Source organism: Trichomycterus rosablanca, chromosome 1 (genome assembly GCF_030014385.1).
Source record: "Trichomycterus rosablanca isolate fTriRos1 chromosome 1, fTriRos1.hap1, whole genome shotgun sequence".
NCBI lineage: Eukaryota > Metazoa > Chordata > Actinopteri > Siluriformes > Trichomycteridae > Trichomycterus > Trichomycterus rosablanca.
This window is the reverse complement of record NC_085988.1, coordinates 14,103,888-14,175,976: the sequence shown is the minus strand read 5'-3', so window position 1 is coordinate 14,175,976 and position 72,089 is coordinate 14,103,888. Positions and strand designations below refer to the sequence as shown.

General features: G+C 40.3%; 1 protein-coding gene across 1 annotated transcript; it reads right to left on the bottom strand.

Moving 5' to 3' along the window:
- Positions 1-43,241: 43,241 nt before the first annotated feature.
- Positions 43,242-44,048, bottom strand: LOC134309861 (uncharacterized). The gene is made up of 2 exons (XM_062991293.1): positions 43,663-44,048; positions 43,242-43,557 (listed from the first exon to the last, which is right to left on the bottom strand). The coding sequence occupies exons 1-2, from the start codon at positions 43,986-43,988 to the stop codon at positions 43,242-43,244; spliced, it is 642 nt and encodes a 213-aa protein (XP_062847363.1). The 5' UTR covers positions 43,989-44,048.
- Positions 44,049-72,089: the final 28,041 nt, after the last annotated feature.

The following is a 72,089-nucleotide window of genomic DNA, read 5'->3' as shown; positions in this document are numbered from 1 at the left end:
AATAACTTTTGTGTAACAAAGACAGATGGGGTACAGCAGATTCTGGGTTTTGGAGCCTTGTAGACAGATCTCAGCTAATCAAGTTTCCTGTATTCTTTGAATTAATCAAGATTGGAACAGAAGGCTGGCAAATCAGTCTATGCAAGTTATGCTGTCATTGTAAGTGATTATCAAAGAAAAAGAATAACAGGAAATATTACAACTGTCACCCTGACCAAGTGATGGTGCCAGGGACAAGGATTACGCAACTGACCAGATTGACCATACAGCGCTATTCTGTGAGTCAGCTACTCTGCCAACAGCTTGGCATGTCTTATTTACATGAGCTCCAGAGCAAATGATGGATTGAGTCAAAAGGCTATGCGCTACCTCTTGTCATGCCAGTCTGGTTTAAACAGCTATGATAAACAGGGACTTGAGCAGACTCATTTCACCCACTGCTTGCAGCCAAGGTTTTACATTTGCCAACACAAACTGAAGCTGCTCTAAGCGAGTTCTCAGATGAGTGAATCCAAAGCTTTTCATTACCTAAAAGTGCTCTGATTAAAGCTTTAAAATGTTTGAGAATCTGCGTCTCTGTGGACCATTAATCAGAATTAATTGTGCCTTCATAGATTAGTAAGAAATTCAAGCCACTAACAAACTCCTCATTTCATAACAGATGCTGATCTCTGAACTTTGCAGTGTTAGTAATTACAATGATCTATTTTCTCTTTGGCCCAAAGTACACAACGGTGCCTACTAACTACTTGATCAGCTTCCTCAGTAGAGAGGATTCTAAGACATTGAACTCATAAGTCAGATTATTTAGATGCACTACTAAGACAGCAATTATGTCATCAAATTATCATGATACTTAATGCCTGCAGAAGCATGTTTACCACTGTGTTAATTACCTGTTCTGATATATACTGATCAGCCATAACATTAAAACCACCTCCTTGTTTCTACACTCACTGTCCATTTTATCAGCTCCACTGACCATAAAGAAGCACTTTGTAGTTCTACAATTACTGGCTGTAGTCCATCTATTTCTCTGCATGATTTCTTACCCACCTTTCATGCTGTCCTTCAATGGTCAGGACTCTCCCAGGACCACTACAGAGCAGGTATTATTTGGGTAGTGGATCATTCTCAGCACTGCAATGACACTGACATGGTGGTGGTGTGTTAGTGTGTGTTGTGCTGGTATGAGTGGATAAGACACTGGAGTTTTTAAACACCTCACTGTCACTGCTGGACTGAGAATAGTCCACAAACCAAAAATATCCAGCCAACAGACCCCCGTGGGCAGCGTCCTGTGACCACTGATTGACCAACTCAAACAGCAGCAATAGATGAGCGATCATCTCTCACTTTACATCCACAAGGTGGACCAACTAGGTAGGAGTGTCTAATAGAGTGGACAGTGAGTGGACACGGTATTTCAACACTCCAGCAGCGCTGCTGTGTCTGATCCACTCATACCAGCACAACACACACTAACACACCACCACCATGTCAGTGTCACTGCAGTGCTGAGAATGACCCACCACCTATATAATACCTGCTCTGTAGTGGTCCTGTGAGGGTCCTAAAAAATATTTTAAAAAGTATGTAGAGAAACAGATGGACTACAGTCAGTAATTGTAGAACTTCAAAGTGCTTCTATATGGTAAGTGGCGCTGATAAAATGGACAGTGAGTGTAGAAACAAGGAGGTGGTTTTAATGTTATGGCTTATCAGTGTACTTCTTACAGTTTGGGAACTGAGGACACTAATTGTTGCAGTTTTGCAAGTGGAATCGTTATATTCTTGTTTTATACAAGAATTTAGGTTCTCCTAGACATATAGAAGACACATCTGGACTGCAGACAGGCCAGTAAAGCACACACACCCTGTAATGCGCTCCATACCATGACAGATGTTGGCTTGTACTAATTTAGCTGATAGTCAGGACAACAGTTTTCTAGTCTTTGGCACAGAGAACTCCATGTTCGTTTTTCCTGATAAATAGCTGAAACGTGGATTCATCACATTTACCACAGTGTGTGTTTCCTCTGTCTTTCTGTCCATCTAGGACAGAGTTTGGACACAGAGAACTGTACACTTCTTCCTATATAATATTAATGTATCACTTTGTCGTTGCTTAATAGAGAATCAAAATGCTGCAGTGGTGGACTGTTCTAAGTGACAATGGTTTTCCAAAGTATGTGGCAAAATTTATCAAAACTTCTCATGCAGTGCAGTCAGATGGATTAAACTTCACTCACATTCAACAGTGGTGTCCTGGCATTTTCAGATTTTCTAAATCTTTTCACAATATTATGAACAGTAGATGGTTGTATTGAAAAATGTACGTTTTGAACTAACTAACATTTCTTTTATAAAGTTTGGCACAAAGTTTTGAGCCTTGTACTCTGTGTTTGAGTTGTGTTCTCATCCTTGGAAGTAAGTCAGGCAGGTTCAATGTGACCGTTGGACTCCGACAGGGGTGTGCCTTGTCTCCACTTCTGTTCCTGATATTCATGGACAGGGTGGCGAAGCAAAGCCTGGGACAGGAGGGCTTTCGTATTGGGGCTAAGGAGGTGTCATCTCTGTTATTTGCAGACGATGTTGTTCTTCTGGCTTCTTCAAGTGGGGGCCTCCAGTGTGCACTTGAGCGGTTTGCAGCCAAGTGTGAAGCGGCAGGTATGCAGATCAGCACCTCAAAGTCTGAGGCCATGGTTATCTCCCGGAAAAAGATGGCATGCTCCCTGCGAGTAGGAGGTGAGAACCTACCCCAAGTGAAGGAGTTCAAATATCTCGGGGGTCTTGGTCACGAGTGATGCAAAGAGGGATCATGAGATCGACTGTAGTACAGTCATTTTACCGGACCACTGTGGTAAAGAGAGAGCTGAGCCGCAAAGCAAAGCTCTTAATTTACTGGTCGATCTATGTCCCTATCCTCACCTATGGTCACGAGCTTTGGGTAATGACTGAAAGAACGAGGTCGCGGATACAAGCGGCCGAAATGAGCTTTCTACGGCGGGTTGCTGGGCATACTCTCCATGATCGGGTAAGGAGCTCAGCAATACAGGAGGAGCTCGGAGTGGAATCGCTGCTCCTTCGCGTGGAGAGGAGCCAGTTGAGGTGGTTCGGGCATCTGATAAGGATGCCTCCTGAACGCCTCCCTTTGGAGGTATAACAGGCACAGGCAACTGGGAGGAGGCTCCGGGGTCGATCCAGGACCCGCTGGAGGTGTTACATCTCCCAGTTGGCATGGGAACTCCTGGGGATCCCACCAGAGGAGCTGGTAGAAGTGGCAGGGGAGAGAGATGCCTGGGACTTCTTGCTTGCACTGTTGCCACTGCGACCCTGAATGGATAAGGGAAACAGATGATGATGATGAGTTAAAGCATTTGTTTCTTTAAATAAAGACTTAAGAAATGAATAATTCACAGATTCTTGTTTTAATTACATTTAACTTTTTTTCAGAAAAGGCCATTTTTTATGCAGTGGTGGACCGTGTTTCATGACGATGGTTTTCCAAAGTACACCCAAGCCCATGTTGCTATATTTATTACAGTGACACAATGTTTTTATATACAATGCTATCTAAGGACTAAGTCATGCACATTTAACACCACTTTCCATCCCTTTTCCACATAGACTGAAAATACTTTCACAGTATTATCAGAATCAGAATCAGAATCAGCTTTATTCGCCAAGTATGTTTACACACACAAGGAATTTGTTTGTTAGCTCTCTACAATTTACAAACAACACAATATACAGACAAGACTATGTAGACTCTACAATTTACAAACAATACAATATACAGACAAGACTATGTAGACTCTACAATTTACAAACAATACAATATACAGACAAGACTATGTAGACTCTCTACAATTTACAAACAATACAATATACAGACAAGACTATGTAGACTCTACAATTTACAAACAATACAATATACAGACAAGACTATGTAGACTCTCTACAATTTACAAACAATACAATATACAGACAAGACTATGTAGACAATGTACAAATTTACATGTTCAGCACAATTTGCATATGTACAGAAAATATAAAAATAGTGTAAAATAAATAGTTCAGTAAGGTAAGATGCAGTTACGGTATTATACAGCATGTATAAAGTGCAGTGTGGCATGTAAACAACAGTAAACAGCAGTAAAATTTTTGTTATATGTTATATATTATTTGATGGCATTTGGAAAGAAACTGTTACAGTGTCTGTTTGATTTTGTGTTCAGGGCTCTGTAGCACCTGCCAGAGGGTAGTAGGTTAAAGAGTTCGTGTCCAGGGTGTGAGAAGTCTGTGATAATTTTTTCTGCCTGGTTTCTGGTCCTTGTTGTGTATAAGTCCTGGAGGGTGGGCAAAGGAGCACCGATGATTTTTGGCGCTCTATCCACCACTCTTTGCAATCTGCATCTGTCCTGTTTTGTGGCTGAACTGAACCACACTGTGATGGATGTGCACAGGACAGATTCAATGACTGCAGTGTAGAACTGTTTCATCAGCTCCTGTGGCAAACCATGTTTCCTCAGTTGACGCAGAAAGTACATCCTTTGCTGGGCCTTTTTGAGGATGGAGTTGGTGTTGGCCTCCCACTTTAGGTCATTGGAAATAGTAGTTCCCAAGAACCTGAAGGTCTCCACGGTAGACACAGTGCTGTTGAATATGGTGATGGGGAGCAGTGTCGAAGGTTTCTTTTTAAAATCCACTGTCATTTCTACAGTCATTAGTGTGTTCAGCTCTAGGTTGTTCTGACTGCACCAGAGCACCAGCCGATCAATCTCCTGCCGATATGCAGACTCATCTCCAACCTGGATTAGTCCAATGATCGTAGTGTCATTTGCAAACTTTAGAAGTTTCACTGTTGGGTCATTAGAGTAGAGAGAAAATAGCAGTGGAGAGAGGACACAGCCCTGTGGTGCACCAGTGCTGACTGTTCTTATGGTAGATGTAATATCTCCCAGCCTCACCTGTTGTGTCCGGTCTGTCAGAAAGCTGGTGATCCACTGACAGATGGCGGGGGACACACTGAGCTGAGACAGTTTGAGGTGGAGGAGTTCTGGTATGATGGTGTTAAACGCTGAGGTAAAATGCACAAAAAGGATTCTTACATAAGTCCGTATTATTGATGGTAGATGAAAAACCTAAACTGTTGACAAAAAAATTTGACAATTCAATGGGGACCCATCTTTGGTGGCTTCTCTTTATACCCAATCATGATGGATCTAATTCACAATCCACAATAATGTGTAGATCAAATTCAGTTTTTTAATAAAAACAAAATACAATTGAGTTGGTCAGCCAAAACATTAACAGTCATTTAGTTGTCCTTTTATTAGGTAAATAACGATTCAAACGAATTAACAAATCACGGATTTTCAATTGCTTCTTATAAAATGTCTCATCTTTTTCGGAAATTGGATTTTTAAATGTGATGCATATATTTCATATGATGTACAGTAATACAGTGGACCCTTGAACCGTTTACCATATGAACATTTCGAGCTAAGAGCGTTTTTTTTGCAACTTAACGCACAAACAAATTTCGGATTATGAACCGAAATTCAGATGTGAACGAAACACGAAGTTCTCTCTCTCTCTCTCTCTCTCTCTCTCTCTCTCTCTCTCTCTCTCTCTCTCTCTCTCTCTCTCTCTCTCTCTCTCTCTCTATATATATATATATATATATATATATATATATATATATATATATATATATATATATATATATATATATATATATATATATATATACAGTATATATATATATACATATATATATATATACATATATACAGTATATACACACACATACACATACATATTAGGGCTGTCACGTGTTTGAAAATTTTAATCAAGATTAATCGCGATTAAAGAACCAAATTAATCGCAATTAATCGCTAATAATCGCTAACTAATTACTAAGCACAATTTGAACAGTTATGCACATTGTTATTGCAAGAACATGTTTACCAATAAAAACATTCATAAAATTATGATAAAATAATTAAATCTAAATTATTTTTAGAAAGCCAGCCAATTCCTATATAGAGTTGTTAACAGCGACCCATCTTTCAGTCAGTTATTTAAAATGAGTCTGTTCACATTATCTGACAAAAGTGAGGATCTTTTTCTTTTTATACAGTCTATTTTCTCTCTTTTATTTTCTCATAATATGAACCATTTCTAGGAGCTCATGGGCCCCATTGCAAAAATGTTGGGCCCCCTCAACAAATTGCATATGCCGATAGCTGATAAGAATGAATTAAAAGTACTCACTCAGAAGTTAGTCTGGTATTTTTAATGCACAGTTTTAGTTATTTTATTTTACTTAACAAAAATATTGTAATATAATAATAACGATCTGGCGAGTGCAGCCAATGGGGGGCAGTGAGGTAAGTGGTTGAGTTCATGTCGTGGAGGACCCCCGCCCCCCTGTAGTTACGCCCCTGTGCAACACGTATAACGTCATGTCAACCCACATCGTTAACTATGTTAAAGCGTTTATAAAGTCCATTGCGATCCATTTTGCCTGTAACGCGTATCTGTGTGCGCAGATGCCTGACGAGACAAAGGTGCTCTGACCAAAGATGATATTAAAGCGTCAATTAATAACTGTAATTTTGTCTAGTGATGATCTCACGCTTTTTGAAAAGGATTATTTAAAATACCCGATATTTCACAATATGTAGCAGCAGCAGCTAAAGTAATTAGTAACTCATGACACAAACTGGAGAAAGACTTGTGTCATAGCTACAGTATAAACACAATGTTACTGTGTTAAAACAGCGCAAATTACCACAGAGACCCATATTTACATGGCACAAACAGCCCAATAAAAATTGTTTGATTAAAAATTTTAATCTCAGTGAGCGAACATTCGGACAGCGTTTTTCTGGTGTTTTCTTTATATTTTGTAAAATTCAGTATCAAAATGGCCCCAAATAAGGTGCAGAGAAAATTAAACCTAGTGAGCCCGAAGCTGGTCCCGGTGGCACACTCATGTGATGTGTGTTTTTTATGTACAGTACAGTACTACTGTGTATTGTTGTTAATTATTGTTTATTACAGGAATGTCTATTCTATCATTTAAGATTTAAGGGAAAATATACTTGTATTTATAGCAAAAAAGAGCATTTAAGACATTAGAGAGGTTAGGTAAGGGGGTGGTTTGGGAGGTCTGGCACAGATTAATTCTATTTACATTATTTCTTATGTGAAAAATAGGTTAAACTTACAAACATTTTGACTTAAGAACAGCCCCTCAGAACCAATTAAATTCACAAGTCAAGGGTCTACTGTATTGTATAAAGTAATAAAGTATCAATTTTGTACTTGTAGAGTATTATTGGAGTGTAGAAGTTAATAAACGTAATAAATAAATAAATAAGTAGGATAAGATACAAATGCAACATTTTCTACATACCATGATGAAGGGCTACAGTAAACTAACAGTTCATATATATAGTTCACTATAACCCATACTATTGCTGGTAAAGAAAATCCTTGACCCTGACTGAAAGGAGTTGAATAAGCCTTAAATCTTTCAGTCAGTAGTATAAATGAAGTCACCGGCAAAACATATATTTACTACTATGCATTTATAAATGCTGCTCATCACCCACATTAATGCTTTTATAGCTTTTATTGTTATCTATGCTTTTTCATTTCATCCATGAAATTAATTTTCTTTATTATGAAGGATGATTAATGCAACCATGTTCCCTCCTACTCCTTTGAGTAATGGGTCAACTCTTTTTAGCTACTTGTGATAATACAGACTGGTAATCACTATTTTTTTAATCCTGTAAGCTCAGAATTACACTGGCATGTTTGACACCGCCAGCATCAATTTCATCTACATCTTTAAAACACTAATGAATTATTATCTGTGTGCGAGTCGAAACAGTGCAAGCTCATCGTCCCATTACAAAACTAGGTAGGGCTAGTTCTTCTATTTTTCTGTTTGGTAAAAACCTACGTAAAGGAGAGCTGATGAATTAGAAGTTAGCTGAATAAGCCAAGATGAAATCCCAGATAAAAAGCCCGATTTATGAATAAATACCCCTCCATGAGATCCACCATCACTATAGCTGATGAGCACAGTTTACTAACCTTTCCTACATTCCACAAGTCTTCCCATGTGCCACAAGGTAAATGGGATGGGACATGCCCATGGTTTTAGAATGGGATGTCCAACAAGTTTTAATCATGTGTCTACATCGGGGTGCCCAATACGTCGATTGTGATCGACCCGTCGATTCGTTACCATAGCTACACCTCAGCCCAACTAAAGCACCGCTATTCTAAAAAGTTGTCTTTTATCAGTATTCAGTTTGCGCCATTTTTGCATTATTATTTTTTTTTTGTAACCTACACTGTTTGTGAATATGAGTGCGCAACCAAGCACAAAGAAACCAAAAAGAGTTAAATTCAGGCAAGAACACTGCAGAGACGACTTATGTTGCATACAGAAATGTTAACCATAGAATCTGACATTCATATGAAGTTAAGGGCCTCTGCTGGACAAGTTTGGAACTTACTGGCTAAGGAAAAATATACAAACATAAGAAAATGTGCCACATATTTGACAGCATTTTTGGATCAACCTACTTGTGTGAATCAGCCTTTTTCAACATGAAAATAATTACATGTAAATATTGGTCCACCCTTACTGATGAACACAATTGGCATCAGCAGCTACTGTCCAGACTACATAAACCTGGCTGACATCATTCAATGTAAATCATCAGAATAAGGTTAGTGTGATTTTTCAGTCGCTTGCCTTATAAAGCTATTTTGTGAAATGAGGAGGCCAACCTTAAAAAGTAGATTGCGATGACCTATTGACTGAAACAGTAGATCTCAAGCCACGAAAGTATGGGCACCCCTGGTCTACATACTTTTGACTGCATGTCATATATATGAAGCAGTGGATGAAAGCAACTGTGTCTAACACTTTTTTTCTTCACTTTTTTTTATTCCTTCAATTCTTTGGGGACATGGATGCTAAATTTTCACCATCCAATCATGGTTCACAGGTTCTGCTAATTTGATTAATGACTTTCTGATCTTGTTAATTGCAAGGTTCTGGCAGGCATTAACTGAGCTCAGATTTGCAGTAGTGGCCAGAGAAAAGGGGATGAATGTCCTTTTCTTAAATGTGACAAAGCGTTATCTTGATTTAGGTTCATGTCTGTGTCCAAGTGCCATGGAAACATTCCCTGTACAAAAACAACCCACATTTTGTCCTCGATTTTTACTTCCACCGCGGCAACACATCAAAACACCTCAAACTGATCAAAACTAAATATACTTAATTAGTGAAAACGGTGACAATCTGGTCCCACTGTGGTTTACAAGCTGTAACCTAAAGCCTGCGTCTGTTAAAATTTGTTTATTTAATTATTATTATTTTTCTCTGCGATCCATTTTGGCTCACGGCCCACCCACGAGTCGCAACTCAGGGTTTGGAAACCCCTAGCTCAAACAAAACCTCCTGCTTTACACTCAGAGGAACCTCAATGGGGGTGTTCAACCTGAGACAAGCTTCACAGTAAGCCAGTCTCCTCTCGTGTTTGTTTAAACAGCTGCGTCTCTCACGGTCTTCAAAAGACCATTTAAGACCCACCTCTACGGATGGGACATTCAGTCTTTTAGTCTCCAAGAATTTATTGATTTATTGATATTGATTTATTGAAGCTGCTGGTTGTTCCATTCCCAGTTGACCACAAGCACATACACTATATTGCCAAAAGTATTCACTCACCCATCCAAATCACTGAATTCAGGTGTTCCAATCACTTTCATGGCCACAGGTGTATAAAACCAAGCACCTAGGCATGCAGACTGCTTCTACAAACATTTGTGAAAGAATGGGTTGCTCTCAGGAGCTCAGTGAATTTCAGTGTGGTACCGTGATAGGATGCCACCTGTGCAACAAGTCCAGTCGTGAAATGTTCTCGCTACTAAATATAACACAGTCGACTGTCAGTGGTGTTATAACAAAGTGGAAGTGATTGGGAACGACAGCAACACAGCCATGACGAGTCTGGGTTTGGCATTTGCCAGAAGAACGGTACTTGTCTGACTGCATTGTGCCGAGTGTAAAGTTTGGTGGAGGGGGGATTATGGTGTGGGGGTGTTTTTCAGGAGTTGGGCTCGACTTCTTAGTTCCAGTGAAAGGAACTCTTAATGCTTCAGCATACCAAGAGATTTTGGAAAATTTCATGCTCCCAGCTTTGTGGGAACAGTTTGGGGATGACCCCTTCCTGTTCCAAAATAACTGCGCACCAGTCATGAAGCCATGGATGAGTGAGTTTGGTGTGGAAGAACTTGACTGGCCTGACCTCAACTCGATAGAACACCTTTGGGATGAGTTAGAGCGGAGACTGTGAGCCAGGCCTTCTCATCCAACATCAGTTTCTGACCTCACAAATGCGCTTCTGGAAGAATGGTAAAAAATTCCCATAAACACACTCCTAAACCTTGTGGAAAGCCTTCCCAGAACAGTTGAAGCTGTTATAGCTGCAAAGGGTGGGCCGACATCATATTAAACCCTATGCATTAAGAATGGGATGTCACTCAAGTTCATATGCGTGTGAAGGCAGACGAGCGAATACTTTTGGCAATATAGTGTACCTTTAAATACCAGTCACTGTACCTTAGTAAAAATAATAACAATAATAATAATAATAATATTTCATCAATGTTAATGCCAAATTTAATCGCAATGCTTTAATAACTAAAGATAATTATTTGCAGATTTGCAAATATTTGGTGATCTGTTAAACCATCGAGGGTTCGTATGTCTCACAGTGTTGAGTAGCCACAGGCTGCAATACATTCCTAACGCCACCATGTGTCACTCTGCTCTGATGTCCACTTTCAATGCTTCAACGCTTCAAATCATTTTCAGCACAATCAGGAAAAAGCTTCAAAAGCTTTATTGAGGCTTCAACTGCTCATCACTACCCACCTCTTTACTATGCATTTAAATTAAAACTATCATGTACGTATAATCTATACTTCAACAAATGTCTGTACTTTTGTTCTAACAGGGTTTTATCAGATTTGTGTTCTTAGACTGTTGCCTGTTTGTACTAGAGTAGGTAAACGTTTACTGATGAAGCACCTCTGCAAGCCGCTCTGGATAAAAGCCTCTGCTAAATACCAAAAACGTCAATACCTCATCATGATACCACCTACAAAACCATTGTAGATTCCTTTGGTTTCCATTTCAAAGTACTAGCAGTAAAACACACTAGCACACCAGTTCGATTTGGAGTTGATTGGCTCATCCAGTGGGTTGGATGCCGGAGCGGATTCCTAATAACTTATAATAGCAATTACGACCTCTGCTGGCTGATTGATGGTGCCTGCACAGAGACGGGGGTTAACGGAGGTCAGTGTGTGACTCTCCATACGTGAGACTGAGTTCAATATGAGCTCGCCTTGTGGAGGTGAAAAGAAGTGGTCAGTTACTACACATGTCGGAGGGGTGTGTGTTAGTCACGGCTCTCCACGGTCAGGAGTGGAGGTCAACATCAAGGCAAGGCAAGGCAAGGCAAGTTTATTTGTATAGCACCTTTCATACACAGTGGCAATTCAAAGTGCTTTACATAAGGAAAAAAAAATAATTAAAAGCATTAAAACATTCCTGAGATCTAAAACCTCAGAAAGACTTCTTGCAAACATTTAGTTACAATTAAGAACATGAAATTCAAACAAGAGAGATAAAAAAAAAAAATTAAGGACATGAAAAATTAAAAGAAAATATTGTAAAGTATAACCTACAATTTAGGGAATATGAAATTAAAACAAGAGAGATAAAAAATTAAGAACATGAAAACTAAAAGAAAATATAGTAAAATATACCCTACAATTTAGAAGAGCATGAAAAACTAAAAGAAATATGGTAAATTTCTTCCATCAGTAGAGGGAAGCGAATTGCAATCGGATGATTGGATTCAACTAGATTGGGCTGAAAATTAGCAAAAATGTGTAAATAAGTGCTAGCAGACTATTTCTAGGTGAACATAGATGACACAACTTGATTCTTGGCTTTGTTTTATTGCTGTTTTTTTTTTACCCTGAAGTGGGTGCCAAATGTTTAGCTTCGAGTTATAGTTCACAGGCTACTGCTATTTTCATTAAAGGAACCTGATTACCCTGCAAATCTTGTAGTTCTAGCATCCAGTGAGCTTAGCTATGCAGTGAAATATATGGTGCCAGCAAAAATAATAAATCTCTTTAATCTTTTAAATGTGTCAGCAATATCATGATTCTACCTACAGAAAAAAAAATGCTTGAGGAAAATTACTTTTCTCACACTGAAAGCTACAGATGCCAAATGTGCAGGTAGTTGAATGAACATGGCAGGCATAAATGTCCTGTAAATTTAAAATTAATCCTGTTTCCTGATCCCATGTTTGTCATAGAGGTCAATTACTGCAACCATGACTGACATTCGGTTACGTGGCCTCCTGTTCCTTTGGAAAGTGGGTGCTCATCATGGTTCACAGTCTACATTTAATTTGATTACAAAAGCTAGCTGATAGCAAGAATTAAGAATGCCCATCCAGCCACCCATATGCAAATGTAATACATACAGGTCCTTCTCAAAAAATTAGCATATTGTGATAAAGTTCATTATTTTCCATAATGTAATGATAAAAATTAAACTTTCATATATTTTAGATTCATTGCACACCAACTGAAATATTTCAGGTCTTTTATTGTTTTAATACTGATGATTTTGGCATACAGCTCATGAAAACCCAAAATTCCTATCTCAAAAAATTAGCATATTTCATCCGACCAATAAAAGAAAAGTGTTTTTAATACAAAAAAAGTCAACCTTCAAATAATTATGTTCAGTTATGCACTCAATACTTGGTCGGGAATTCTTTTGCAGAAATGACTGCTTCAATGCGGCGTGGCATGGAGGCAATCAGCCTGTGGCACTGCTGAGGTGTTATGGAGGCCCAGGATGCTTCGATAGCAGCCTTAAGCTCATCCAGAGTGTTGGGTCTTGTGTCTCTCAACTTTCTCTTCACAATATCCCACAGATTCTCTATGGGGTTCAGGTCAGGAGAGTTGGCAGGCCAATTGAGCACAGTAATACCATGGTCAGTAAACCATTCACCAGTGGTTTTGGCACTGTGAGCAGGTGCCAGGTCGTGCTGAAAAATGAAATCTTCATCTCCATAAAGCTTTTCAGCAGATGCAAGCATGAAGTGCTCCAAAATCTCCTGATAGCTAGCTGCATTGACCCTGCCCTTGATAAAACATAGTGGACCAACACCAGCAGCTGACATGGCACCCCAGACCATCACTGACTGTGGGTACTTGACACTGGACTTCAGGCATTTTGGCATTTCCTTCTCCCCAGTCTTCCTCCAGACTCTGGCACCTTGATTTCTGAATGACATGCAAAATTTGCTTTAATCCGAAAACAGTACTTTGGACCACTGAGCAACAGTCCAGTGCTGCTGTTTCTGGTTCAAAAGTGGCTTGACCTGGGGAATGCGGCACCTGTAGCCCATTTCCTGCACACGCCTGTGCACGGTGGCTCTGGATGTTTCTACTCCAGACTCAGTCCACTGCTTCCGCAGGTCCCCCAAGGTCTGGAATCGGCCCTTCTCCACAATCTTCCTCAGGGTCCGGTCACCTCTTCTCGTTGTGCAGCGTTTTCTGCCACACTTTTTCCTTCCCACAGACTTCCCACTGAGGTGCCTTGATACAGCACTTTGGGAACAGCCTATTCGTTCAGAAATTTCTTTCTGTGTCTTACCCTCTTGCTTGAGGGTGTCAATGATGGCCTTCTGGACAGCAGTCAGGTCGGCAGTCTTACCCATGATTGCAGTTTTGAGTAATGAACCAGGCTGGGAGTTTTTAAAAGCCTCAGGAATCTTTTGCAGGTGTTTAGAGTTAATTCGTTGATTCAGATGATTAGGTTAATAGCTCGTTTAGAGAACCTTTTCATGATATGCTAATTTTTTGAGATAGGAATTTTGGGTTTTCATGAGCTGTATGCCAAAATCATCAGTATTAAAACAATAAAAGACCTGAAATATTTCAGTTGGTGTGCAATGAATCTAAAATATATGAAAGTTTAATTTTTATCATTACATTATGGAAAATAATGAACTTTATCACAATATGCTAATTTTTTGAGAAGGACCTGTATACAGTGGGGCCAAAAAGTATTTAGTCAGCCACTGATTGTGCAGGTTCTCCTACTTAGAAAGATGAGAGAGGTCTGTAATTTTCATCATAGGTACACTTCAACTATGAGAGACAAAATGAGAGAAAAAAAAAATACAGGAAATCACATTGTAGGATTTTTAAAGAATTTATTTGTAAATTATGGTGGAAAATAAGTATTTGGTCAATAACAAAAGTTCAACTCAATACTTTGTAACATAACCTTTGTTGGCAATGACAGAGGTCAAACGTTTCCTGTAAGTCTTCACCAGGTTTGCACACACTGTAGCTGGTATTTTGGCCCATTCCTCCATGCAGATCTCCTCTAGAGCAGTGATGTTTAGGGGCTGTCGCTGGGCAACACGGACTCCACAAATTTTCTCTGGGGTTGAGGTCTGGAGACTCCAGGACCTTGAAATGCTTTTTACGGAGCCACTCCTTCGTTGCCCGAGCGGTGTGTTTGGGATCATTGTCATGCTGGAAGACCCAGCCACGTTCCATCTTCAATGCTCTCACTGATGGAAGGAGGTTTTGGCTTAAAATCTCACGATACATGGCCCCGTTCATTCTTCCCTTAACACGGATCAGTCGTCCTGTCCCCTTCGCAGAAAAACAGCCCCAAAGCATGATGTTTCCACCCCCATGCTTCACAGTAGGTATGGTGTTCTTCAGCATTCTTCTTCCTCCAAACACGACAAATTGAGTTTTTACCAAAAAGTTCCATTTTGGTTTCATCTGACCACATGATATTCTCCCAATCCTCTTCTGGATCATCCATATGCTCTCTGGCAAACTTTAGACGGGCCTGGACATGTACTGGCTTAAGCAGGGGGACACGCCTGGCACTGCAGGATTTGAGTCCCTCTCGGTGTAGTGTGTTACTGATGGTAGCCTTTGTTACTTTGGTCCCAGCTCTCTGCAGGTCATTCATCAGGTCTCTCCGTGTAGTTCTGGGATTTTTGCTCACTCTTCTCATGATCATTTTGACTCCACGGGATCGAGGGAGATTATCAATGGTCTTGTATGTCTTCCATTTTCTTACAATTGCTCCCACAGTTGATTTATTCACACCAACCTGCTTGCCTATTATAGATTCACTCTTCCCAACCTGGTGCAGGTCTACAATTTTCTTCCTGGTGTCCTTCGACAGCTCTTTGGTCTTGGCCATGGTTGACTGTTTGAGGCTGTGGACAGGTGTCTTTTATACAGATAACAATGTCAAACAGGTGCCATTAATACAGGTAACGAGTGGAGGACAGAAGAGCTTCTTAAGAAGAAGTTACAGGTCTGTGAGAGCCAGAAATCTTGCTTGTTTGTTATTGACCAAATACTTATTTTCCACCATAATTTTTTTTCTCATTTTGTCTCTCATAGTTGAAGTGTACCTATGATGAAAATTACAGACCTCTCTCATCTTTCTAAGTAGGAGAACCTGCACAATCAGTGGCTGACTAAATACTTTTTGGCCCCACTGTACATATATAAAATATATTTCCATATATAACATACACTAATCAGGCATAACATTATGACCACCTTTTTAATATTGTGTTGGTCCCCTTTTTGCTGCCAAAACAGCCCTGACTCATCAAGGCATGGACTCCACTAAACCCCTGAAGGTGTGCTTTGGTATCTGGCACTAAGATGTTAGCAGCAGATCCTTTAACTCCTGTAAGTTATGAGGTGGGGCCTCCATGGATCGGACTTGATGCTCGATTGGATTGAGATCTGGGGAATTTGGAGGACAAAAAACTGTCATGCTCTGTGTATTCTGACACCTTTCTATCAGAACCAGCATTAACTTCTTCAGCAATTTGAGCTACAGTAGCTCGTCTGTTGGATCAGACCCCATGTACATCAATGAGCCTTGGCCGCCCATGACCGCCGGTTTACCACTGTTCCTTCCTTGGACCACTTTTGATAGATACTGACTACTGCAGACCGGGAACACCCCACAAGAGCTGCAGTTTTGGAGATGCTCTGACCCAGTCGTCTAGCCATCACAATTTGGCCCTTGTCAAACTCGTTGAAAGTCTTACACTTGCCCATTTTTCCTGCTTCTAACATCAACTTTGAGGATAAAATGTTCACTTGCTGCTTACGATATCCCACCCACCAACAGGTGCCGTGATGAAGAGATAATCAGTGTTATTCACTTCACCTGTCAGTGGTCAAAATGTTGGCATGGTCGGTGTATATGCCCATATTTGTTCAAACTATATATGAAACCTATTAGAAATTGGAACAATTTCATATATTGACATATAAAGGTATGTGTGGCCCATAGAAATATGTATGCTCATGTATGTGTAATACATTTTTTGACATACTGTTTGTGTAACATATATGTCAAAAATGCTTATTTTTTATATAATGTATAAAGCTGAGTTTAGTTTACAAGACAAATTATACGTTCAATGAAATAAAAAACATTTAGAAGCATTAAATGTGTTTTATATAAATAAATTTTTAAGTATATATTGTCAGAATCAGTTTTTACCAACAGCGTTGTAAACAGTTCTACTTGGATTGCAAAAATCCCATGAATCTGAATGAAATATAAACCAGCCAACAAACAATAAGTGGTAGCTCTCAGGCCAGCTTTATAGCCTTGTACTCCCTTCTGCATTCAACACATAAGTGGAAGCACACAAAGGGTAATTAACTTCCCACAGGTGTAACCACTAATCAACCCTCAGCCTCGTCCTCCAGTCCCCTCCCTCCTATTGCAGCCCTGAGCTGAACCACATTTCCAACTGTCACAATTTACAAACCCAATTTCTAAAAAAAAATTGGAACGTTTCATAAAATGGGATGATGGGATTTAATTTTCTTGAACCTTTATTTAACTGACAAGAATGCAAAGATATCAAACAGCAATCTAATGTCTGCAACACACTCAGAGTTGGGACGGGGCAAAATAACAGTTACATTACATTTTTGGCATTTAGCAGATGCCTTTATCCAAAGCAACATACAATACTGTGACAGTACACAGTCTGAGCATTTGAGGGTTAAGAGTCAAAGCGCAGGGTCAGTCATTGTATGGCACCCCTGGAGCAGACAGGGCCTTGCTCAAGGGCCCAACAGTGGCTGCATAGTAGGGCCTGGGTTTGAACCGCCAATCTTACGACTGATAGCCCAAAGCTCTACCCATTATTGGGTGTAAAATGATGATCTAAGGATAGGTTGTTGTTCACCAAACTTTGTGAAAATTAGTTTAAGAAGAACATGTGTCAGTATCAAAGTGCAAATAATTTTGGTTTTTCACCATCCACCATACATAATATTATTAATAGATTCAGGTAATCCAGAGAAATCTAAATCATGTTGAATTTGCATGACTTTCATGCCCTCAGGTGGGTAGTGCTGTCGCCTCACAGCAAAAAGGTCCTGGGTTCGATTCCCAGGTGGAGCGGTCTAGGTCATTTCAGTGTGTAGAGTTTGCATGTTCTCCCTGTGTCAGTGTAGGTTTCCTCCGGGAGCTACAGTTTCCACCCACAGTACAAAGACGTGCAAATAAGGTAAACTGGAGATACAAAGTTGTCCATGACTGTGTTTGACATTAAATTTGTGAACTGATTAATCTTTTGTAAGCAGTAACTACCTGTCCTGTCATGAATGTAACCAAAAGTGTTAAAATCCTAATAAGTAAATAAATGATAAACTGTCATGATATTGTGGTAAATATAGCTACATGGGCTTGAGAGTATTTCAGAAAACTGTTGTCACACAATACAGTCCACCACTGCAACAACAAATGCAACCTGAAACTATAATGAAAAGAGAAAGGGCAAAGGTGCTGGACTAGTACTTGGAGGGTCTCTGATTTCAGCCCCATCTGCCAAACTGCCACTGTTAGGCCCTTGTGTAAGGCCCTTAACTGCTTGAATTGGGTAAATGCTGTAAATGTAAATGAAAGCTATTCATTAATTCTATGCAGAAACAGAGCTGAGTTTTCTCAGGGCTCAAAGTCATCTCAGATAGAATTTAAAAGTGTATTATAGAAAGATTATAGAAAGTCCTAACATTTCTGGAAAAGGGGTTTTAGTATTAAGCTTGGTGCTGGTCACATGGATTGTATCCCATCCTTATAAATGTTAGGCAGCTTGCAATTGCAAAACTATATCAAATGATTTTGTATCAGAATACAAAGTACTGGGCAAGTCGTAGCCTAATAGGTAAGGTGGACTAGTAATCAGAAGGTCACTGGTTCAGGATCCACCACTGCCAGGTTGCTGCTGTTGGGCCCTTGAGCAAGGCCCTTAACTTTTGATTGCTTAGACTGTATATACTTACATTGTTTTTGAGGAGTGGAAGAGTAAACTTCTCCCAAGGTCTGGAATAAACTGCAAACTGTTACTTTTATGTTTAAAGGAAATTGATTAAAAAAGAGCCGATGTTACTGTCCAACAAAATAAACTAAAAATTAGCCATAAATTAGAGGGTGCTGAAACGTGACGCTGGGTACAGTCAAGCAAGCTTTTCAGTGGCTTTTTTATCAACAAACAAGCTCTATAAGAGTTTTAAGGTGGCACAGCATTTACATTTTCGGCATTTAGCAGACATTTTTATCCAAAGCGACTTACAGTACTCTAACATTATACAGGCTAAGCAATTGAGGGTTAAGGGCCTTGCTCAAGGGCCCAACAGTGGCAACCTGGCAGTGGTGGGGCTTGAACCAGCAACCTTCTGATGACTAGCCAGTACCTTAACTGCAAAGCTACAGCTGCCCTTTCACAACAGCACCCATCACCCTGTTCCAGCAGTTTCCTATTTTACATTTGCAGCATTGAGCAGACGATTTGATCTAACATGACTTACAATTGCAAATGAGTACAATTTGACCAGTGGAGGGTTGAGGGCCTCAATTGAGGGTCAGGAGCCCAACAGTGGCAACTTAGGGCAGTTGGAGCCCAGCCGTTAAGGTACTGGACTAGGAACCTAAAGATGGCTGGTTCAAGCCCCACCACTGACAAGTTGCCACTGTGGGCCCTTAAGCAGGGCCCTCAACCTTCAATAGCTTAGATAATATACTGTCACAGTATTGTAATTCGCTTTGGATAAAGGCGTCTGCTAAATGCCGAAAATATAAATATATAAATATAAACTTGACAGTGGTGGGGCTTGAACCAGCAAACATCTTGGTACTAGTCTAGTTATCCTAAACAACAGTGATTAATTGGTGTTTGCTAAAAGACATCTGACCATCCCAACATGCCAGATCCAAGATGGCGGCGCGTTAACACGCAGCGGCCGCTCTGGGGTCGAAAAACGGTGTTTTTTGTTGTTTTGCAGAAAAGTTTGTAAGTTTTGTTTAGGACAGTTTTGTTTATAAACGTATGGAAACCACTTTTGACTCAGTTTACAACCGCCATACACTGCTACAATTGAGAAAACAGTCAGAAACCAACCTCCAAGATGATCTGCGGCGAACTCTGCATGAACTCTGCCTACTTCGCGAACCAGGCCTGCAGTCCTCGGAGTTACCTGAAGCAGGTGACCGGGGGAGGGGGCGCCGCAAGCGGTGCTCGAGGAAGCAGAAGCGTGGAAAGCGAGCCGGGGTCCGTGCTAGGCTAAAAGCTAACCCAAGCCGGCCGGCTCTACCATCGTTATTCCTCGCAAATGCATGCTCTCTGGAGAATAAACTGGACTGTATCAGACTTCAGCGAACGACCCAATGTGAGTACAGAGACTGTTGTGTTTTAATTTTCACTGAAACATGGCTTAGCGACAACATTCCAGACAGTGCTATTCAGCTAGACGGGCTAGCATCATATCGCGCCGATAGAAATGCAGCTCAGTCCGGTAAAACACGAGGAGGAGGCGTTTGTGTTTACATTAACACCGAATGGTGCACGGACTCTGTGCTTGTTGTGGCGTACTGTTCTCCGATGGTGGAATTTGCTATTGTTAGATGCAGACCTTTTTATATACCACGGGAATTCACCAGCGTGCTTATTGTCGCGGTGTATCTCCCACCCAGCGCGAACGCGAAGTTAGCACTAAGCGAACTCTACAGAGCCATCAGCGAACTGCAGACCATTCATCCAGACGGACTGTTTATTATCGCTGGGGATTTTAATCATGCAAATCTCAAGTCTGTTCTCCCTAAATTCCATCGGCATGTGGACTTTGCTACGAGAGGAGCGAACACGCTGGATAATGTTTACACGAACATTGCTGGTGCGTACCGGGCGGAGCCCCGCCCCCACCTCGGATACTCAGACCACATCTCTGTAATGCTAATTCCAGCATACAGAGCACTCGTCAGGCGCTCCAGACCTGTACAGAAACAGGTGAAAACCTGGCCAGAAGGATCCATCTCTGCTCTTCAGGACTGTTTTGAGTGCACTGACTGGGACATGTTTAGGGAGGCTGCAACATACGGCGATTACACTGATCTAGAGGAGTACACGACTTCAGTGACCTGCTACATCAGCAAATGCATTGAGGACGTCACTACCACTAGAACCATCACTTCCAGACCCAACCAGAAGCCGTGGATGACTCCAGAGGTGCGTGCACTGCTGAGGGCCCGAGACTCCGCTTTTAAAGCAGGTGACCAGCCGGCTCTGAGAACAGCGAGAGCCAGACTGTCCCGGGCGATCCGAGAAGCAAAGCGCGCACACGGCCAGAACATCCACAGCCACTTCCAGAACAGCGGTGACACACGGCGCTTGTGGCAGGGCATCCAGGCCATCACCAACTACAGGACGACTCCACCCGTCTGTGACAGTGATGCCTCCCTTCCAGATGCGCTGAACGACTTCTACGCTCGGTTCGAGGCGCAGAACAACATGTTGGCGAGGAAGATGATCCCACCTTGTGACGACCAGGTGCTTCGTCTCTCCACAGCGGACGTGAGGAGAACTCTGCACAGAGTCAACCCACGGAAGGCTTCTGGACCAGACAACATTCCTGGCCGAGTGCTCAAGGGATGTGCAGACCAGCTGGCAGATGTATTCACTGACATCTTCAACATCTCCCTGAGCAGCGCCATCGTTCCAACGTGCCTCAAGACGACCACCATCGTACCCGTGCCAAAGAAGTCATCTGTGTCATGCTTCAACGACTATCGTCCCGTAGCACTCACGCCTATCATCATGAAGTGCTTCGAGAAACTAGTCATGAGGCATATTAAGACCCTACTGCCTCCCACCATGGACCCACTGCAGTTTGCGTACCGTCCTAACCGCTCAACGGACAACGCCATATCCACCACACTTCACCTGGCTTCTACACACCTGGACAGAAAGAATACTTACGTCAGGATGCTGTTCATAGACTTTAGCTCAGCATTCAACACCATCATTCCTCAGCATCTAATTGGAAAGCTGAGCACGCTGGGCCTGAACACCTCTCTCTGCAACTGGATCCTGGACTTCTTGACTGAGAGACCTCAGTCCGTCCGGATCGGTAAGAACACCTCCAGCACCACCACACTGAGCACCGGCGCTCCCCAAGGCTGTGTGCTCAGTCCACTGCTGTTTACTCTGCTTACGCACGACTGTACAGCAATGCACAGCTCGAATTCCATCGTTAAGTTTGCAGACGACACAACTGTGGTGGGACTCATCAGCAACAACGATGAGTCAGCGTACAGAGAGGAGGTACAACATCTAACGAACTGGTGCCAAGTCAACAACCTGTCTCTGAATGTGGATAAAACCAAAGAGATGGTCATTGACTTTAGAAAGACACTAAGGGACCACTCCCCACTGCACATCGACGGCTCATCTGTTGAGATCGTCAAGAGCACCAAATTTCTCGGTGTTCATCTGGAAGAGAATCTCACCTGGACCCTTAACACCAGTTCCATCACCAAGAAAGCCCAGCAGCGTCTCTACTTTTTGAGAAGACTGAGGAAAGCTCATCTGCCACCCCCCATTCTCACCACGTTCTACAGAGGAACAATCGAGAGCATCCTGAGCGGCTGCATCACTGTCTGGTTCGGAAATTGTACTGCGTCGGACCGTAAGACTCTCCAGCGAGTAGTGAGGACAGCTGAAAAGATCATCGGGGTCGCTCTTCCATCTCTCACGGACATTTTTAACACCCGCTGCATCCGCAAAGCTCTCAGCATTGTGGACGATCCAACCCATCCATCACATGGACTTTTTACTCTGCTCCCGTCTGGGAGACGATACCGCAGCATCCGGACTAACACAACCAGACTGTGTAACAGTTTTATCCCTCAAGCAATCAGACTCCTCAACTCAGTACTATAACAATTTCCTCCGGAAATTTTCTGCTGCCACACACTGATCTGTATTGACTGTTACTTGCATTTTTGACTATGTTACTTGTATTTTTGCACACCTCCTGGAAATGCACAATAATTTCTGCACCTTACTTGTATTTTGCACCATATCTACTTTTTAGGCACCTTATCTGCATTGCCAATTTTACGCTGCTAATGTACAACATGTCACTACCTCAGGAACCATTGTACCATCTATTCACCATCATGTACTAACACTTGTCTTTAGTCCTGTGTTCTAATTACTTGTTTAGATTAGGGATAATTAGGAATATCTTTTGTAGTTATTTATTATAGGATTTTTTGTATTATTGTTGTATTTGCACTGTTTTGTCTTGCACTTTTTGTACCGTGTTACACCGTGATCCTAGAGGAACGCTGTTTCGTTTCAATATGTACTTGTATGTAGCTGAAATGACAATAAAACCTCTCTGACTCTGACTCTGACTGACATTTTCTCCCAGCATGCAGTGACAGTTTGGATTTCTTCTCAACCTTGACAAACAGATCAGTGGTTAATTAACATTTTAATGTGTGCAGTCGACCCCGCACGTGACCTAGTTTCACCAGCTCGTTCACTATTGCATGAGCCGGATAGGACGTTCATCTGATATTCAGAAACCTTATTTCCACAGCAGTGATAGGAAGCCCAAGGGGGGCGTTTAGGCACAGACAGGCTTCAGAAGACACCAGACTCCCACAGGATGAGGCTGAATTCACAATCTGTTGAGAAAGTATAGACAAAAAAAAACAGTAATTCATGCATAGAGCCATGTGAGAATCTACATTTTTAACCTTGGTTGCTACTCTCCGCACTGACCTTGTTCTATTGTTGACATTCCTGTTCCTAATTACGATCTCTTTAGTCTTCTGGTGTCACCGCTAACCTAATTCTGGAGCATTACGGCAGGAGCTGCATTGAGACCGATGTCTGGTCTTTAGGCAGATTGGAAAATCATATCAAGCAAATTTAAATCCCTGATCTGGTGATGCAGACTTCAGTAATGAGAATGATTAATAATTAATGATCGCTCAGCTGGCGGGGATGGATGATTGCTCAGCAGCCCAGAGAATTTGTGTCACAAAGGCATAACTGTCGCTAACTCGTTGATTCGATCATATTAAAAAGACAAATCATTTACCACTCTGAATCACTCTGTAAACCTGCAAAAAAGTTGTGCTGTATAAAAGTCAATAAATTACATGGCAATGTAACACCAATATACACCAATAAGGCAAACTCTTATGCTTGCCCATTTTTCCTGCTTCTAACACATCAAATTTAAGGATAAAATGTTCACTTGCTGCCTAATATATCCCACCCACTAACAGGTGCCGTGATGAAGAGATAATCAGTGTTATTCACTTCACCTGTCAGTGGTCATGATATTATGCGTGATTGGTGTATATATCAGCCTTTTTTTCTGTTTGGGAAATCCCTCTGATCATTTTGCAAGAATAGCTGTACAGTTAGATGAATGAGCCATGGCAAAATTAAGTGCCAGGTATAAAAGCCCTGAATTATGAATAAATACCATGAGATCCATGAGATTCCCCCTTCACTGCAGCAAAAAAAAACACACTCTCAAATCCTTCCCACATGCCACAAACGATAGATGGGGGGATACCCATGGTTTTAAAATAGGATGTTCAACAAGCTTATGATAATGTATCTACATACTTTTAACACTCACAGCTGACAGGCCTCTGTGCCTCCAGGCCCCCCACTTGCCATAGCAAGTGGACACAATTCTGAAATATACTTGGCAGGACAAAAAAATAAATAAATGGAAAACAATGTTAGGACATGATTATTTAAAACACAAAATCAGACTAACCTGTAATTAATTACGAATTAGACTCACCTGTTCCCACCATGTTAGATTTCACATGATTTTAATTAGCCATGCTTAAAAAGGCCACTTTTATTCCCTGTCCCTTCTTTAAAATGGTAAAGACAAAGAGAGCTGTCTGAGCAGACCTAAAGGGTACAAGACCATCTCCAAAGACTTCAGCATCCTGGATTTAACATTTCAAAATGTTATCAAGATGTTTGCTACTCATGGAATAACCAAAAACCTTCCAGTATGTAGTGAAAAGTGAAAAGTAAATGAGAGAATCATACAAAAGGTGGTTTGAAATGTCGCAAAGAAACCACATACAACATGGAAGGAAACTTCAGGCTGAGCTGGAGACATCTGGAGTGATGGTTTCAACCTGTACGATACATCATATGCTGAAGAAAACAGGGCAATATGGGTGAAGGCCAAGAAATACCCCACTGTTTGAAGAAAGGCATAAAACATAATTCATCTGGGAAAGATGACACTTAAGTAGAGCTCTGTGGCAAGGCATACTAGCGTTTTGTATAGAGATGACAAAATTAAGCCTGTAAAACAAAGTGCACCCTACCCACAGTGAAACACAATGGAGGATCCATAATGTTGTGGGGCTGCTTTGCTCCTACTGAAACTGAAGACCTTCAATATGTTACAGTAACAATGAAATCAGAGCATTATTAGAGTATTTTAGAGCAAAATGTGTTTCCAAGTGCAAGAAAACTATGTTTGCTCCAAACAATATGGACCCCACAGCAGAATAATGACCCAAAGCACATGCTTAAAAGTAAATAAGAATAGTTAAAAAGAAACTAGCCAGCAATTAGTCAATAATCATAGTTAATTAAAAATTCAAGAGCTTGAGAGAATTTCAGTGGAGTAGAAGAAACTACCGTCTGATGGGTGCAAGAAGCTTAAACATGGCTTCAGAAATGTTTGGGGCTTGAGACATCTGGAGTAAAAGGTTTCAACCTGTACTGTACGTCATACGCTTAACAAAACAGGGCAATATGGGTGAAGATCAAAAAGGATCCCACTGTTTAAAGAAAGGCTTAAAAAGAGCAGCGGAACTTGAAAAAAAAAACATAATCCTTCTGGGAAAGATAAAACCTAATTAGAGCTCTTAAGCAATGCATACCAGAGTTTTGTTTAAAGACGATGACATGAAGCCTATAAAAATGTGCACCCTACCTACAGCGATATAGAGTGGAGGATCCATAATGTTTTGGGGCTGCTTTGCTGCCTCTGGAACTTAATGCCTTGAGTATCCTTTAGAAACAAAGAGATCCGAGGATTATCAGAGCATCTTACAGCACCCAAACAATATGGACCCTACAGCAGGATAATGACCCAAAACATATGCTTAAAAGTAAATAATAATCGTTGAAAAGAAACTGGCCCGCAATGAATCAATAATCATAGTTAATTATAAATTTTTGGAGAGCCGAAATCTGCTACTGGAAGAAGAAAACCTTAATTTAAGAAAAATTAAGAGCTTGAGAGAAGTGCATTGGAAGAGTTGTAACGGTGGTGTTGTTCAATTTTATACCGTCACTATTAATAAATCAGGGTCCCACTAGTCTGTCATATGCCGTATTACGATATAATCATTCTCAACCACAGAAAATATCAGCAAAGTGTGTATTGTAGACATGCACCAAAAATGAACAATATAAACCACATATAACCCAAATCTTTTCACCACAATATAATTATACATACACTATACTCTTTTACAGAATGTCCATTGATGTAACAAAATGACTTGGATCGATCTCACCAGTTAGTCCTTTTGTTGATAAGGTAGAGATACCAATATGGATGCAGATAGACCTGCTACACTGGAGATCCTGAAGTCCAATGAACTTTTCTTTCATACAGCTCCTTTGCAATATTTTGCATAAGTCCAGCAATAATCCACCAGTTCTTACGAGCATGTGGTTAGGAACTCCAAAGCCATGAAAATTACATTACAACAGCCGTTTTTTTTTTTTTTTTTTTTTTTTTCTGGTCCAGTGTTCTTCTTCTCTTATCCCTTTTTCCTCCTCTCTATCTCATTATCAGTCACTATTGGCCAGCGCCGGTATAACATTTAAATTCATTATGGAACCGCAGGGAAATCGGTTACAGAGTGGAAGAAACTACCAGCTGACGGGTGCAAAAATCTTAAACATGGCTTCAGAAATGTTTGGAGCTGGAGACATCTGAAGTAAAAAATGTACATAGACAAAACATAATCAATCTGGGTAAGATGACACCTAACTAGAGATCTTTGACAATGCATACCAGTGTTTTGTTTAGAGACAATGAAATGAAGCCTATGAAGAAAAGTGCACCTTTTTTAAAGTGAAACATGGTGGAGGATCCATAATGTTTTGGGGCTGCTTTGCTGCCTCTGGGACTAAAGACCTTGCACATGTTACAGGAACAATAAAATCAGAGCATTATTAGAGCATTTTAGAGCAAAATGTGTTCCCAAGTGTAAGAAAACTAGGTGTGAGTCTAACACAATAAATCCCACCACAGAATAGCGACAAAAAACACACTCCCAAAAGTACACAAGAGTGATTAGAAAGAAATGTTAACTGTTTTAAACCGGCCAGCAATAAGTCCTAATCTGAATCTATTTGGAGGCTGTAATTCTTGCCAATGGCTGTGCAACCAAGTATTATGGTAGAGTGCCTTTAATCCTGTCTATGCCATATAAAGTGTTTCTATTTTATTTATTTATTTTTCAATGATTGCATACATGTTAACAGGTCAACATTTTTTTGGTGAATGTATATGGACATTCTATTAACATATACTGATCAGCCATAACATTAAAACCACCTCATTGTTTCTAAACACATTGTCCGTTTTATCAGCTCCATATACCATATAGAAGCACTTTGTAGTTTTACAATTACTGACTGTAGTCCATCTGTTTCTCTACATACTTTTTAAACCTCCTTTCACCCTATTCTTCAATGGTCAGGACCCCCACAGGACCACGACAGAGTATGTAGTATTTAGATAGTGGATCATTCTCAGCACTGCTGTGACAATGACATGGTGGTGGTGTGTTAGTGTGTGTTGTGCTGGTATGAGTGGATCAGACACAGCAACGCTGCTGGAGTTTTTAAATACTGTGTCCACTCACTGTCCACTCTAGTAGACACTCCTACCTAGTTGGTCCACCTTGTAGATGTAAAGTCAGAGACGATCGCTCATCTATTGCTGCTGTTTAAGTTGGTCATCTTCTAGACCTTCATCAGTGGTCACAGGACGCTGCCTGCGGGGCGCCGTTGGCCGGATATATTTTTGGTTGGTGGACTATTCTCAGTCCAGCAGTGACTGTGAGGTGCTTAAAAACTCCATCAGCACTGCTGTGTCTTATCCACTCATACTAGAACAACACACCACCACCATGTCAGTGTCACTGCAGTGCTGAGAATGATCCACCACCCAAATAATACCTGCTCTATAGTGGTCCTGGGTAAAAGGAGGTTAAAAAAGTATGTGTAGAGAAACAGATGGACCACCGTCAGTAATTGTAGAACTACAAAGTGTTTCTATATGGTAAGTGGAGCTGATAAAATGGACAGTGAGTGTAGAAACAAGGAGGTGGTTTTAATGCTATGGCTGATCGGTGTATTCTAGTGATGGTACATGTGTATTTATTTATGGAAATATTAGCTTTTTGTGGTAAACAATCAATGGTGCCAATAAATACATTGTTAGATGGCTCTTTTGGTTGTGTATAGGCAGTGTGTGAAAGTATTCAATCTCTTTTTAAAAAATATATTTCTAGTAAATATGAATGAACACTTCCATTAAGGGTGACCACAGCAGATCAGCAGACCCCCCCCCCCCCCCCCCCCCCCCCCACGAGATTTACCTCGTGTCTGATTCATAAGCTCTTGTATGGAATTAAATTGAGCAGTAAATTACATTTCGTTTACATAAATGAGGTACACTTGCTCCTTACTTACATATCATTTACATTTGATGCCCCAATTTTCCCCTGATCTACATAAAACCCACCCTAATTCGTACAAACATAGAGAGATTAAGCAGGGTATGTTTACCTGAGATGAAATAAAAGAATTTAAAAGAAATGAAAAGCAGAACAGAGCTTTAAAATGTGCCTTTGGCAGCCTCAACAGAGGCATTAGAGATACAAAACAATGGAATAAAAGAAGAGATGTCAACACAGATTTAATAAAGAACAGAGCTTGAATGAGTTGAGATTTTCATTACTTTTATTTGTAACAATAAGTGTCAGGTATTTTTATACAGACATTTCTACTGATCCAAGAGATTACAGAAAATCTCACCCAGCTCTGTGAGCAAATACAGCTACTGAAGTCATGCCAGTGACTCGAATAATAATAATAATAATAATAATAATAATAATAATTATTATTATTATTATTATTATTACTATTATTATTACTATTATTATTATTATTGGCACTGTCACCTTACAGCAAGAAGGTCCAGAGTTCGATCCCCAGGCGGGGCAGGTCAGAGTCTTTTCTGTGAGAAGTTTGCATGTTCTCCCTGTGTCTGCATGGGTTTCCTCCCACAGTCCAAAAACATGCAGTCAGGTTAATTGGAGACACTGAATTGCCCTATAGGTGAATGGATGTTTGTTTGTGTGTGTGTGTGTGTGTCTGCCCTGCGATGGACTGATGCCCCATCCAGGGTGTTACTGTGTGCCTTGCGCCCATTGAAAAGCTGGGATAGGCTCCAGCACCGAGCTGGTAATAATAATATTATTATTATTGTGGTTGTTGTCATTATTTGTTGTTTGTTATTATTACTGTTGTTGGCATAAAGGCAGGGCAAAAGTCTAGATTTATGAAGTAAGTCTCTAGAAATGATTTTGCAGTTGATAAGTTTCTATAAGATGCGTATCTTATAGAAACTTATCAACTGCAAAATCATTTCTAGAGACTTCTATGAAAGCGTTTCTATGAAATGCTTAAATTGTGCCTAAAAACAAGTGCATGAAGCTTAATACATCCAGCTTTGTATTACTGTAGCATAAGGAAAAAAGGCAGACATACTGTATGTGTGTATTTGTTCCCTCTTGGCTTTACCCAAATGGTCGTACAGTTAGATGTGGTTCTTAGTCTCAAGGCTCAGAAGTCATTATCCTGCCTTACCTTTAGATCCACCTTCCTTCCACAGCACCAAATGAGGTGACAGATCTTTGCCCACAGCTTAACACGTGGCACAGGAATCACTTCACACTCCTTCTGGGATTAGTCCTGTGTGGTGACTCTGGGATGCCTTCAGTTGTACATATTTTTATGAGAGGGATTTTTCTTGCTTTGCCTCTTTTGTGTTTATAGGACAATATAATGCACAATAAGCTACATGGCCAAAAGTATGTAACCCATTTTATTGTACGCTTTACAAGTAGCTATGTGAACGTGTAGAAATAATAAGAAATTATGTTTCCCATAATTGAATCACATCCACTTGAACAGCTGTAAAAGAAATTGGACGTTGGTTTTACACAGTATTGTCCACTAGTTCAGCCCAGTCTCTCATTAAAGAATCAAGCATGATATTTTACCAGCAAAGATCCCAGACCCCCCCCCCCCCCCCCCCCCAAAAAAAAAATACATAAATAAATAAATAAATAAATAAATAAATAAAAAAATATATTAAAAACGATTAAAAATCAAGCACAATATACGCCAGTAAAGACCCCAGTAAACTGCTCAGCAGTTGAAGTGAGACAGAAATTACATTTCCCATCACTGGATAACAATTCACTTGAACACTTGTAGGAGAATTTGGACCTTGATTTTACACAATACTTTCCACCACTGTTTTCAAAACTCTGAATGGGGCAAATATAAAAAAAAAGATGCTAGACTGGCCTGCCTGCAGTTAAGCCCTCTCTCCCATTAAAAAAACCCTCCTGTAGGAGAATGTGTAGCCACGTTTTACAGAATACTCTCCACTCTTTATTTGGGAAGAAAGAGAGTGCAGGTGCTAGACTGGTTTGCCTGCAGTTCAGCCCTCTCTTCCATTAAAAATCCACCTGTATCACTTATACAAATCAACCTGTAGGAGAATTTGGACTTTGGTTTTACACAATACTCTTCACCAGGTTTTTCAAACACAAAATAGAGGCAAATATTAAAAACAAAAAAAAGAGAGTGCAGGTGCTAGACTGGCCTGCCTGCAGTTCAGTCCTGTCACCCATTAAAAATCCACTTGTACCACCTGTACAAGTCAACCTGAGAATTGTAACCTTGGTTTTACACAATACTGTTCACCAGCATTTCCCAAACACTAAACAGGGCAAATATTTGGGAAGAAAGAGAGTGCAGGTGCTAGACTGGCCTGCCTGCAGTTAAGCGTCCTCTATCCTATTAAAAATCCATCAGTAGGCGAATTTGGACCCTTGTTTTACACAATACTCTCCACTCTTTATTTGGGAAGAAAGAGAGTGCAGGTGCTAGACTGGTTTGCCTGTGGTTCAGCCTTCTCTTCCCTGTATCACTTGTACAAATTAACATGTAGGAGAATTTGGACCTTGGTTTTACAAAATACTGTCCGCCACTGTTTTCCAAACACTTAATGGGGGCAAATACTTTAGAAGAACATTGTTCCATCTCTCCAGTACAGTTCTACAGACCTTCAATTTGAACTTAACACATGATTTTCATGAGTGACATGGAGCTGCTGATGGTGGTGAATACTACTAAACTTCTCATTTTTACTGATTAAAATCTGTTACTGTTTACTGATACTACTAAACTTCTCATTTTTACTGATTAAAATCTGATTTAAAAAGCTAGCATGGCTGCATTAATTCTAACAAGCAGTCTAATGTTTGATCTCCATAATGAGAAAACCGCTGCGGTCAGTCATGCGGTGAATAATGCGTTATTTTAAATCGTATATTTTAAAGACCTGATGAAAGTGTGTTTAAAGACATGCATATATTTAGAGGCTCATCCCATCTCGCTCTCTCGGTCCTGGCTGGGCGCACATGAGAAAGCATCGGGGGAGATAACCCAAACCTGTACAGGCCGCCCTGCCAGGAATTAAAATGCATGAGTAAAGTTTTAATAAGGACTTTGGCAATTTGAAAAGTTTTCGGAGGTGTTTGAAAATGTATCAATAAAAAGCAGCAGGAATTTCATGCATGGCAGCGTTTGTTGTAATTGCTTGCACCTCACTGATAAGGGCCTCACTTGGAATAAAATAAAATAAATCTCATTTTTTATCATTGCGAGAAAATAACTTCTGTCTTCTGGACAATTCTTAATAATTCAACATGTTGGAACGTTGTATTCGCTTCAACCTGTGCGGTAGAACCTGATAACACACTGGCCGTGAGTGCAATTATATATTTACATTTACGTTTGTGGCATTAAGCAGATGCTTTTATCCAACAGCAATGACTAAACACAATTTTTGAGCAAGTGAGGGTTACAAATTGGCAGCATTTGGCATGAACTGGCAACCTTCTGATTACTAGTCCAGTACCTTAACCACCAAGCTACCACTGCCCATATAGTAGTTTAGGCACTGGTGTTCTGCAAGAAGGCCTGATTTAAAATCAACCACTGTTTTTTAAAACTCAATGGGGGCAAATATTTGGTAAGTAGGAGAGTGCAGGTGCTAGACTGTTCTTCCTGCAGTTCAGCCCTCTTTTTCATTAAAAATCCACCTGTAAAAAAATTTGGACCCATACTTCATATAATACGTTTACCAGCATTTTCCATATATTAAATTGGGGCAAATATTTGGGAGGTAGGAGAGTGTAGGTGCTAGACTGACCTGCCTGCAGTTCTGCCCTTTCTCCCATTAAACATCCACCTGTAGAAATATTTGGACCCACATTTTACATAATACATTTACCACCATTGTCCAAACACTAACTGGGGGCAAATATTTACAAAGTAAGAGAGTGCAGGTGCTAGACTGGCCAGCCTGCAGTTCAGCCCTGTCTCCCATTAAAAATCCACCAGTAGAAAAATTTGAACCCACACTTCACATAATACATTTACCAGCATTAAATTGGGTTAAATATTTGGGAAATAAAAGAGTGCAGGTGCTAGACTGGCCTGTCTGTAGTTCAGCCCTCTCTCCCATTAAAAATCCACCTGTAGAAGAATTTATACCCATGTTTTACACAATACTCTCTACCACCATTTTCCGAACACTAAATGGGGGCAAATATTTGGAAGGTGAGAGAGTGCAGGTGTTAGACTGGCCTGTCTGCAGTTCAGCCCTCTCTCCCATTTAAATCCACCTGTAGGAGAATTTGGACTCACATTTTACACAATACTCTCCACCAGCATTTTTCAAACACAAAATGGGGGGAAATATTTACAAAGAAAGAGAGTGCAGGTGCTAGACAGGTCTGACTGTAGTTCAGCCCTGTCTCCCATTAAAAGTCCACCTGCAGGAGAATTTAGACCACATTTTACACAATACTCTCCACCAGCATTTTTCAAACACTAGATGGGGGGAAATATTTACAAAGAAAGAGAGTGCAGGTGCTAGACTGGCCCACCTGCAGTTAAGCCCTGTCTCCCATTAAAAATCCACCTGTAGGAGAATTTGGACCCACACTTCACATAATACGTTTACCAGCATTTTCCATACATTAAATTGGGGCAAATATTTGGGAGGTAGGAGAGTGTAGGTGCTAGACTGACCTGCCTGCAGTTCTGCCCTTTCTCCCATTAAAAATCCACCTGTAGAAATATTTGGACCCACATTTTACACAATACTCTCCACCAGCATTTTTCAAACACTAGATGGGGGAAAATATTTACAAAGAAAGAGAGTGCAGGTGCTAGACTGGCCCGCCTGCAGTTCAGCCCTGTCTCCCATTAAAAATCCACTTGTACCACCAGTATAAATCCACCTGTAGAAGAATTTGGATATTGGTGTTATACAATACTCTCCACCAATGTTTTACGAATACTAAACAGGGTAACATATTTTGGAACGTTCATAAAACATATTTGAACATGTCTAAGGTATCTGGACACCTGATTATGAGCTTGCTGGACATGTCCATTGAAATCAAGGGCAGTAATATACCAATCTCCACTCATCTAGGATGGCTTTTAACAAAACCTTGAAACTGGTGAACAGTATGGTCCATAACCCACACTTCAGGAAGGACACATATGTGAGAATGCTGTTTGTAGACTACAGCTCAGCTTTCAACACCATTGTACCTTCAAGACTGGACATTAAGCTCCGCGACCTGGGTCTGAACAGTTCTCTGTGCAGCTGGATCCTGGACTTCCTGTCTGATCGACGCCATGTGGTCAGGATGGGAAGCATCACCTCCTCCTCACAGACCCTCAACACCGGAGCTCCCCAGGGCTGCGTTCTGAGTCCCCTGCTCTACTGCCTGTACACACATGACTGCACTGCTAGTCACAGCTCGTGACTCAAATCAAATTTGCAGATGACACGACGATCATAGGTCTGATCTCCAACAACGACGAGACAGCCTACAGAGAGGAGGTCAGCTTCTTGATACACTGGTGCCAGGAAAATAACCTCTATCTTAACGTCAGCAAGACCAAGGAGCTGATTGTGAACTTCAGGAAGCAGGAGAGCGCACGCCCCCATCACCATCAACGGAGCCACGGTGGAGAGGGTCAGCAGCTTCAGGTTCCTCGGGGGCCACATCACTGAGTATCTCACATGGACAGAACACACCACACGGGTGATGAAGAAGGCCCAACAACGCCTCGCCTTTTTCCTCAGACGGCTTAAGAGGTTTGGCATGAGTACCCGTATCCTCAGGACATTTTACACGTGCACTGTGGAAAGTGTACTGACAGGCTGCATCACCGCCTGGTACGGGAGCTGCACTGCTCTGGAACGGAAAGCTTTGCAGAGGGTCATACGGACAGCCCAGCATATCACCAGGGTTCAACTGCCAAACCTCCAAGATCTTTACACCAGCCGCTGCCTGAGGAAGACCAGGAGGATTATAAAGGACTCCACCCACCCAAGCCACTGCCTGTTTTTACAGCTGCCGAGCGGCAGGAGGTACAGGAGCATCAGGACCAGAATCAGCCGGTACCGAGACAGCTTCTTCCCCCGAGCCATCAGACTGCTGAACAGCAATGGACAAGCACACCCCTCATAAACAATACAGTGATCTCCCCCACCATACCCCCCCCCCCCCCCCCCCCCCATACAACCCATTCTGCACTCTGCACTTTACCATGTGTAATTCATATCTTGCACAACAACTATACATGTCGGACTTTTTATTCCAATTCTATTCCAACAAATGGTGCTAGTTTTTATGTAAGTTAATGTGTATATTTTTTGTAATTAATGTGTATTGCAACTGTGAGGGACTATGCACCTAAGCATTTCACTCACCTTTCACACCTGTGTTAATGTGACGTGACAATAAAGTGATTTGATTTGATTTCATCTGTGGAGGTCCTATAAGGGTCGCTTTTGACTGATAAATAGGGAACAATATGGTGACAAAGAATCTGTCTGAAAACCTAGTGAGCTGCCTACTGCCGACCTGATCAGCTGCCTCAGCAGAGAGGATTCTAATAAAACATCAAACTCATAAGGCAGATTATTTAGACGCACTACTTATACAGAGATTACGCCGATTACGTCCCTGCAGTTTTTGCTTTCCAAGTCAACACAGTTAGCCTCAGGTCATTCAAACCAATGGGTTGAGGCGGCACAACCCACTAGCATGCCAGCTAACATCTCCCTCTGTGTACCGAAAACCGTGACACTGTCCCTGACAAAACCGAATTTGTAAATAAACAACACTTGTGCACCTTTATACAAATTAAAAATCAGTGAGAATTTATTTACATTTGAAAAGAACTCCGTTGGTTGCTCTGCATTCGTCCGCTATGTTTAACATTTTTTTGTGAGAAAAGTTGGGTCGCACTGAATGCTGGGATTGCCTTCAGCACTAAGAGAGTGTCGGACGCTCCCTTTTTATTCAGCCAGATTATCACTCAGATTAAGGTGCCTCAGTAGGTGCATTTTTAGGGGAGTGTATGATGATGTAAAATATGTCTATGTGGAGAGATGACTAGGTTTCGGACAGACCCAAAGTGTTCAGAGCAAGAAATGGGCTACAGTCAGTAATTGTACACCACAAAGTTTATCTGTATAGTAGGTGTAGCTAGATGGTTGTACCTAATAAAGTGCTCAGTGAGTGTAACTACTCAAATGTGGTCAGGATACGAACAGACATTCTCACTTAAGAGAGAGTGGGAAGACTGAACAGATAGATTATTCTTACACTGATGAGGCATAACATTAAAACCACCTCCTTGTTTCTACACTCACTGTCCATTTTATCAGCTCCACTTACCATATAGAAGCACTTTGTAGTTCTACAATTACTGAATGTAGTCCATCTGTTTCTCTGCATGCTTTCTTAGTCTCTCATGCTGTTCTTCAATAGTCAGGACCCCCACAGGACCACCACAGAGCAGGTATTATTTGGGTGGTGGATCATTCTCAGCACTGCAGTGACACTGACATGGTGGTGGTGTGTTTGTGTGTGTTGTGCTGGTATGAGTGGATCAGACATAGCAGTGCTGATGAAGTTTTTAAACACCTCACTGTCACTGCTGGACTTAGAATAGTCCACACACCAAAAATATCCAGCCAACAGCTCCCTGTGGGCAGCGTCATGTGACCACTAGAAGATGACCAACTCAAACAGCAGCAATACATGAGTGATCGTCTCTGACTTTACATCTACAAGGTGGACCAACTAGGTAGGAGTGTCTAATAGAGTGGACAGTGAGTGGACACAGTATTTAAAAACTCCAGCAGTACTGCTGTGTCTGATCCACTCATACCAGCACAACACAAACTAACACACCACCACCATGTCATTGTCAGTGCAGTGCTGAGAATGATCCAGAACCTAAATAATACCTGCTCTGTAGTGGTCCTGTGGGGGTCTTTACCATTGAAGAACAGCATGAAAGCAGGCTAAAAAGGTATGTAGAGAAACAGATGTGCTTCTATATGGTAAGTGGAGCTGATAAAATGGACAGTGAGTGTAGAAACAAGGAGGTGGTTTTAATGTTATGGCTGATCAGTGTAAATCATGACTTCTGAGTCGCAAAGAATGATTTTCTTATTTTTTCTTTTCTTTTAGTAGTTGCATGACAAGAACAAGACCAGGTTTCATCTGTAGTTCTGATCAAAGCGATGTGGCCATCAACAGCTTCAAAGAGTGAAACAAAACAGAAAGATGAAGAGAGAGGATGAATCTGGAGGGTTCTGGCTCACGGCTCGTTATTCTCTCGTCCGCGCTGTTTGAACGTCGGCTCTAAAAGCTTCGCGCCTGCTGATGCATCATTCAGACACATTAAGTAAATTCTCCTTCCTTGCTTTCTCAATTAACACCACGAATGCAGAAGGTCTGTGCCAGCAGAGAAAGTTTGAGAGAGAAAGAATTAGAAACAGCGAGAGAGAGATTGACAGAAGGAGGTTGGAAGAGAAGTAATGGAGTCTGTTGAAAGCTTTCAGGCTGGTCTGTTTTTCAAGCTGAGGTGCGTAAACTGTCTCCCGTGTGCCAGCGTGAGTTTGGCTGTTCAAGACGGAGGGCACTATGAATAACCCATCTTTACGTGGGTGAAAATAAAGCAGCCAGGATGAGGCAGCAGTGTACAGCATTTCTTCTCTCCAGGTCTTGAATGCATGTTCTCCCTGTGTCTGTGTGGGTTTCATCCAGGTGCTCTGGTTTCTTCCATGCAGTCAGGTTAATTGGAGATACTAAATACCCTGTATGTGTGTGTGTGTGTGTGTGTTTGTTTGCCCTGTGATGGACTGGTGACCTGTCCGGGACCTTTCCTACTTTTCGCCCAGTGAATTGGACCCACCACGACCCTAAAAAGGTGTGTTAGTGTGTGTTGTGCTGCTATGAATGGATCAGACACAGCAGCACTGCTGGAGTTTTTGTATACCGTGTCCACTCACTGTCCACTCTATTAGATACTCCTACCTAGTTGGTCCACCTTGTAGATGTAAAGTCAGAGACGATCGCTCATCTATTGCTGCTGTTTGAGTTGATCATCTTCTAGACCTTCATCAGTGGTCACAGGACGCTGCCCACGGGGCGCTGTTGGCTGGATATTTTTGGTTGGTGGACTATTCTCAGTCCAGCAGTGACAGTAAAGTATTTAAAAATTACAGCAGCACTGCTGTGTCTGATCCACTTACACCAGCACAACACACACTAACACACCACCACCATGTCATTGTCACTGCAGTGCTGAGAATGATCCACCACCCAAATAATACCTACTCTGTGATTGTCCTGTGGGGGTCATGAACATTGAAGAACAGGCTAAAAAAGTATGTAGAGAAACAGATGGACTACAGTCAGTAATTGTAGAGCTACAAAGTGCTCCTATATAGTAAGTGGAGCTGATTAAATGGACAGTGAGGTGGTTTTAATGTTATGGCTGAGCAGTGTATATGTGTATATGGGTCAAAGACGAGAAGTAACTTCTTAGTGTCCCCACTTGATAAATAATATAAAATTATATTAATATAAGTGGATATACCTTCAATCTACTCCATTTGTACATCTTTACTGAAACCTAAAGTAATTTTTACGGAAAATGTATGATTTTTGACAAAATAACCCTTGAAACCCCCAAAATGTCATTCAGTGCAACTGTTCCCCTACCTCTTTAAGTAATAAAACATTAAGAAAAAACTAATTAATCTTAAGTAAAACTTAACATTGACTGCTTTGGCATAATTGTACAACTGTCATGTGTGACATATTAAATAATATTCAATCAGATGTGTTTTTTAATATTAATAATATTCAGGATACTTTCAGTCCCCATTTTCCCAATCTTCAGTTGTCAATCAGTACAATGTTAATAAAAAGCCTTATTTTAATATGCAATCAAGCTACTGCAGTCATGTGACCAATTATAACAACAAAAGAAGACTCCTGGGGACCCTTCAGCACACACACGAGGTCAATGCATTTTAACATTATTTGATAAAAATGTCTTTTTACTGACACAGTACATTAAAGAACAAAACTGAGTGTCATTCAGTACAACACAGAAAACGTAATATTACGGTTAATCTTGTAAACAAACAAGGTTATTAACATTTAAATGTGAATGTGTAGAAATGTCTTTGAGCTAAGGTCAATGTTAGCTTTTGCTAACCACTGGGATAACTGTAAAATGTGCTAAAGTAAAATTTCTGTCATTCAGTACAACAACAGTCATTCAGTGCAACAGAATTTCGCTGTTGCACTAAATTGACAATGACATTGTTATACTGACTTTATAATGTTTTAAAATTATTTTTAAATATTAAAACCACTTTTTTCCATTCTAGTCTTCCTTAATAAGAGCAGTAATTACAATGAATATTAATAATTATGTTTTTGATGAAGTGGTCCCTGAGATTTTGTTATTGTCAAGTACGATGACCTGCCATTCGTTGGGCAGGTACTGCTGTCTGTAGGAGATGAGGTGCAAGTTAGCTGCATGCTACAAAACTGAAACAGAAATTCCTTTGTGTGGCCAAATCCACCTGATGAAATGTACTACCTTAAGTCTGATGTCAAAATCATAATCGCAGAACCAAAGCCATGTACAGCAAGAACCTCAAGGTTAACAACAAAAGACTGGAAAACATTTGTTCAGTTCACGAAATAAAATGCGACTTCAAATGGTTTTCACGGCTGAATGAATTTACTGCAGCAACTTTTTCACGTGTTATGACACAAATTCCACACTTCCACCCTGTTCTGGTGCCTTACAAGTTGTTATGATGGCTTCATTAGCTATGTTTTTCATTGCCTTACTTTTTTCATGATGTAGTAATATTATAACACATACTTGCCACTGGTGTGGCATATTTTCATTCTACTACTGCTACTTTAATCAATAAAGAACTTAAAAACAAATTAAGTCATGAATATTCTGATGTAACAGGATAATTTGGAGTTTGTCATTCAGTGCAACATAAAATCATCATACAGTGCAACAAAAACATTTGCTTAAAATAACTGTAATAAGTAATTATTATATCTTTTTTTCATGTGAATGCAAGAGAATCCAGGCCTGCTTCATAGAAAACAGAGTTTGATTAGGTTTCAAATAGAATAGAATGTGTAGCAAAAACATCTTGTATACAAATAAACAAAATCCCAAGACTCATTAGAGTACAAACAATGCACAGAAAATTCAAAACAGAGTAAGTACAGTTTCTTCTGAGGTTTTAAATCTTTTGTAAGAGATATACTAAACTTATACATTTGAAGTGGCTAAGATTGTTCCTTGTGTGTGTATTTTGTCATAAATTAGTCGTTGCACTGAATGACATTTTTGTGCCCTTGTTGTGTGTCAACAACACTAAAATGATCAAATAAGCAAAATGCTGAGGAAAAAAAATACATATTTACATAGGTGACACATTTGTGCACAATGTTAAATGAAAAAATTATACAATTTAACCATTTTATTTTTTTGGTACTAATATTTACAGTATATATACTGTATATATATACAGTGAGGAAAATAAGTATTTGATCCCCTGCTGATTTTGTAAGTTTACCCCCTTACAAAGACTTGAACAGTCTATAATTTTTATGGAAGGTTTATTTTAACAGAGAGAGACAGAATATCAACAAAAAATCCAGAAAAAAAACATTAAATAAAAGTTTTAAATTAATTTGTATTTAATTAAGGGAAATAAGTATTTGATCCCCTACCAACCAGCAAGAATTCTGTCAATGATCTCAAGGGAGCTGGGAGCACAGTCACCAAGAAAACCATTAGTTATGTTCTCTGATGAAAGTAAATTTTGCATTACCTTTGGAAATCAAGGTCCCAGAGTCTGGAGGAAGAGAGGAGAGGCACAGAATCCACGTTGCTTGAGGTCCAGTGTAAAGTTTCCACAGTCAGTGATGGTTTGGAGTGCCATGTCATCTGCTGGTGTTGGTCCACTGTGTTTTCTGAGGTCCAAGGTCAACGCAGCCGTCTACCAGGAAGTTTTAGAGCACTTCATGCTTCCTGCTGCTGACCAACTTTATGGAGATGCAGATTTCATTTTCCAACAGGACTTGGCACCTGCACACAGTGCCAAAGCTACCAGTGCCTGGTTTAAGGACCATGGTATCCCTGTTCTTAATTGGCCATAAAACTCGCCTGACCTTAACCCCATAGAAAATCTATGGGGTATTGTGAAGAGGAAGATGCGATACGCCAGACCCAACAATTCAGCTCTCATAACACCTGAGCAGTGCCACAGACTGATGGACTCCATGCCACGCCGCATTGCTGCAGTAATCCAGGCAAAATGAGCCCCAACTAAGTATTGAGTGCTGTACATGCTCATACTTTTCATGTTCATACTTTTCAGTTGGCCAACATTTCTAAAAATCCTTTTTTTGTATTGGTCTTAAGTAATATTCTAATTTTCTGAGATACTGAATTTGGGGTTTTCATTAGTTGTCAGTTATAATCATTAACATTAAAATAAATAAACATTTGAAATATATCAGTCTGTGTGTAATGAATGAACATAATATACAAGTTTCACTTTTTGAATGGAATTACTGAAATAAATCAACTTTTTCATGATATTCTAATTTTATGACCAGCACCAGTATATAGTATATCCCTTCTACAGTCATTGGCTAAGAGAGAGACTTCTCGAAATTCAGCCTCGACCACTCCGTGGCTTTCAGATGCTGTTTAAAGCAGCAATCAGGTTTTAAATTGAGTATAAGCGCGGGAGATTTTTGTTTAGGATTGCTCATATAGTGCTGCCCATGGGTATTACTGCTTGGATTTTTAAACCTTCTTTGGCCTCCTGCAGGGCCAGCTTTGTTGACGTAGTCTGAAGGTGCAGGAAAAAGACAATCCTAAATGTAAAATGATGATCCTACTAAATGATGTTTTTGTCCTTCCCTGCCAGATTTTATGGCTTGTTAGGGGATGCTTACCTCAAACAACCTTCCCTGGCATTGCCCACCAGCCGAGTACAGCTGGATCTGGCACTGGTTGCATCACCTGTATTTGTTGACACCACAGGATATGGCCATGGTGTAACTGGCAAAATAAAATGTATTCATATTTGTTGTTTATTTAAGAAGAAAACAAGAACTTGGGAATTTATTTTGCTATTTATGCATTTTCCCCTATTTTTCTCCCAATTTAGCATAAATTTGTCTTCCGCTGACCACTGACCCCTTCTTATTCGCCCATACTGCAGTGGATTTGAGTGTGAGGCCAGTCCCTACTGATCTCTGCGTTCTTCCACTTCTGTACAGGCGCTTCAGACTACTAACCAGTATTCACTACACAGTATCAAAGACCCCACCCCCTAGAACAGTGCCGCACAGAAAGAATAAATAATCAGAGATTGCTACAAAAGCATAAAAACACAGCTTCTATTTCCAACATCCTGTCTTTGTGAAGCAGGATTTTCTGCAGTTATGGCAACCAAAGTCATGGAGTAGACTGGACATAAGGAACAAACTTCGGGTGATATTGTGTCCTATCACCACTAGGTGGGAGTGTCTCATTGCAGCGAAAAAAGCTCAGGGTTTCCACTGATTTTCCATCGTTGCTGAGAAGTTACGTTATGCACTTCGTATAATCGTCGTATGATTTGATTTTAAATCCTCCCGCCCCCATCAGTCCGTGAAATTATATCTCATATGAAACCGGTCCGTGGTGCAAAAAAGGTTGGGGACTGCTGTGTTAGACTATCTGCATAGTGACCAATTGTGCCTGCTAAATTCAAACTTGGAGAGTTCAGAATCCCAGCGCTGATGTGCTAGCGGAATATCCTGTTATCTCACCTGGATGCCCTATTTAAGAATGTTCCTTGACATTGAACCCACATGTGTTGAGGTCAGGACACTCTGCAGTCCACTGGAGGTCCTCCCCACCAAAATTGTTGACTGTTCTTTACAAACCTTGCTTTAATAATGCTTTGTTTTGCATTAAGTGAATGGTTTTATGTAAGTGAAGAAACACTAGTGCAATCTCCATGGTAAACAGTGGCTATAATGGTGCATTATAGCACCTTCCTCAGATATTAAAACCTGTGTTGTCCAAATGATTCATCTGTTCATAACACAATATCCCATAAGGCCTGGGGATCAGAGTTTACTTTTTTTGCAAATGTCAGATGAGACTCCTTCATATTGCAGAGTCAGAAACACTGACCTTATGTTAGGCTGGAGATGTCTGCAGTCTGCAGTTTGTCTGATGTCTCTGGTGAGCAGTTTGAGTAATTATGGTTTACTATTATTTACTGGAATCTTCTTAGATTGTGGAAAAGTGTTTCTCTTGAAAGATTTAAGGTAACTGCTTGACTTTGATGGTGAAGTTTAGTATAAGATCTGGCTGAAATAAAATCTGCCTGCATTCAGCTACCTAATCTGGTTGATCGATTATCCAATAGGGTGGCATGGTGGCTCGGTGGGTAGCACTGTCACCTCACAGCAAGAAGGTCCTGGGTTCAATTCTCAGGTGGAGTGGGTCCGGGTCCTTTCTGTGTGGAATTTGCATGTTCTCCCCGTTTCCTCCTGGAGCTCTGGTTTCCTCCCACAGTGACGTGCAGCCAGGTGATTTGGACATACAAAAATGTCCATGACTGTGTTTGACATTTAAAACCTTGATTACCTGTCTGTCATGAATGGAACCAAAGTGACCTTAAAATCCTAATAAATAAATCTGATTTATTTATTTAAAGAATTATTTGACTAAAGTGGCAGATTGTGCAGATTCACTTTGTCCTTGTCAGTCTTGTATATTTTCCACACTGTGCTTATTTATTTATTTGTATTTTGTCTGATATTGGCCTTGGATGTTATGGGGGGGGTTTCAGGTGAACCCGTAGCAGAGGGGAACCCAAACAATAGATGCACAAAAAGGTCAGAACCACAAGTAGGTAATGGGGCTTTTATTGGAATTAACAAAACGAAAGATAATACTAAATGAACCAAACAACGGAGAACACTGGGGAAGCGGCTGGGGCGGTACTGATGGTAGAAGGCGCAGGGTGTCTGAGAGGTGAACAGGGGGAGCCGTGGTGTTCATCCGGGTGTGCAGGAAGGTGTCCCAAGCAGTCCAGGGTCTGGAGGAACACGAAGAGGCAGGTAGGAGTGGAACCAGGACACAAGGAGCGAAGGAGCCAAATCCAGGAGACGATAGGTAAGCCGGGAAGCCAGGTGGTGTGGGGATCGCTGGGCTGCAGACAGCAGAGGAAAAAACAACAAGGTTTAAAGGCTTGAATAGCAACAAGGTACTAAACTCACAGAGTAATGTGTAGTTCAGGAGTCAGACGTCACGGTACCGCGGTGGCAAGCAGACAATCTGGCGAAGAGCAGAGGAAAAGCCGGCGTTTATATGCAGTGGTTGATGAGGTGGTAAACGAGGCACAGGTGAGTAGAGTCCGCCCTCCAGCGATCTATTGGCTGGCTTCCGCAGCGAACTCCGGGAACAGTACCGCTCCAAGCCGCTAGGGGGAGAAGGGAGCCAAACAGGAAAAACCAACGCAAACACTAACAAGAACAAAAACCCGACCGGACTAACGGGGAATAAATAAACGCGGATGAAAACAAAACGCCAAAACGGGGAAAAACGAAAGTAAAAAGGTAAGAGCTGGGCGAATCCTAACATTGGAGCCTTTTAAATGTTTCTCTTTGAGAGTGCAAGTACTTTTCTGGTTTGATATAAATGTGCGCTCTTCTTTTGCAAAAAGGAAAGAAAAAAGAAAAGAAAGCAAAAAAGAAAGCGAAGTTTTATTGAAAGCAAATCCCCCCGCTGTCCAAACACACAGCGGTGTTTACTGTTAGTGCTGGTGTTTGTGAACCTTGTTTTTTTCAGAGTGATGGCTTTTCTCAGCAGGGGGTCGCTTTACTTGCTGTGGACAAAGTGCCGAGTGCGCTTCAGTTTCACAACATCTACACACGGCTTGACAAATAGAAAGAAAGAGGTTTGAAATAGACTTTGTGAAAAGATTTTAGACACAGTGGGCGGTTTTTATCAAAAAAAGAAGCTGTGGAGTGTCATCGCTTTTAAAAATAAATATCAGTGAACAGCACTGTGGTACAGGAGCTAACGTTGTTGGTATACAGCTTCATGGAGCTAGGTTCAATCCTTGCTTCTGGTTACTGTCTGTATGAAGTTCTGGCAAGTCTGTGTGTCTCTGTGTGTATTTTGGCTATGCTAATTTTCTTTCACCTCCTAAAAACATGCCAGAGTTAAGGTTAGGGTTAGTGTTTTTTTTAGTCTGGGGTGTTTTGCTGCATTATGTCCAGAGAATCCAGGGAAACAGCAACCCTGACCAGGATAAAAAAGTCGTAAAACCACAACAACAACTATAATATAATAATAATAATAATAATAATAATAATAATAATAATAATAATAATAATAATAATAATAATAATAATAATAATAATAATAATAATAATAATAATAATAATAATGATAATAATAATAAATAATAATTATGATGATAATAATAATAATTATAATAATTATAATAATAATAAATAATATAATAATAATAATAATAATAATAATAATGATAATAATAATAATAACAATACATAATATTTATGATAATAATAATAATAACAATAAAATAACAATAATAATAATAATGATAATAACAACAATAATAATAATATTAATAATAACAACAACAACAATAATAATAATGATAATAATAATACTAATAATAATAACAATAATGATAATAATAATAAAAATAACAACAACAATAATAATAATAATAATAATAATAATAATAATAATAACCATAATAAAAATTTAATGATTAATAATAATAATAACAACAATAATATAATAAATTATTTACTTCCAACTTGGCAGCAACAGTTTAGGGAAGGCCCTTTCCTGTTCAAGCAAGACTGTACCCTTGTGCACAACGCAAGCTCTATAAAGACATTCTTGCTGAACAACTTTGGAATGAACTGGAACATCGACTGAGGCTTTCTCGACCAAAATCAGTGCCCAGCCCAGACGAAATGGGCACAAATTCCCACAGAAATACTTCAAGGCCTTGTGAGAAGCCTCCTTAGAAGAGTGGCTGTTGTTCTACATTCACATTTGTGGCATTTAGTGGACGCTTTCTTTATCCAAAGTGACTTACAATTATGACTGAATACTATCTAAACACTTGAGGGTTAAGAGCCTTGCTCAGTGGTCCAACAGTGGCAATTTAGCGGTGGTGGGGGTTGAACCGACAACCTCCTGATTACTAGTCCTGAGCTACCACTGCCCTGTCCTAGCTGAAAAGATCACATAGAGGTTACTATATGTTTGAACTGTGATGTCCAACAAGCTCATGGTCAGGTGTCCGAATACTTTTGGTCATACACACTAGACTGATTTTGCTCCTGTTTTAAAGTGTCAGCGTGACCCCAGACTCCCGCACACGCCGTACGCTCACAGACACCCGAGCATGAACCCTCAGAAACTCACATTCAGACAGGAGTTCAGAGGGGCGTCAGCATAAAGCGTGCTGTGAGAGCATTTCCGCCAGCCTCAGCTCCTCAGGGAGCACTGGGTATGTTTTTCTCAACAATTCCATCCAGAAATTACAGTATACCTGCAGCCTACGTCGTTAAAAATGAATCTAGTGTGGGCTCGCGGCGGGTGTAAATAAATAGTAAATGATTTCCTGGCTGGTGGATATCGATATGAAACATGTTAGTTGGATATAATTACAGTATTTGGTGCAAAAAATGTGGACACAGCCGTCCTTATTTAATTCAGTACACTATATGGTCAAGAGCATTTGCTCACCTGACCATGAGCTTGCTGGACATTCCATTTCAAAAACATATAGTATTAAAATTGAGTGACTTCTATGTGATCCTTTCAGCTAGAACTACACTCAGACTCCTGAGAAGGCTTCTCGTGTCACGAATCAAGCCTCTGTGCTCCTGGAGTGTGTTTATGTGCCACGCCCCACTCTCCAGGAGCACATGCTGAAGTCAACGCCCCACATTATAATTGGTCCCCTCTGGTATTTACCCACAACTGCACCTCGTTTAAGAGGCAAATAAGGAAGCAGTTGGGGACCAGTCTTGGGAGACTATTTTGGTTTGACTCTGTCAATTCGGTTTGGTTTGCCTTTGCCTTGTCAGTTTGATACCAGCTCCTGTTCGTTTGGTTTGGTTTGGTTTGGTTTGGTTTGGGTTTGTTTGAGTTTGTTTGTCTTGCCATTCCATGCTCATGTTAGTCAGTCCATGCTTTTTGTTTAAGTCTTGTTTTGTTTGTCCTGTTTGTCTTAGTCTAGTTCTTGTTTAGCTTTGTTCATGTTTGTTTAGTGATTCTGTCTTGTACCATGTTGTTAGCTTAGCTTAGGGTTTAGGTTCCTGTTTCATGTTTAGCATTTAGCTTTAGCGTTGTTCTTGTGTGTTTAGATTTATCATTTAGCTTAGCAGTTAGCTTTTAGCATAGGTCATGTGTTTGTATGTCTTGTTCTCCCCATCTTGTTTACAACCATGTCTTGTCTTTTGTGATTATTGAATCATTGTTCAACTGCGTGTGTGTCCGTCCCCTCTTATCTCGTCCTAGCCGATATCATTACATCTCACAAGAAGTATGTCTATTCTGACAAAAAAGGCATTCATATACCTGGACACTGATGTTGGTCAAGAAAGCCTCAGTTGATGTTCCAGTTCATTCAGGTAATAAAACATTTTCTTCATGTCTTTGTGACTGGTCAACCGTGGTGTCTCCCTGCTGAGAGCTTTTAATTACATGTGGCTGTGTGCGGCTGGATTGGATAATTAGTATGACGTAGGTGTCTTTATAGGGTACTTAAAGGCAGGTGAGTTGGTTACAGGTGTGCGAGTTAAAGGACCCACCCCCCATTCATTGTGAGTCTCGGGGGAGACTAACTTGGTCACGCTGGTGCGTGGCTTTGTGCTTCTATGAGGTGTCATGCCTGGTCAGTTGGATTTCTGCCGGAATAGTACCATGTTCAGAGCGAGGTGTTTTCTGGTTGGGTTATCCCGGTTGCGGTGATTGGAGGTAGGTCCAGAGTAACTCCGCATTTCCTTTAGAGTGTATAGGTTGTACTAGTGATTCCATGTCTTGCACACAGCTGATGAACGGCGTGATTGCTACCGCTTGGTTGGCTGTTGAGTGCCGTGTGTGTGCGCCACCTGTGAGCCCTTCTCCTCCGATATGTATTGGCTGCGCATTAAGGTATAATTTCACGCCAATGTAATATTAAATGGCTATAAGTGATGTGTTTGGTTTACAGGTGGCTGGGATGGAGTTCACTCACTCGCCGTCTTATTCTGCTGCTTCGTGGGTTGCCAGATTGATTTAGTGGATGCATTCCTGTGAAGAGCTGAGTTTGGTTGCCTGGCGTGTTCAATTGACCCATTCCCATCGAGCGCTGCTGTTTTGCTTTCATAGCTGTTTTGCCTTGTAGAGCTGCTTTGTCTCTTATTAACTGTTTTTGCCTTGCATAACTGTTTTGCCTTGTAGAGCTGCTTTGTCTCTTATTAACTGTTTTGCTTTCGTATTGTTTGGGTTTTTTTTGACTGTCTTGTGTTTATTTTATTGTTTTGATTTCAGTTGATTGATTTCCTACCAAATTATAGTGTGTGGAATTGCGGTGGTTTGCTGGTTTGGCATTTAGACATTTGGGGGCGTACCTTGATTGATTTCACTGGGGTTTGGTAGGTTTTTGGATTTAAACTGTTTCTTTATTTGTTTTCTGTTTAGTTTGCTAATTTCGGATATTTTGCTATACGAACCTGAGTGTCTTCCCTAAATAAATATTTCCCTGGAATGCAAGTCCCAGGGTGGCATTGTAGGTAATGTTGGTTTGGTTAGTAACATTTGTAAAAGCTTAAATTAGCTTAATAACTTAGCAATCACTCTGGCTGAAACTTATGAAATCAAAAATTAGAATGGGTGTCCCAATACTTTTGTCCGTATAGTGTATGTTCAAGGGTTTTTCAAAAAGTTTCCACACTTTTTTAAACTCTGTTTAATAAGAATTTTGAAAACAAATGACATCACCTTTCTACATCGTCACCTGATGCATTTTTTCCAGCATCATACCAACTTTTTAATGCCATCAGCAAAAACTGTTTCTGGTTGAGCTCGTTGCCATTGATGCAAGCGCTGCTTTCACATTATCATCACATTAAAATCTTCTTTCCCTTAAAGCTTCTTTGAGCGTCCAAAAAGGTGCTCTCTCAGTCTCTCAGACAGGACCGATTACTACTCCTCCCACTCTCACTGTTTATAACCAAAATATAAAAGTGCTGAAACTTTTTGAAGTTCCCCTCATAGAATTGAATAGAACGCCTTTATTTGTCATATATACATACAGATGTACAGTACAACAAAATTATTTTTTCTGCATACCCCAGCTTGTTTGGAAGTACGGCGCCCCTGGAGCTGAGAGGGTTAAGGGCCTTGCTCAAGGGCCCAACAGTGGCTGTATGACTGAGTCGTGATTCAAACTCCCAACCTTTCGATTGATAGCCCAAAGCTCTACCCACTAGGCTACAACTGTCCCTATTCATATGTTAAAAAAAATTCTACAAGCAAGACACAAAAGGATCTGATTTGTAATAAAGCTTAATCCCCAGAATGCACCACTCACAGTCCCACCCTTTGGTGCGTGATCACAGCGCTCCACATCGCTTGAGTACTAAGTCCTGCAGCTCCTTCCCCATCCTGATTACAGAACTATGTATAGCCTTTCCTTCGGTCTCATCACACAGGACTGTACTTCACTGTCTCACCATGTGCTAGTGCTTCACTGACTTCTCTCTTGTAGTTTGGTGTCAGGTTTATGTTTATAGTGTCTTACTGCACGTTCTGTGTTGGGCTTAGTTGTTAGCATTTAACAGGGTGTATATTGATCATTTCATACAGCATTAGTTCTTCATTATAGATTGCTTTCTATTGTTTCTGTATTATTATACAGCACTGGTGTTTATAATTGTATATATTTGTAAATAAATACCGTGTACTAAGATTTGTTAACCTGTTTAAGTCCCAGTCCTTACAAGATTGTCAAGATCTATCTGTCTGTCTGTCTGTGTCTGTCTGCCTGCCTGCCTGCCTGCCTGTTTATTTATTAGTCTGTCTATCTATTTCTATATCTGTCTGTCTATCTGTTAATCTGTCTGTCTGTTTGTCCGTCCATCCATTTGTTTATATCCATCTGTCTATCTATCTGTCTGTCTGTCTATCTATCAATCTAGATAATCTATCTGTCTGTCTGTCTATAATCGATCTGTCTGTCTATAATATGTCTGTCTATCTATTTATTTAGCTCAGTGATGTTTCGGGGTTGCTTTGCTGCCTCAGCTCTGTCTATTAGTCTATCTATCTATTTCTATATCTGTCTGTCTCTCTGTCTATCAATCTGTCTGTCTGTCTATAATCTATCTGTCTCTCTGTCTATCTATCTATTTAACACATGGAGGCTCAGTGATGTTTTGGGGTTGCTTTGCTGCCTCAGGTCTGCCTATTAGTCTGTCTGTGTATTTATATATTTGTCTATATGTCTGTCTGTCTATCTATCAATCTAGATAATCTATCTGTCTGTCTATAATCTGTCTGTCTGTCTATAATGTATCTGTCTGTCTATCTATCTATTTAACACACGAAGGCTCAATGATGTTTTGGGGTTGCTTTGCTGCCTCAGGTCTGCCTATTAGTCTGTCTGTGTATTTATATATTTGTCTATCTGTCTGTCTGTCTATCTATCAATCTAGATAATCTATCTATCTCTCTGTCTATAATCAATCTGTCTGTCTGTCTATCTATTTAACACATGGAGGCTCAGTGATGTTTCGGGGTTGTTTTGCTGCCTGAAGTCTGTCTATTAGTCTGTCTATCTTTCTATATCTGTCTGTCTGTATATCTATCTATCAATCTGTCTGTCTGTCTGTCCATCTATATCCATCTGTCTGTCTATCTATAATCTATTTATCTGTCTGTCCATCTATAATCTATTTATCCATCTGTCTGTCTATCTATCTAAAACATGGAGGCTCAGTGATGTTTTGGGGTTGCTTTGCTGCCTCAGGCACACGGTGTATCAAACTGTTGCAGGCTATAATGAACTTCAAAGACTATTAAAGTATTTTCATGGTGCATTTTACACAGTGAGGAACAGTCTCAATTTTAAATCAACCTGACTTAACTTCCTTGTTACATTATTAAATGATGCACTGTAGATAGTGGTTATTACATTTCGGGCACATTATTGGACTTCCCAGAACCTTGCATTCATTCTAATTTGTGTATGATTATTTATCATGTAGAGACTAATTCTGGACTCAGTTTTGCTGTATTTTATTCATTTCTAGTATCCAGCCTACACTGGAGCTTGGAATCATTGACTCAGACTCAGCTTTATTGTCATTCAAAACCATGTACATGATTAGAACGAAATGCAGTTACTTAGGTCTCGGTGTGTGTAAACATAATAAAATATAAAATATAAATAACAAGAGAAACTATGTTTAGTAAAAATAAAACTTAAGAAAACTTGGTCCTGTTATTTCAGTCTGAATTAAGTGAATTAAGTTGAGTGAATTAGTTTTTTTTCCATTTTATTTCATTTTCATGGTCCGGTTTCCCTGGAATTAGTGGGTTTAGCAACACACCAAGGACAGGATGCAGATCTATTTAAATAATGTGAATTGGCAATGAGTTCTAATAATCAGCACTGAGTGTCAAACACCATCCATAATGACTAATTATTATGTCTGACAATGCAGACGATCTATAAATCCTATTAATTCCGGTACACTGGGTTCCTCTGCAGTGTGTTCAATTATAGCATTTAGTGTTTATATCCCGGACCATTTTAAATCAAGGGGACTACATGATCACCTTGTTATACTGTTGAATTATGCACTGCAGATGGTGGTGTAGCACTAAATTCTGGCCATGTATTGGGCCTCCTGCCCAGAATCCTGCATTTATTTTGCAACCATTTCTTTAATTTAAGACAATTTATTATCAAGATACGCCAACACAGTCCAATGCACTGCACCGTTCCACAGATTTGAACGATCCTGCCCAAACCAGACCTCCATTCAAACACCTTTAATTGCAGATAAGTAAACTAGTTAACCTGCATGAACTTCATTATTACTGTATTCAGTGTGGTGCAGTAAGGAGCCTCTCAGATGGGACATCACAGTCACTCATGTGGACCTTTTTCGACCAACGTGGTACGGGTTCCGTTCCAGTTTGTGCATCTAATTTTAAACCTTTCAATACATTTTCACTAAACATAAATAGGTTCTAAACCAGGTACCAAAGGCATCCATGGTGTATCAAGTTTTAGAGGAACAAGCAACAATGGTGACACCCCAAAGAGCATTTGTTACATTTAATTGGTGCTTTCAAGAGTTGGAAAGCAGCACCAGAAAGGGAAGGCTCTATCCCACACTGGTGGAAGGTGCAACATTTTCCATTGATGTCACATCCTTGGTTCCAATAAAAACTGGTGCAATTGCGGGCTAGTTCTCTACATAGCACCAAGGCTTTAAGAAGCCTAAATAGAATTTATATTGGGGTAATTTTGGGGTAATTGGGGAACATCTGTAATTGAATTTGTTTAAGCCTGCTGGTGATAAAACTCATACATTGTGATGATAATGAAATGATTACTAAAGGATGAAATGATTGACTTCCTGTGGACATAAATCAAGTCATTCTCCACTGTGGAACTATGCATTCCTGTAGCTGTTATAGTGGGTAGCACTGTCACCTCACAGTAAGAGAGTCCTGGGTTCGATCCCCAAGTGGAGTGGTCCGGGTCCTTTTAGTGGGGAGTTTGCATGTTTTCCCCGTGTCTGCATGGGTTTCCCCCGGGAGCTCCGGTTTTCTCCCACAGTCCAAAGACGTGCAAGTGAGGTGAATTGGAGATACAAAATTGTCCATGACTGTGTTTGATATAACCTTGTGAACTGATGAATCTTGTGTAACAAGTGACTACTGTTTCTGTCATGAAAGTAACCAAAGTGTGTAAAACATGATGGTAAAATCCTAATAAATAAATACATGGTGCCTTTAATGAGTCCTGTTGAAGTCACTCTTACAAAAAAAAAACCAACACCACCAACACCAAGAAAATATTAGAGAAATTCTGGCTATAACAGTCTCCTCTTTTCTGGAAAGGCTGACTAATACACTAACTAGACATTTGGTGGTTGGGCCTTAAAGTTAATTGACAATTGCTGAATAGGTGGTTGCAGTAACTGAACTATATTCATGTAACAACCATAGAGAAGAAAAGCATCTTCGAATCTGTCCTGATTTTACAACCCCAAATCAGAAAAAGTTGGGACAGTATGGATAATGGAAATAAAATAAAAACACGGTGTTCCTTACATTTACTTTGACTTTTATTTGATTGCAGGATGAACATGAGATGTTTTATGTTTTATCTGCTCAACTTCATTTAATTTATTAATAAACATCCATTCCTGCATTTCAGACCTGCAACACATTCCATAAAAAGTTGGGACGGGGGCAATTTAGGGCTAGTAATGAGGTGAAAAAACAAAATAATGCGATTTAAAACGGTTGACGTCAACAGGTGATTGTAATCACAGTTTGGTACAAAAGCAGCATCCAGGAAAGGCTGAGTCTTTGATGAGCAAAGATGATCAGAGGATCCAGTTTATCAACAAATGTATGAAAAAATTATTGAAATGTTTAAAAACAATGAACCTCAAATAAAGATTTGCATATTTCTCCCTCTACAGTGCATAATATCATTAAACCATTCAAGGAATCAGGAGGAATTTCAGTGCGTGAGGGCCAATTGTGTAAGCTTAAGCTGAACGCCTGTGACCTTTGATCCCTCAGACGGCACTGCATCAAGAACCACCACTCAACAATAGCTGATATAACCACATAGGTGAGGGATTACTTTATCAAACCTTTGTCAGGCACTACAATACAGAGTTACATGCACAAATACCACTTAAAACTTTACTGTGCAAAAAAGAAGCCTTGTGTTAACCATGTCCAGAGGCAGCGTCAACTTCTCTGGGCCTGGAGGCAACTAGGATGGACCATCACACAGTGGAAACATGTATTGTGTGTGTGTGAGCTCTGACCAAAGACGAAAAGGACCATCCAGACTGTTATCAGCAACAAGTTCAAAAGCCAGGGTCTGTCATAGTATGGGGCTGTGTCAGTGCCCTTGGCAAAGGTCATTTACACTTCTGTGATGGCAGCATTAATGCAGAAAAAATAAAATAAAATAAAAGCTGAAATCACTTGGTCTCCTCGGTGCCAAAACATCTTTTAAGTGTGGTGAAAAGGAATAGCAACATTACAAAGTGGTAAATGCTTTACTGTCCCAACTTGAGCAGACAAAACATGAAATATCTCAGGTTCATCCTGTCTGCAATCAAATAAAAGTCAAAGTAAATGTAAGAAACTCTGTGTTTTTTATAATTTGCTTTTTCCATGCTGTCCCAACTTTTTCTGATTTGGGGTTGTAAAATGCAGATATGATTATATGTATCTTTTAGAAATAGGTGACCTTTAACTTCATAGTGGGGTTGTCCACATACTTTTGGCCATATAGTCTATGCACATGTCACATAGACATCTGGTGGGCCATTTACAACCTAACACATCACCTTTTTGAGTATATTGTATATCTACATTTCTATTTATTTTGCATATTTATATACTGTGTACTGTATATTTATAGTTATACATGGTAAGGTACTGGACTACTAATTAAAAGGTCAAGCCCCACCACTGCCAGGTTGCTGCTGTTGGGCCCTTGAGCAAGGCCCTTAACCCTCAATTGCTCAGACTGTATACTAGCAAGTGCTTTTATCCGTAGCCAGTTATAGTTATTACTGAATACAGTTCAAGCATCTGAGGGTTAAGGCGCCCAAATGATGTGATAAGACTTGAACCAACAACCTTCTGATTACTAGTCCAGCACCCTACCACTGAGCTACCACTACCACATTCAGTAGGTCAATTACCTTCAAGTGAGTGGTGGTTTGTGAGTATGTGCTGCCTTGTGATAGAATTGCACCCTGTCCAAGTTGTGTTCCCATGAGACGCTGGACCCACAATGACCCTGACCAGGATAAAGCAGTTTAAAAACTGAAAATACAATTTTAGTGATAAAAGATCTACAGAGAGAGAGAGAGAGAGAGAGAGAGAGAGAGAGAGAGAGAGAGAGAGAATTGAATATTTTCTTACCATTTTTTTTTCTATGTATATACTTGTTCTTTTTTCAAATATTTATATATACTAATGTAAGCTTTGACAATACAAATATGTAAATTTGTCATGTCAATAAAGCAAATTGAATTGAAAAAATTGAATTGAATTGAGAGAGAGAGAGAGAGAGAGAGAGAGAGAGAGAGAGAGAGAGAGAGAGAGAGAGAGAGAATGATGAGGAACAGACAGTAGATCCATACACAGGTGACACATGAAGATAAGAGCAGAGATGTCAATGAGACACTTAGAGAGTCGTGAGGTTCAGCCGGGATCAGACTGACAAGATGATGAGTTACTTTAGGAAAATACTTTACAGATCAAGATCTTATTTTTCCATGTCACAGAGCTCACAGACTTTTTAAACACTACTGGGAATGTACATTTTCTACTTCTAAACTGTCCAGTTTGCCAATTTGTATTGTATTTATTTATTTATTACTTTATTTATACAGTATATATTTGAAATGTCCTTAGAGTTACAAATATAGAGGCCTTAATATTAATGTAGGCTAAGCTTTTAATGGATAAAGGACTACACTCACTCACTCACCTTCTTAACCGCGTATCCAATTGGTCGCGGGGAAGGGGGGGGGCTGGAGCCTATCCAGCTTTTCAATGGGCGCAAGGCACACAGTAACACCCTGGACAGGGCACCAGTCCATCACAGGACAGACACACACATACACACACTCATTCACCTATAGGGCAATTCAGTGTCTCCAATTAACCTGACTGCATGTTTTTGGACTGTGGGAGGAAACCGGAGGTCCCGAAGGAAACCCACTCAGACACGAAGAGAACATGCAAACCACGCACAGAAAGGACCCGGACCGCCCTGCCTGAAGATCGAATCCAGGACCTTCTTGCTGTGAGGCGACAGTGCTACCCACCGAGACATAAAGTACTATATTTAATTACAATTCTATTTAATTTCCGTCCCAAGGAAAGTAGCTCTGTTTTAGTACAAATGCTCCAGCTCCAGTACCTAAGGTACTAGTTTAAATGTCTGGCTTTGTTACAGTACAGAAGGTGTCTGTTTTAGACCCAAATAACCCACTTCCAATACTAAAAGGTGGTAAAACTAGTACCCTAGTTTCTCATACCTGTTTAAAACCAATAGATAATGGGCAGGACTAGCAGCACTGCTTATTGCTTAATGATAACACATTCCAAATCACCCAACATGCAACACTGCACAATACAAACTCCATTTCTGGTAACTGCCAAAGACAGAAATGACCATCTAGACCAGGGGTGGGCAAAGTGTTTGGCTCAAGGGCCACAGTGGGTTTTAAAAGTTGACAGACAGGCCAGGCCAATAGCAGATATGGGGGGGTGAACTAATATAAATTGCCTAAGAAGCAAAGGGGACAGTGGGAACAGTGTTGTTAATCTAGGCTTTAGCAAAGGTCGATAGAGTTTGGATTGCGCCATCTAATGGAATGAACTTAAACGCAGGGTATTGCAGGAAAAAAGGCTAAATTAATGCATTTTTTGGGACAATTTTGTAAATACTCGACGGGCCGGATTTAACATCCTAACAGGCTGGTTCGCGGGCTGTAGTTTGCCCACCAATAATCTAGACTGTTATCGGTGAAAGATAAAAAAGCACACAACTGTCATGTTATAGGAATGCATGGGCGGCATTGTGGCTCAGTGGGTAGCACTATCGCCTCACAGCAAGAAGGTCCTGGGTTTGATCCCCAGGTGGGGTGTTCTGGGTGTGGAGTTTGCATGTTCTTCCCATGTCCGTGTGGGTTTCCTTCGGGAGTCCCGGTTTCCTCCCACAGTCCAAAGACGTGCAAGTGAGGTGAATTGGAGACACTAAATTGTCCATGACTGTGTTTGATATTAAATCTTCAACTGATTAATCTTGTGTAACTAGTAACTACCTGTCCTGTCATAATTGTAACCAAAGTGTGTAAAACATGATGTTAAAATCCTAATAAATTAATAAATATAGGGGTGCATCAGTGCCTATGACACAGGTGACTTGCATACAATATGTGTAAATGTGCAGTTGACATTTAACATGCTACCATCAAAGTGACGTCTTTTCACAGGAAGTCTGTGCCAGGCCTCATCTTGCATGCGCTTTAACAGTGTGACTTCATAGACACAGAGTGTGTGTGCTTGACTAGCCTACCTGGCCTCTCTTATTAATAAGATATGCTGCATCATGAAAAGGAGAATCAGACGACAATGACCATGGACTTATGAGCAGCTGAATCTCATATCAAGCAAGAATAGAGAAATCTACTTGCGCTACTGCAACAATTAATGTCCTCAACTCCCAAATTATTAAAATGTGTCATTATAATAAGAGGGGTGATGGAACATAGGGGTAAACATGCCTCTGTCCCAACTTTTTTGGAGTGTGGTGCAGGCATCAAATTTTATATTTGTTTATATTCACAAAATACAATGAAGCTGATCGTGCTGCCCAATTTATCTAAACAAAATCACTTGTACTTCTATCGAGAAGAAAATTAACTGGAATCTCAATTTTATTCATTCACTGTCTGTTTTATTGCTACGTCATCCTGTTTAGGATCACGGTGGGTCGTGGGATTTACTGGGCACACACACACACTTAGTGTGGGAGGAAACCCATGCACACACAGAGAGAACATGTAAACACCACATTGAAAGGACCTAGATCGTTCCACCTGGGACTCAAAACCAGGTCCTTCTTGCTGTGAGGCAACAGTGCTACCCACTGAGCTGCCCACCTTAATTTATTTCATTGATATTTGAGCCAGACTTTTATTTTTACTGTGCTTTGAAAGAAAAAAATATAGTAATCTTGGTAGATCCATTTTGAAGGAACACTAAAGTTCTATTGTAAACCAGACTCAGGGCAGATTGGCAGTACCCATTATCTGGGATTAAATAGAGGACGAATGAACATGAACATGAGCATTGACTGCTTTTCTTTTTCTGTTCCAATTTCATCTAGGTTACAGTAAGAGCTCTGTAAATCTCTTTCAGCCCAGCATGAGCACACTGCTTTTTTAAGAAGAAAAATCCTCCAGCTGAGACACAGTAATAAGAAAAACAGCAATACAACTTATGTGACCAAAAGGGTGAATCATGCTGGAAAGGGGATGATGATGTTATCTTCTGGATTTTTGCTATTATGAAATATACGATTATAAAGGGGTTGATCTGGATGTTCAGAGTAAATACACTGATCAGCCATAACATCAAAACCACCTCCTTGTTTCAGTGTCCATTTTATCAGCTCCACTTACCATATAGAAGCACTTTGTAGTTCTACAATTACTGAGTGTAGTCCATCTGTTTCTCTGCATGATTTGCATGATGGTCAGGACTCTCACAAGACCGCTACAGAGCAGGTATTATTTAGGTGGTGGGTCATTGTCAGCACTGCAGTGACACTGACATGGTGGTGGTGTGTTATATATATATACAGTGTATCACAAAAGTGAGTACACCCCTCACATTTCTGCAGATATTTAAGTATATCTTTTCATGGGACAACACTGACAAAATGACACTTTGACACAATGAAAAGTAGTCTGTGTGCAGCTTATATAACAGTGTAAATTTATTCTTCCCTCAAAATAACTCAATATACAGCCATTAATGTCTAAACCACCGGCAACAAAAGTGAGTACACCCCTAAGAGACTACACCCCTAAATGTCCAAATTGAGCACTGCTTGTCATTTTCCCTCCAAAATGTCATGTGATTTGTTAGTGTTACTAGGTCTCAGGTGTGCATAGGGAGCAGGTGTGTTCAATTTAGTAGTACAGCTCTCACACTCTCTCATACTGGTCACTGAAAGTTCCAACATGGCACCTCATGGCAAAGAACTCTCTGAGGATCTTAAAAGACGAATTGTTGCGCTACATGAAGATGGCCAAGGCTACAAGAAGATTGCCAACACCCTGAAACTGAGCTGCAGCACAGTGGCCAAGATCATCCAGCGTTTTAAAAGAGCAGGGTCCACTCAGAACAGACCTCGCGTTGGTCGTCCAAAGAAGCTGAGTGCACGTGCTCAGCGTCACATCCAACTGCTGTCTTTGAAAGATAGGCGCAGGAGTGCTGTCAGCATTGCTGCAGAGATTGAAAAGGTGGGGGGTCAGCCTGTCAGTGCTCAGACCATACGCCGCACACTACATCAAATTGGTCTGCATGGCCATCACCCCAGAAGGAAGCCTCTTCTGAAGTCTCTACACAAGAAAGCCCGCAAACAGTTTGCTGAAGACATGTCAACAAAGGACATGGATTACTGGAACCATGTCCTATGGTCTGATGAGACCAAGATTAATTTGTTTGGTTCAGATGGTCTCAAGCATGTGTGGCGGCAATCAGGTGAGGAGTACAAAGATAAGTGTGTCATGCCTACAGTCAAGCATGGTGGTGGGAATGCCATGGTCTGGGGCTGCATGAGTGCAGCAGGTGTTGGGGAGTTACATTTCATTGAGGGACACATGAACTCCAATATGTACTGTGAAATACTGAGCAGAGCATGATCCCCTCCCTCCGGAAACTGGGTCGCAGGGCAGTGTTCCAGCATGATAATGACCCCAAACACACCTCTAAGACGACCACTGCTTTATTGAAGAGGCTGAGGGTAAAGGTGATGGACTGGCCAAGCATGTCTCCAGACCTAAACCCAATAGAACATCTTTGGGGCATCCTCAAGCGGAAGGTGGAGGAGCGCAAAGTCTCGAATATCCGCCAGCTCTGTGATGTCGTCATGGAGGAGTGGAAAAGCATTCCAGTGGCAACCTGTGAAGCTCTGGTAAACTCCATGCCCAGGAGAGTTAAGGCAGTTCTGGGAAATAATGGTGGCCACACAAAATATTGACATTTCAGGAACTTTCACTAAGGGGTGTACTCACTTTTGTTGCCGGTGGTTTAGACATTAATGGCTGTATATTGAGTTATTTTGAGGGAAGAATAAATTTACACTGTTATATAAGCTGCACACAGACTACTTTTCATTGTGTCAAAGTGTCATTTTGTCAGTGTTGTCCCATGAAAAGATATACTTAAATATCTGCAGAAATGTGAGGGGTGTACTCACTTTTGTGATACACTGTATATATATACAGTATATATACAGTATATATATATATATATATATTTATACGTGGTTCATTTGCTGAATCTTAACTTGGCAGAGATTCATGTGTTCTCCTGTGTTGTTATTATTTTTTTTTTTTATTTAAGCATTTTTCTCCCAATTTAGCACAGCCAATAGGTCTTCCACTGCTGGGGATCCTAACTGCATCCGAGGAGGGTATATTTGCCTGCCCCATGCCCCCTCTGACACGTCTCAGTCCCCGACCCCTTCTTCGCCGGTACTGCTAGTGGATTTGCACATGAGGCCAGATGCCGCATACAGAGACACACGCACCGATCTCTATGCTCTTTTACTTCTGTACAGGCACCTCTGGCTTTTAACCAGGGTCCTCACACAGCATTTGAAGACCCCACCCACTTATTAGTCCGGTCTTTTCCCACACAGCAGACTGATGACCAATTTTGTCTGCTGGAAGCACTGCCAATTGTGCCCGCTAGATGGCGCCCAGCCGACCGGTAGCAGCGCTGAGATTTAAACTGGGGAGTTCAAAATCCCAGCGCTGGTGCACTAGCGAAATATCCCACTGTGCCACCTGGGCGCCCGTGTTGCTATTTTAGCTCTCAGATGGGGCCTGGAGGCTCAGATGATTGCATCAGTTGCTCTCAATTGGAAGTTCTTCTATACATCTTGTTTTCTCCCTCTCAGTTTAAGCAGCACCTTTGTCTGGCAAACCTGCTTTTCTCTTAAATTGTGGTACCAGGTTGCTTGGTTTGGACCGGTTTTTAGCTGGCATGCAATGCCAGCATTCTGTATTTTTTGGGAAGTCACTGCAGCATTTTTGGACTTCACGATGTAACCGCTGTGGGAGAGTGGATTGCCTCAAAGGCAGTATGACATCCCCATAATAATAACAAGAATAATAATAATAGTAAAATAATAAATTTTCTTCCTCTTATTATTGTTATTCCTTTAATGTGTCACCTGTCTATATATAGACGGTTACAGTTAGATGGAGCCAAGAAGCTACTGCAGTAGTTCTGTGGTTTTTCAGTGGTACAGTAAGCATATTGAATTGAAAATCAATTGTGGTTTGGAACTTGACTTAACCTTTGTCCAAAACCTAAATCCATTAGCATATCTTAAGTCAAATCAATATCACTGGTCAGTATTTGGCTACTGTAAAGCATGCAGTCATGCATTGTACAGCAGCACAATCCATCTTTATAACACTCATTTACATGTCTTTCATCACGTGGCTTTATAAGCAAGTCGTCTAAGCTGCACAGAGAGCGATTTCCTGTTCTGAAGGCAGGCATGTGTGCAATCTGCAATCAAATAGCTCTTCCTATCGAGCCAGAGTCCCACGAGACCATTTCCATACTTATTCACCTCCCTGAACGAATTCTACAGCCATCCAACTGCAGCAGAGACAGGTTGATTGTCGGGGCTGATAAAATATCACAGAGCGACAATTTCAAAACTAATATGACCATTTTTACTGAATAATAATGACCAGAGTAGTAAAATTCAACTATTTACATAGCAAACTGCTTCCACTGGGCCAATGTTGGGTTTCAATATTATCTGTTGGGTCAACAATTAATTATATAGACACCATACTGTCACATTTAAAGATAATTTGCCAGTGTTGGGCCATTTTTGCCCAGGCAGTTGTAGCCTAGTGGTTAAAGTACTGGACTAGTAATGAGAAGATTGCTGGTTTAAACCCCACCACTGCCAGGTTGCTGCTGTTGAGCCCTTGAGCACGGCCCCTAACCCTTGATTGCTCAGAATGTTTATTGTCACAGTAATGTAAGCCGCTTTGGATAAAGGCGTCTGCTAATTGGCAAAAAAATTACATGGACACTTAAAAATCATATTTGCCAATCAATTCTGATGATTCAATAGTGGACAATGTTGTAATAATAGTTTTGTTGGCAACCCTGGTCTACTGGCTGGCCAAAACTGAAACAGTAAAGTACCACAGTAAAATGCACCATGATTTAGCCAACGTCAGCTGCTCACTGAAAAGGAAAAGTTAACACAGACATTGAGTACCATCATTAATCCAACATCATTTTCTATTGGGCCAATGCTGGAAATAATATTTAATTGCACGGTTTCATTGGGCCAATGTAATTTTGTCATTTGGCCCGATGTTGTTACTACTTGATTAAATTGAGTTTTCCTTTCATCAAAAAATCCTCTTTGCCAATGTCGGACCATGACAGCAATTAATCTAATATTGGCAGGGTTGTAATAAAAAGTGTTTCACTGGCAACATGGAACCATTAGTGGGCCAATGCTGGCACAGACTTGTATGGTGTGTGGCCATGGTTTGGCCAATGGTGGCTAAGTTTTGCAAGGCATGGCAAAAATAGACCCTTTAAATAGATGTTGGGACAATGTTGACATTGTCTTAACATATTGATGTCTTTTGGGACAATAATGGTCTAACCAAAGCTATTAATTACATGGCTTTTAGAAATTTGGCCATTTTTAAACCTGTCGATTGGTCAAACTTGCATTGGTTGGGCCTATTTTGGTTTGAGCCCAAGTGTTGAAATAAGAAAACCGATGTAGTCACTTCTGGCTGACAAGATGTGTTGTACTTCCCACCAAGAGTGACTTAAAAATAATAAGGAGAATAAAAACAAATGGCTCTTTCATTTACTTTGCAACACTAATATAAAGGGTGCTCAAGAATTCCCACAACAATCAACTAACAGTACCAGCAAGCCTAAGGGAATTGATTGGGAGTTTGGGATTACACTACACTGATAGTGCTTTTCCACCAAAAGAACTCTGGTTCTTGAACCAGAAGGTTCTGTTAGGGTTTCTTCGAACCTTGGTGTTTTTTAGAGAACCAAGGCGCATTTCCAACAGTTTTTGGGAACCAAGCCTGCGTCATCAACGGTGGGCGTTACACAACAAAAGTAAAGAGTAACATGATGGTGGAGCGTGTAGATTACCTGCGAGCATGTTACAGTTGTTGTTACAGATGTTCGTTTTTATGCAAAAAGCATCTCTCAGCTGTTGGTGATGAGAAGACGTAGACGTGTTTGTTGGCATTGTTGCTTTCTTTAGTGCATTCATGTGAGAAACGTTTTGTGCTTCGCTCTCACTGCGACCCTCGGTGCAAATAGCCGCTTTGCTCAGCGCTCGACTTGAGCGGTTAACATCACTACAGTTCCACGTCAAGAGCATCAAACCTACTCTAAAATACAATACATATTCCTGTGTTTACCTGATTTTACTTCATGTGTGGTTGTTATGCAGCTCAGGGTTCTGAGTTGAAAAAGCTTAACGTAAAAAAGTGTAACATGGCTTAGTGTACTAAAAGTACAACATAGGAAAATTAAACTTTTCTTTGTTATTACAGGTTATAAGTGCTCTGTACTGCCCAAATTCATCGCTCATTGTTTTAGTACAATAGGCCACGTTAAGCTTTATTTTTCACGTTAAGCGTGTTTCGTATTTTGTGGGTCGCTTTTACCGTGTCATATTAAACAGTTCATCTCATTTGAGGCTTTAAAATATCAGCGGCAAACTGGCTCAAAATTCATTCAGGTGAACTTTAAAAGATCAAAGCGCAGCATCAAGCTCCATATGAGACACCAGCACAGCGGTTTTGCAGCTTCAAATATGAAAGCACCCAAACCTCTACACCAGAGATGGGGACTATATATATATGATCCGACATCATTCTGATCATGTCATTTTCTGTTCTCTATCAACGCTCCGGCCGTCTTAACCCACAACACGCACAATGGGTAAATATTACAGCCAGCCGGCGTAGTGAATGGAACGCTCCTACAGAATTGGCGCTAATGATTTTAAGAACCACTTTCTAAACCAATCAGACCTTCTGATTTTAACTGTTAGTAAGAAATGCTGTTATTTGCATTCATTTAGTTTGCAGCGTCACACAGATGATGTGTTAATGAAACGCTTGATTGGCTTTTTAACAAGTTCGTGTTTTAATTATAAAATAGGTTTTTAATTATAAGCACATTTACAAAATAACAGATTATATTCCTAATGGGACACACGGTTATAAATTTAATAGCATCTGGAACAACATAAGCTAAGGTAATGTTTTTTTTATCTGAACTTACATATTATTTGTTTATTTCTACGCTACATTTCCTATATACACTACCAATCCAAAGTTTTAGAACACCCCAATTTTTCCCAGTTTTTTTATTAAAACTCAAGCAGTTCAATCCAATGAATAGCTTGAAGTGGTACAAAGGTAAGTACTGAACTGCCAGAGGTTAAAAAAGAAGTAAGGTTACCCAAAACTGAAAAATAATGTACATTTCAGAATTATACAAAAATGCCTTTTTCAGGGAACAAAAAATGGGTTAACAACTTAAAGCTGTTCTGCAGCAGTGGAGGTTGATCAAGCCTTGAAAGTTGGTCCTACCAATTCCTACCGGTGTTCCAACTTGTCTTGATTACTTACAACCCCTCTGTCTGCATAAAAGTAATGTTGGAACACACTGTGGTACCATTTCCTTGTGAGCATTATTTGAACAGTATTGTACTGCAGAAAGTATTGTGTTGCTATAAAAATGGCAAGAAGAAGGCAGTTAACAATGGACGAGAGACAGACCATTGTAACACTTAAAAATGTAGGTCTTTCCTATAGAGAGATTGCAAAGAAAGTCAAGGTGTCAGTGAGTACAGTTTTCTTCAACATCAAAAGGCACTCAGAAACTGGGGGAAACTCTGACAGGAAGAGGTCTGGCAGACCCAAAGCCACAACAGAATCAGAAGACAAGTTTCTGAGAGTCAACAGCTTGCGTGATAGGCGGCTCACAGGGCAGCAGCTTCAAGCACAGCTTAACAGTGGTCGTAGTAAGCAAGTTTCAGTTTCAACTGTGAAGAGAAGACTTCGAGTTGCAGGTTTGACAAGTCAGGTTGCAGCAAGAAAGCCATTGCTAAGACGTCAAAACAAAAAAAAGAGGCTTGCCTGGGCCATGAAACACCACCAATGGACTATTGAAAACTGGAAGAAGGTGTTATGGACTGATGAATCAAAATTTGAAATATTTGGTTCATCACGCAGAATTTTGTACGCCGTAGAGTAGGCGAAAGGATGGTTCCTCAGTGTGTGACATCAACTACCAAACATGGTGGAGGAAGCGTGATGGTCTGGGGCTGTTTTGCTAGATCCAGAGTTGGGGACTTGTTCAGAGTGAGAGGTACCCTGAACCAAAACAGCTACCACAGCATTCTGCAGCACCATGCAATACCCTCTGGTATGCGCCTAGTTGGTCAGGGGTTCATCCTACAGCAAGATAATGACCCAAAACATAAGTCCAAGCTATGCCAGAACTACCTTAGGAAAAAAGAACAAGGTGGTAGGCTTGAAAACATGGAGTGGCCAGCACAGTCTCCAGACTTAAACCCCATCGAGCTGGTTTGGGATGAACTACACAGAAGAGTGAAAGCAAAGCAGCCTACAAGTTCCACACATTTATGGGAACTTTTGCAACAGAGTTGGGAAGAACTTTCTGAAAAATATTTGATTTCCATTGTAGAAAGAATGCCACGAGTGTGTTCAGCTGTTATATCTGCCAAAGGTGGCTACTTTGAGGATACTTTTTGGTTTATAAATTGATTCCATGATTTCTTTTTTTAACTTCAATTGTTGTTTTTGTTCTATGCTTTCATTTCAGAGTACAATAAGTCATTAAACTGCATAAATTTCAATAAAAAACTGGAAAAATTGGGGTGTTCTAAAACTTTTGACCAGTAGTGTATGTTTTGTGTATATTATATTGACTTGTGACTTGACTCGGACTCTAGTCTAAAGACTCGTGACTTGACTCGGACTCTAGTCTAAAGACTTGTGACTTGACTCGGACTCTAGCCTAAAGACTCGTGACTTGACTCGGACTCGTGACTTGACTCGGACTCGTATTTTGTGACTTGTGAACATCTCTGCTCTACACTGTGACACGCCCACAGATGACATCACGGTTCACACTGAAAAACCAAGTATTCTGTGGTGCAACATTAGAAAGCAAGTTTGCTGTCTGGAACCTCTTTTTCGGTGGAAACAAGCGGAACCAGTTCAAAATCAAGTTCGCAAACCGGAACCATTCCACGTCGATGGAAAAGGGGTATGAGAGTCAAAAGTCAACCTCTGTACCTTTGCTCGTAACTTTGGCAAATGTAGGTCAATTTACAGCACCAGATCACGATAAATAATTCAGACTGATGATCGACTGAGTCCAGTTTCCCCTGAAATTTGATGTGTTGACCGATGACTCTGAGGTTTGTCATTTTGCTAGGCACCAATTCTTAAACCTGCGCTATGCTGTCATGAATATTTGCCCTTTGCAGTTGACGCAAGTTCGCAAGTATAAGTTCTTCATTAAAATTCTTGCTTGACAATCTGCTCTGGTTGTCATGGTAACCAATATTTTACATTTTAAAATGAAATGACCTAGCTGTTGTGTCTAACCTTTTTTGAGAATTTTGAAAGCTGATCAACATGTGCCAAAATTATGAATAAAGGTACACAGGTCTCCTTTTTGACCTGCCTTGGGTAAACATCCTGCGTACTGTGTTCATCCTCCCAGGTGTCACCGATATGGGTTTGACCTGGTGCCTAGTGATGAAGCATGCCCCGCCCTGCAATAGAATTAAATAGACAAAAAAGACAACAATAATACAATTATTTCAAGTTGTATTTTACATTTTCGGCATTTAGCAGATGCTTTTATCCAAAGCAACTTACAGTACTGTGACAGAATATTGAGGGTTAAGGGCCTTGCTCAGTGACAACCTGCCATTGGTGAGGCTTGAACCAGCAACCTTTTGATTACTGCTAGGCTACAACTACCCAACTGCATTTTTATTTATTTTTTTGCTACCTTTAAAATCTTTTTAGTTTTTATCTGGAAATGTTATTCATTGGAAAAATATTAAAATAAATAAATAAAAACTAAGGTTTAAAAAATGAATGTAAACCTTGAATGCCATACTTTGTGTTTTGGTGTTAAACATGACAATATTTGTAGGGTCAAAAATCATGTGATTTTTTAAAAAAATTATCTTGAGTATCATGTTCGAAGTGAGAAACATATTTTGCATACAAAAAATACATACATTTTAATATATTTGTAATTAATATATTTATTATAAAATATATATTTTTATTTTATTAGCATTTTTTTTTTTTTTGTAATTTTTTGTTATTTTATTTTATTGTATTCATTATTTCTTTTTTTTTCTTTTTTTTTTATTTCTTTTTTTTTCTTTTTTTTTTCTTTTATATAAATTTTTTTATTTTATATTAATATTTTTCATTTATTTTTTAATTTTATTGTATTTATTTATTTTTTGTTTTTTCTTTTATTCTTTATTTCATTTATTTTATTTGTTTTATTTTTTATTTTACGTTAATTTTTTTTTTTTTAATTTTATTGTGTTTATTTATTTTTAATTCATTTGTTATTTTATTTGTATTTTATTTTATTAAATTTTTTATTTTATTTAATGTTTTATTTTATTTCCATTTTTTTTTTTTTTTCGGATGCTGTTCTGGCTGAGAAATGATCTATCATGACCGTAAAGTAGAAAGAAGATGCTAGCTTTCACTTTTACTATGTATAGCTGTAGTTCCTGTTGTACCACCTTCATGTCTTGAATTGATTTCATTTTAGGGAACACGGTGAAGCTAAGAATGACATTAGTAATTATTTACTTACGTATGCAAAAGTCTGTTTCATTGATTATGCACAGTCATGCGCGCGAGGACAAGGACAGAATTTTGGTTTCCTGACAAACCAACAAAACTGTCCTCTGAGAATGAAGCATGTCTGACTCTGAGAGAGGGAGGAAAGAAAACTGCAGAGGGTCGTCTCAGGGTTTTGTGATTTGCTGGATGTCCTTTCTGTGCTGGTATAATGTTAGACCTTTGGGAGTCCCAGTTTGCCCGCACCAGTCCTGCCATCCCTTTGTACACTGAAGTTCTTTCCATGTCTGACTGTCAGTCATGTCGTTATAAAGTTCAGCCTAAAGTAACCGCCCGAGGGTACAAAGAGAGGGAGAGAGGAAGTGATTTCTGATACTTTTATACAAACCCTGTTCCAAAAAAGATGAGACAAATAAAAACAGACAGCAATACCTGTGTTTAACTAAACGTAGTGCAGCGATCAGGGAATTTCCAGTCATAACCAGTATACAGGACCTGTTGTGAATTTAATCTTAAATTAATATAATTCCTTTTTTTTACTATTTTATTTATGCATTTTCCCTTTTTCTTCCAATTTAGCATAGCCCTTCTTACTGGCCCATACTTTGGCCCATACTTTTGGTGTGTGACTCACGCATGGAGAGTCACACACTGATTTCCGCGTTTCCTCCACTTCTGTACAGAAGCCTCGAGCTACTACCCAAGGTCCTTACAAAGTGTCGAAGACCCTGCCCTCTTTTTAGACCAGTCTTTTCCCACGCAGCAGACTAAAATTGTCTGCTTCAGGCACTGCCAATTGTGCCTGCTAGAGGGCACCCAGCAGACCGATAGCAGAGCTGAGATTCAAACTCAGGGAGATCAAAATCCCAGTGCTGGTGTGCTAACGGAATATGCCGCTGCACCACCTGGGTGCCATAATCGTAGTAGTAGCAGGAGAAGTATCAGTAGTAGTAGTAATAGTAGTAGTGGTGGTGCTAGTAGTAGTAATAGTAGTATTAGTAGTAGCAAAAGTAGTAGTAGTACTAGTAGCAGCAGTAGTATAGTAATTGTAACAGTAGTACTAGAAGTAGCAGTAGTAATAATAGTAGTAATAGCATTAGCAGTAGTAATATTACTAGTAGTAGTGGTAGTAGTAATAGTAAGATTAGTAGTAGCAGTAATAGTGGTAGTAGCAGTAATAATAATAGTACTAGTACTAGCAGATTAATTCTTTGTAGTGCCACTAGGTCTCAAAATTATACACTTGATTCATTTTAGCCTTCAGTTGGTAGAGTTAGTAGAGTGGGTGCTGCACAGTCACATGGGTCCTGTGTTTAATCTGGTCACAGCTGCAGTGGGTCCAATACCATCTGCAGTTGGCACAGCAGTTAGTGTGATTGAATAGCATGGATCCCGTCCAGCGTCAAGCTGAAAGTGTCTGTAAACATAACCTGTGCAGAAGATTAACCACTTTAATTTTCTTGTAGATGTAAGAGATGCCCTTTCTAGATGACCCTTGATCCACCGTGACCCTGACCAGGATGAAACCTTGTCAATAATTCATTAGCTGAGGACACTTTTGTGTGATCTAGACCATGTGTCTTCCCCAATCTGTTGAAAATCCCCTCATCGTAAAGCAACAGTTAATCACAGGAGGCTCTGCACCATCTGGGACCCAGTCGACTGATTTTCTCCGGACTTTAATTCAGTTTGCCAGCTGTAGACAGATTAATGATGTGATATTTTATCTGTCCTCATACAGCTGTAAAGCATGCCGGTGGTACTGCACAGATGCTGCAACTGGGTCTGTCTCTTACCCACAGTGCTTTGTGAGAGTCTACACCAAATTAAACAGCTGATTAGTACGTTAGTACCTCAAGTCAATAATGTGAAACTACCAGAATGATCTTTTTTTAATTAAATTAAAACACCAAAAACGACTCTGAAAATCACTGACAAGCCTAAAACAGAGCAAAGCAGGAACTCGCTTCAAGTGAGCAGCAGCTCCCATCTAGATCATGAGTGGAATAAACAAAACAGACACATCAGAAGTGCAAAATGTGATTTATTTATTTATATCTTTTGCAAAATGTGATTTTTCTATTTATTAATTTATCTTTTGCAAAATGTGATTTTTCTATGCAAAATGTTATTTGTTTATTTATTTATCCTTTGCAAAATGTAATTTATTTATTTATATTAAAATGTATTTATTTATCTTTTGCATTTTTTTCAGGGTAGTGGGTTTGCTTAATGGGTTTTACAACTTGCAACTTTATTTTATCTATACTAATAGATAGCTCAGTTGGAAGGAGGGAGGAAAGAAGGAAGGATGGATGGATGAGTATTTGGATGGATGGATGGATGGTTGTATAGATGGATGGATGAATGGATGGTTGTATAGATGGATGGATGGTTGTATAAATGGATGGATGGATGATGGATAAATGGATGGAGGGATGGATAGAGGGATGGATGGATGGATAAGTATTTAGATGGATGGATGAGTATTTGGATGGATGGATGGATGGATAAGTATTTGGATAGATGAATGGATGGATGGATGGATGAGTATTTGGATGGATGGATGGATGGATAAGTATTTGGATAGATGAATGGATGGATGGATGGGTGAGTATTTGGATGGATGGATAGATTAGTATTTGAATGGAATTTGGATGGATGGATGGATGGATGGATGGAAAGAGGGCAAAAGGAAGGGAGAAAATAAGAACGGAAGAGAGAAGGAAAAGAAGATAAGGAAGATAAGGCATGAAGTAAGGATGGATGGATGGATTTGAAGGAAATGAAAAGAGGAGGAAAGAGAGGGAGGAGAAAGAGGGAAAAAAAGGATGAAAGTAAAGGCGAAAGGAAGTAAGGATGGGAGGAAGGAAGTAGGAAAGGAGAAAATGATGAAGAAAGAGCAGACAACAGGGAGAGAAGAAGGAAAGATGGAAGGAAGACCAAAAATATTGGCACATAACACTAAAGTTTGTTGCTGGTCATATGGACAAGAAATACAGCAGCATTTTAAGTATTTTATATTAATGTATGTTATCTGCTCCAGTCTCATCCAGATCTGACTCCATTTAGCTCCAGTTCATCTCACATTTACCCCCATTAAGCTCAATCTCTTCTAGATCTGACTCCATTTAGCACCCGGTCTTATCCAGATCTGAACCATCTTTCTTGGATCTCTTCTAGCAGCGATCTACCCCAGCTCTAATGTTATCACATCCACATCTAACATATGCCATCTCTGAGCTGATTCTCGACCCCCTCCGGGTCTGACCTCTTTAAGCAATGATCTCATTCTGAACTGGTTCATCCAGTCAAGATTTAAACCCTGTTTAATCACTGTTCATCCAGCCATGATTTAATCCAGCTCAGACCACATCCAGCCCAGATTATTTACAGCTCAGACCACATCCAGTCCTGATCATTTACAGCTCAGACCACATCCAGCCCAAATTATTTACAGCTCAGACCACATCCAGTCCTAATCATTTACAGCTCAGACCACATCCAGTCCTGATCATTTACAGCTCTGTTTAGATCCAGTCCTGAACATTTACAACTCTGTTTAGATCCAGTCCTGAACATTTACAGCTCTGTTTAGATCCAGTCCTGATCATTTACAGCTCAGATCACATCCAGTCCTGAACATTTACAGCTCAGACCACATCCAGTCCTGATCATTTACAGCTCAGATCACATCCAGTCCTGATCATTTACAGCTGTGTTTAGATCCAGTCCTGATCATTTACAGCTCAGATCACATCCAGTCCTGATCATTTACAGCTCTGTTTAGATCCAGTCCTGATTATTTACAGCTCAGACCACATCCAGTCCTGATCATTTACAGCTCAGACCAGATCCAGTCATGATCATTTACAGCTCTGTTCACATCCAGTCCTGATCATTTACAGCTCAGACCACATCCAGTCCTGATAATTTACAGCTCAGATCACATCCAGTCCTGATCATTTACAGCTCAGATGACATCCAGTCTTGATCATTTACAGCTCAGACCACATCCAGTCCTGATCATTTACAGCTCAGACCACATCCAGTCCTGATCATTTACAGCTCAGACCACATCCAGTCCTGATCATTTACAGCTCTGATCACATCCAGTCCTGATCATTTACAGCTCAGATCACATCCAGTCCTGATCATTTACAGCTCAGATCACATCCAGTCCTGATCATTTACAGCTCAGACCACATCCAGTCCTAATCATTTACAGCTCAGACCACATCCAGTCCTGATCATTTACAGCTCGGATCACATCCAGTCCTGATCATTTACAGCTCAGATCACATCCAGTCCTGATCATTTACAGCTCAGATCACATCCAGTCCTGATCATTTACAGCTCAGACCACATCCAGTCCTAATCATTTACAGTTCTGTTTAGATCCAGTCCTGATCATTTATAGCTCTGTTTAGATCCAGTCCTGATCATTTACAGCTCTGATCACATCCAGTCCTGAACATTTACAGCTCTGTTTAGATCCAGTCCTGATCATTTACAGCTCAGACCACATCCAGTCCTGATCATTTACAGCTCTGATCACATCCAGTCCTGATCATTTACAGCTCAGACCACATCCAGTCCTAATCATTTACAGCTCAGACCACATTTAGTCCTAATCATTTACAGCTCAGACCACATCCAGTCCTGATCATTTACAGCTCAGACCACATCCAGTCCTGATCATTTACAGCTC

What these genes read in the sequence shown, in the direction of transcription:
- LOC134309861 (XM_062991293.1), bottom strand. Translation starts at nt 43,988, where the DNA reads ATGTTAGGATTCGCCCAGCTCTTACCTTTTTACTTTCGTTTTTCCCCG. An exon ending in ATTGTCTGCTTGCCACCGCG is followed by an intron (nt 43,558 to 43,662) that starts GTACCGTGACGT and finishes TGCTGTCTGCAG; the next exon opens with CCCAGCGATCCCCACACCAC.